Raw genomic sequence first — 72,089 nt, forward strand, 5'->3', positions numbered from 1 at the left:
CGAACTAACAACGTGAAGCCACCATAGTAAGCTAGCGATCGTGTAAAGACAATAAACACGCACACACTCTCACCATAGTAAGCTAGTCGGCCGCCATTACGTCGTGAACTACCGACTGATTAACTGCGTCACTGTTTCACAAAAAATATTTAAAATGCCGTCTTGCGTGGTTAAATGGTGTCGCAACAGTACAATTTTAAATAACAAATCACAAGGGATTACATTCCACAGGGAAGCAAGTTATTTCTTTTATGTTTTAATGACAAAATTATTACGGCAAAATTTATAGAAAAAAATACAGCCGCCATTGTCATCAACACAGCTGTTGCCATGGCAACATGGCACACACACATGGATGTTTCGCCGCCATTACTAGGCTTCACTCAATGTTTAGGCGATATACCGTCCGTCTTTTTTTATACGTCCATGGTATCAACCTATTTTAAAACAGACAATAAAACTCATAAAGATTAAAGGTATGTACACACCAGTAGTGTGATATAAAAAGTAGAAAAAATGATCTCCAGTGAATCCCAAGTGAATCCGACGACGAGAATGAAAATTGGATTTGCTTCTGATTGGATTTTTATTTACTTAAGACAAGAAAAATTCTGCAAGGCGAGGATTTATAAATGATTTTAGATCTGCCAGCGCCTGATTAACGATCGAGTTTAGATTCTTTGTTTTATATATGGCTCGGGTAGCTCTTTTAACGTCTTGAAAAATATTTAAATTCGGTATTAATATTCAAACATTATCTATGTTTGGAACAAATGACCATAGACACGATTTATTTAAAATACAAAAATAGAAAACGAAATTTGGGATATAAAAAAAGAATTAAATCTCAAAAATGTTTCCCTTTGTTCATCCAGGGAAATACATTTTGTATGAATCTTCATAATATGAAGTACCTAGTAAAAACAATTTTCAGAAATAGCGTTTTTCATAAAGAATCCAAAAATATTAAAAAGTTACCTTATATATCCGATTATCCGGGACTCGTTAGATATTACCTACTTAGTTTAACCTGACTGTGATAATTGTCTTGATGAAATCTTTATATATTGCGTCTGCCTTCAGAGTTATTTTGTTTCTGAATTTCCTAAGGATAAGAAAAATCAAAAAAGTAATAGGTAAGTAATTTCTTAATAAGTAGAAAATGATTACTGTGCATATTCCATACTTGTATAATTAACGATCGTTAATTACGCATTTGTATTGCATTTGGCACTTACCTATTGCGCAGTTTTTGATTTCTATACTTTGTACAACAATATTTGTATCATATCCCGGTAGATATTCAATTAAATTCTGTAGGTATGTAAGTATTAAAAAACACAAATACATAGTTGCAGCAAAACATTGTCTCAATAATACTAAATTAATGAACGAAGCCAACAAAACATAAACATCCCTTATCCTACTTAATTTGTAAACACGTAAAATTTGGAAACTGTTACATTATTACGCTACACTAATTAAATTCTTATCATAACGTCGTAGAGGCTATAATTGATTGACTAATTTTCAACAGAACCGTATTTTGGTATCGCCTTGGGACGTCCGACGCGCGACTTCCGACCGCTGTGTGCGAAAATTCAATAATTCAAACATTTCAAACTTGTTCTAGAACGTTCTCGAAGTTCAGTGAACTGGCAGTGCATACAGATACAAATAAATATTACATAGTCTGTGCATTTAATATTTTGTTACTTTTTTCTGCAATTAATTTAATTTAGGCACGAAAATATTATATGACATTTTATTAATTTCCTAATAATTCATATAAATAAATTAACATCATATATTTTTATGTATGTATAACACTATCCCGCCATCACTTCGAAACTTACTTCGAATGATATTCAAATTAAAAAAAAAACACGTTCTGAAAACATGCTGTTGTTGCTACGTTTTTCCATTATTAACGCGAGTTTGTTTCAAAGTATAAGTACTTCGTAGGAATGTTATATGTGCCAGTAAATCCTTAAATAATCGCCGGGGAACGTAGTATCAATATCAACAGATTAGCTGTGTACCAAGCGGCGGTAAAAGAGCGAAAAATTTATACGTGGCGTGTTATTGAGAGCGAGAAAGTTATAGGCGGCTGGTGAAAAGTATATAATAGGTGATAATAGGTATGTTATTTACGAGTACGATATTAATTGAACGTTTTACAATGTTTTTTAATCAATAAGTAGAAGTGTATATTCGTATAAAAAAGCGTAGTTATAACTTATAGTTCTTGGCTTGAGTTTTTTTGTGATGTGTAATTGTAATTAAATTAATATGATTTCAGACTCTGTAGTGAAATTGAAAACACTTATTGTTATTTGTTAAAGGTTAATAATAAGCAAACCCCGCTCGCTGCAACTGGCGCCACACAAAACTCGGAGAAATTGTTGAAAAATTTCCCAACGAAGCTTCGAAGGGTGAACTCTATGAATACATTCGGCGTGAATGCGGAATGAATAAAAATGAATAAAATGAATAAAGCGAGGTGCCGAGGCGGTTAATCATCGGGAGAATTCGTTGGCTTTACGGATTAAAGGAGCTTGTTTTGTAACTCGTTAGTCTCCAGGTACCGGTTTTGATGCTTTGACTATCATTTTTGAACGATTTTTAAGCTAGCGCGCAAGAGCAACTTTTGTCCCCGCAACTATTTTGTCTCTCTTATCCTATGGGGAGTTGCGTCGCTACGTGCGCGCACTTTCTTACTAGCCCATAGAGTTGATGGAAGAGACAAAATAGTTGCGGACACAAAAGTAAGGTACTCTTGCGCGCTAGCTCTTATAGTTGTCAAGAGACTTTGTTACTCACGGTTTTGAGGTTGGTAGATTTGTGCATACGGATAAACTAACGACGTCGTTGTAATAAACATGTATTGCAAGTAGTTAGAGAGAACATACATTAATTTACCTAATGATATGCCACACAGAAAGGTCATATGTTTTACAACTAGTAGATACTAATTCTGAGATTTGAATCTGAAGTCATTGTTACAAGCACAGACTAATAATAACATACTACGTATACAATTACAAACGTTACAACTATACTTACTTACTAATAACATGTACATAACGCCAAAAGTATTAATAGTTGTCTGTATTTTGATTGAAACACGTACCTACTGTTTATTCAGTTTGACTATATTTACCAATGATATTATATGTATATACAAACAAGTACACGCATCTATAACTTTACGTTCCTTGTGGTAAGTCGGTTAATAAATCATAATATTCAATAGCGATGCATCATCTTCGATCAAACGTTAGATATTTAAAATCTAAGAAAAGCGATTGCCCGATCCATCATCCCTCAATACACAGTTTTCACAAATAATATTTTCATTCGCTCCAATGGGAGATGAAACATTATGCCTTATCTGTATTTACGAGTCGAATTTATGTATACTGCTATTGGCATTTATTAAAATTCTTTGCTACTTAATATTTTAATTTTTGTTTATCAAACTCGAACATTTTATTTATACACTTTTACTTTTCCTAGAAGAACTTTTGAATTGCATAGCATAGTTTACTATTTACCACCGGTTTGGAAAGCAGTATCTATTATAGTGTATCTTCTTTTTATATATTAATCCATACTAATATTATAAATGCGAAAGTAACTCTGTCTGTCTGTCTGTTACTCAATCACGCCTAAACTACTGAACCAATTTGCATGTAATTTGGTATGGAGATATTTTGATACCCGAGAAAGGACATAGGCTACTTTTTATTGCGAAATATGTACTGCGGGCGAAGCCGGGGCGGACCGCTAGTACTATTATAAAGGCGAAAGTTTGTATGGATGTTTGTTACTCTTTCACGTAAAAACTACTGAACCGATTACAATGAAATTTAGCACACATATAGAGGGTAACTTGGATTAACACATAGGATAGGTTTTATCCCGGAAATCCCACGGGAACGGGAACTATGCGGGTTTCCTTTGAAAACGCGGGCGAAGCCGCGGGCGGAAATCTAGTCATTAATAAATTAATGCTTATAAATGATACAAAAGGATTAATTTCTCTACTCTACAGTTCCTTCGTACTTAACAACTGCAGGATTTACAATTCTAGGAACATAATAATTAATAATGTTGTGAATATTAAAATATTACGAGATAATAAATGAAAATCAAATTAATTTCAACGAATTCCGCAAACACACTTTTATAAGAAAGAATACATTTGGATAACACAGCGTGCGCTTGAATTTATTTCTGAACGAATTAAATGAGGGAGAAACCAACTTAATTTATCATTCATAACTTATGGAATAAACATTTGAACGGAAATCTTGTACATTGCAGCTTTTTTTTATTTTTCTCGTGTCAAAAAAAAATGTTTAAAGATTTGGTCGTAAGCTTTCAATTAGTGAGTTAGTTAGATACATCTTAATCGTTATTTTTATCAGCTTAAAGTGCACGTTTAAGCTGATTGAGCTTTAATTTTGTTATAGTAATAATATTTGATAATTGAACTTTGCATTCATGGGATTATGTTAAATGTAAACGGAAGCTCATTTTAGTTTTATTTCACACCAACGATCAAACTGTTTTAAAATGTACTAGCTTAACCCGCGGCTTCGCCCGCTTTGTCTAAAACCTAATAAAACCTTCCTCTTGAATTACTCTATCTATTAAAAAAACCACATCAAAATCCGTTGCGTAATTTTGAAGATTTAAGCATACAAAGGGACATAGGGAAATAGGGACAGAGAAAGCGACTTTGTTTTATACTATGCAGTGATTAAAATTCACTTCAGTCATGTTTCCATTTTAAACAAACTTCATGCATATTTCCAACTATACAGCAAAAACTGCAGCGCAAGCCAAATGAACACTTCCATTATCAATGCCTTATCAATTAATGTTAACACATTATCCTATTATAGTTATAAGGATTCATATCACAAAGGTGACGTCACAAACGTTCTCAGCTCAACAAAAGCTGCTGCGAACAAAACGCGTTGTGTTTTTTACGTTTTTCGGGGGTAGATTGCAATTTTACGCGGACTGAGCGCGAATATTAAAAATTAAACAGCTTTGTGCTTACGATGGAATATAATTTATTTTTATTTCATCATGCGCCACAAGTAGAACATTTGTATTGTCGGACAATGAAATTTGCTTTTTAATACTGCTTTCATATTATAGTAGTTACGGAAAATTGCTATTTATAATTTTATTTATTCCTTTTAAAACTGCTAACATATGTAGTTTTGAAAGAAGCTCAAAATGTTTTGTAAATACTCGCCTTTACTTTCTTTGATTAAAATAACGTTTTACAAATTTTAATTAAATTTCATATACAGTAATGAAAAAGCAAAAATAACGTTACGTTATTTTATAAAGAACCATCTGTACCAATTTTGAAGCTTCTGATTAATTAAAAATAAATCTATACAATCCTAATTAATGAAAGATGATGAATGGATGTTTCATTTATTCAAGAACTTGTAACTGTATGAAATTTTGTACACAGCTAAATTTAGATTAGATCCTCACATAGACTACTATTCAATTGGGTACATACAATTGAAGCCGCGGGCTTCAGCTTAAGCTATACAGAGAAACCTTTAACTATCAACTAAGTAGAAGCCAGTCCATACTTCACAATCCCAGCAATGTGTTTAAAAACATCTTGCACTGTATAATTTCCCGCAGTGTTTTTTAAACTCAGTCCAATAATCTTATGAAGATTAAAACGAATCGTCCAGTGACGGCAAGGCGTCGTGAAGTGGTTATATATTTTCATTTTCAAGAGTCCTCGCGCCGCATGCTGCTGACTTGTGGAATTATTGCTCTTCAAAACGAGTGGCCTGTGGACAGGGACGGATTTAAACTAAAAAAAATATATAATTATTGATACAATCATACAAATATGGTGAAAGATGTTTGTATAATGAACTTGTGTCATGTTTGTTACTAATTTCCGAAACTTCTTCCATATTTTGATGATTATATATTGTCCAATGTGTATAGATGTAGGTGTGTTTTAAATCGAAGTATAAGTACAATAAAAATACGGAAAATGAAATCTTTTTATATATGTAACTCTTTGCTCTATAATGTAAAAACTGATATGTAGTGTAGTGTCAGTGAGATAAAAACTGTTGTAATCGGCCTACATGCAAGCTTCATCAGATATACAATTTATCAAATATTTTCTTTATCAAAAAATATCTTATTTAACTCAGTCCGTCCCTGTCCGTGAACCAATGTGTCAGTATTCGTTTTATTACGGGCGACGGAATTTTCTGCTAAGTCCACCTCCACTGGATTTTATCAGTGTATCATAGAATGGCGGCTAATATTTTATTACTGCATAAACTTGTTGGCGATTGTCGTTGCGAAAAATTTATCATGCCTAGCAGTTGGTTATTTAAATAGTTTTTTATTAACAAATGTATCCTTTTGAAAAAATGCACGAAGACTTTGCATTTTCTGTTCGTAGAAAACCATATGAGGATAAATATATTATGTACCTATGTATGAAAGTGTTTTAAGGGCATGCCAAAAGCGTTTTCTATAAAATTTAGTTTAATAAGTTTTTCGAGTACCCGAAGGATCATCAGTAACATTTTCTCGTAGGTATTGAAAACCTACAGCCCTTTGCGCAATACATTGTATAAACTTTGAACTATTTGATCTTCTTCTTCTTAAAGTCTAACTTTTCAAGAAAATCTTTTACCATTAATTCCAAAAAAGCTGTGACCACATAATGGTATTTATTTAATACTAATCCATCGGTTGTACTATTTTTTATTACATTTAATTCACATTTAATAGGATAGCTACAATATGGCCCTCCGAAAGTGATACTTAAAAAAGTCATCTGCGATTTTTCATCAGGCCCTCGACCCGCCTGCTACGACTTGTCACCCGATATACTGCGACTGAATCGGGTTAGTACTTTATATTTAAAAATTTTATCAATTTAATAACATAAAGCAGTGCAATGCATATATATCTTTATAATTCATAAGACAGACTTAAAAGCTTAAAATACTAATTACTTAGATACTTAAAAGTGTGAGAGCTTTAGTGTACGGGAATAAAGCATAGATTGTGTAATAGTGTATAATACTAGTTGTTAAGCATTGTTCTCTCTTAATAGAATGTGTACCTATTCTGTTATTTCATTAACAAAATTAGTAATAGTAAAACTTTGCACATCATATTATTATCTTAAATACCATTTAAAGTACCTAATTTTCTCGAACATTTAATATATTTTCATTTCATAAATAAAGTTTATTCATTTTTCTTTCGATCAAACTTGGTAATTAGAAATAAAAACTAATCTTAAAGAAAATTAAAAAGCCCTTATAATTATTATTATCACAATTAACGTAATTTCATAACGACAAGGCTTTTAAAAACATTAAATCTTCGAAACCAACGACCATGAAAGCCGGGCACATCTTGTTTATTCACTTAAAAATCCATTACACACAAAAAGCAACACTAATAAATATGAAGACGACCGCTTTTCTTCATAAAGCCTTATACACCTTGCAAAGGATTTTGAATCTTATTTAGTTCAGACTTAAGGTATTATTCGTCTTGTAGGTTTCCAGCAAGACATTTTAGCGCGTTTTAAAATCGGGAAGAAGACGTCAGAATCAATTCTCGAAGCCATTTCTCAATAAACTTGGAACACATGCACCAAGGCTTTTAAACTTTGACGTGTATTGTAGTCTAAATGTATGGCGACTTTAAAGACTGACGTAAACACTTTGAAATTTGTGGCAAGGTAGCTTCTTGTGGCTGAATCTATTTAATGGAATTTTTCACTTATTTCAGAAACTTTTATCGGCAAATTTAATAGTGATATATAGAAAGGATGATTCTTTCATATAAATATCGTGTTCTTCTGAAATATAGAATCGAATATATATAGATATCGTCGAATTATGAATCAACTAGATTTCCACCCGGCTTCGCCCGCGTATTCAAAGAAAACCCGCATTTCCGGGATAAAAAGTAGCCTATGTCTTATCCCGGGCCTTCAGCAACCTGCATATCAAATTTCATTGTTATCGGTTCAGTAGTTTAACTTGAAAATAACCAACATCCATCCCTCCATCCATTCTTACTTACAAACTTTCGCGTTTGTAATAATATTAGTAGAATGTTTTTGGTTTTCCTTAGCGAAATATTGAAGCGTTAATTACTTGACCATGGACTAACACATTAATTCTTACATTTCAACGAGTCTTAAAATCTATTTCGATTCCTTTCAAACCCATAATAACTCCTCAGTTAAAAAAACATACATTATTACTGTAGTCACACAAAACATGGAGACACCATAATTACGCTTTTATAGCAATAAATAAGATTGGGGTCACAATCACGAGCCTGCGTCCTGTAGAGGCGTGTCGGGCCGCCCTTTGACGGATAGTGTTCACTTTTATACGCGTATCGACATCATTTGATACTTGACATTTAATTTGATTTTTAACAAAACACGAAACCGCATAAAATGGTCAGCACTAGACAAAATTTTTATGGGACCCATGACCAATCTGAAAGCACTATCTTGCAAATAAAAAATAACTATCACAATCAGTTCATCCAGTCAAAAGTTTTGAGGTAACAAACGTAAGAAAGACAGTCGAATTGGGAACGTCCTCCTTTTTTCGAGTCGATTGAAAAGCATAAAATTACTTTTAAGTAGTGAACGAACGAAATGCCTTCCTATTTAGCATAGGTAGTCTACCACAGCAGCCGAACTGAAAGAACTGAAATAGGTACCTATATGTTCTTGAAAAAATATAGAATAGGCCAAGTAAGTATTTATAAAATGTACCTACTCTTTCCTATCAACATTCTGGTAAGTTCTTAACATTTAAATTTCATACTAAAATACACCTACACTTCGACAACACAGTAAATATATTAAACAGATTAAGCTCGAATTCAAAAGCCAGTCTACACGTGTAATGTCTGAAAATAGTTCCCATTTACGCTGTAACTGAAGCTATTGACAGAAACTTAATATTATCTGTCTGCTTGATCTACAACTATGTGACGTTATTGAATGTTGAAACAGATTTACCGAAAGTTTAGCATTAGCACGTATTAGTCTGAATTTATATTATACAATACATATTTGATGTATGATGTATGCTAAGTAGGTATAATAATATAAAGTTTATAACTGTTTAAATACTGAAAATATTGATATAATGTTTTCATCATACGTGGTTCAAACGATTTATTAAAGCGCGTCACACACGGTGAAGATACTATAATATTTTATCTTAAGATACTGTTTGTAACAGGATGGCGGTTCTACAGGAGTCTAAGTACGCAATGACAAAAAGAAAAATGATGGTCCGAACGCTGATACCGGATGCGTTAAGATACTGTAATATAAAATATAACAGTATCTTAAGATAAAATATTATAGTATCTTCACCGTGTGTGACGCGCTTAAAACTGTACGAAATAATATCTCTGCTTAATAATAAAGCCTAACTATATCGGGTGTATATTTTATCGTAAGTTGAGACGAATATTGTGAAAATCTTTAAAATAATTTACCCAGCAAGTCCGTTGTATAACTGTTTTTCTACACTTTTATTATATCCAGTAACAATTCCATTCACTCGTAACAAAATGAAGTCCAGGTGACTTTATTTTATGGAGTCAATAAAACAATCCAAGTGCTTCAAAGTTCGAGGGACTTACCCATGAACTTTGATAGTTGTATGATGTATGGGAGCGGACAAAGTTGCGGCATAAAATATGTTATATGTGTTGTCAAGAATTGTTACGTCTGTGATCGATACATTTATTTGTGTTATTGTATAAAATCGTTATTGTTATTGTTATCTTAATCTATAAAAATTTTGCAATTCCTAGGTATTTCTTGGTGAAATATTTGTTTTAAATCACTTATTATAAAACTAACATGCGGGTTTATGTTCGGTAGATAATTTTCCTCTGAAGAGAACTTAAGTATCAAATAATGATTACCTCAGAACTGGTGAGATACAATAAAAAAAATAATTTGGAAAATCTAAAAGTGCACGCCTCATAATTTTTTTTTAATAATTATTTATTAATTATTATTTTTGTTTATTTAATAACAATTAAACCACATCGAATCAGACCCTGAAAAATGAAAGGGTTCTATTCCTGAGCATACTCAAGCGTAAGAGAAAAAAAAAGACTCGATTAGTAAAGTATTTCGGTCGCTATCGTGTTAACAAGAAAAAGGATCCGCACATACAGACACACGGACGTCCAAGACAGAACTTTTTTAAACTGTTTTTTAACTAGTTTAAATAACAAAAATGACATCAAAAATATCATGAATGTTAAAAATAGTGTTTTTTCTTAATATATGTGTGTATGTATTATCTTACAAGTGCAATGTATGATACATAAAGACATTTTAAGTTTGAAAAATCAGATGTTTTGCGCGAAGTGACAGTAGTACCCACCTCAACGCTTCGCTTATGAGGCGTGCAAAAGTATTAACTACTATCTAAATACATGACTTATAATAATTATAATATTAAAGCATCCGTCTATTTTTATAAAAAAACATTTTAATTACATAAAAAAAGTTCAGCTTGTTTGACACATTACCTACCCCTTCGTGAAAGCAAAGCGCATTGAAATAAAAATTGTCTCCCATAGCTTACGCATTTGACACGAAATAAACTAGCAATCAGAGAGGAGCGCCGCGTCGGAGGGAATCCTCATAAATCCGGCCTTCTAGCCGCTCGCCGCTTTCAATCTTTGAGGAAGTGGGACGTTGATATATGGACACTGGATAAATCCGGCTTTGATGTACTTACTCAATAATAGGTAGGTTCTTTTACTAATGATGATTCAAAATTGCTTCTAAAAGAAGTATAATTGAACAAATAAATGTTTGAATTTGAGTTTGAAAAATAACTGGATCACGAAATAAACAAACTTAAAAAATATGCTTTATAGTTTAGGTGTATAGTTTCATTATTACTGGGAACATTAGTTACTATTTCGAAAATATATCGAAATAAAAATCTCTGGAAATTTTCAGTAAGGTCAAAGTACCAAGTTGAAGTGCGTCGTATTCTCCCCAAATTGGAAAAATACAATATAATTTTACCATATCAGTTATCACAAAACACTAACAACCCCCTTGAATCAGTTCTTGTTTACATGGTCCAGGAATAAATAACACAAAACATGTCTTTCAGTTTATATGTACTAGATAAAATTGATAAGAGAAAAATAATAATGTCACATCCAGTTCTCTATATCTTGGAAAGTATACTTCACAGAGAGGTCATGTATCGGTCGGTCCGATATAAAAGTCCTCTGTAAGACTCTGGACGGCCATCTTAGGCTTCCATTACATTACTGAAATTCACTCTTTCTGCTCAAAAGCGATCACTTTAACCCGATGCACTTTGCGGTTGCAAGAATAAATATAATTTTAAAATAGAGGTACCTATAAGCGAGTAGATTAGAAATGGTTCATGATAAAACGATGTTGGTGACCCATGAACATAACTTTTAGATCTACCCTCAATTAAGTTTTAAACAAACTGACGCACTAATATCAATTATTTTGAACTATACAGTATACACATTTAAGAAGGATTTAATTTGGATTTTTTTTTGTTTCTTAGTACCTACATAATAAATGTACAATAAAATATAATATTTCATAAGGTTTAATTACAAAATTAATTTAAAGGACTACGCTCAATAAAGTAATACGCTCATAAAAGAATATATTTTTTAAATATTTAATGATTCCTTTTTATCAAAACTAATTTTAGCAATTGTATCTTTTATATACCCACATTTATTGAAATAACCGACCTCTATTGAATAGAATGTTATTTATATTCCAGTTAGAATCTAATCAGAAAGAACGAAAGCAATAAAATCACTCGGAGCTCGTTTTAAAACATTTTACGGCTACCAGAACTACTCTTAAAGCTAGCAAACGACCACATCGTTTAAATTTTATTTACTTACTGGCTTGCCTCCTATAAAGGTCTTAGTTTTAACGTTATCCAATGCGGGAACAGATTTCAGAGTCACAAGCTTGCCGCTAGATGGCGCTGTAACAAGGTCGTAAACATTTTACGGTTAGTCGTGCGTCAGCCGTCAACTGTCTTTTGATGCGCACGTTTAATTTGAAAGTGAATCAATTCTTCCTGTTTTCAACTGACTTCAGAGAGGAATATATAAATTGGACAGGAATTGTAAGTAGGTGTTTCTAAAAACTACATTAACCATATTAATATAATTTAGGAACAAGTCAATAACTGCGTTAAAAACAACCGACTTCAAACTTGCACTTGCAACCCCTCGTTTTCACCAAGAAACAAGTTAAATACTAGTGTTATACAAAACTTGTAGAATACTTTTCAAAACATAATTATTTGTTTTATACATGTATTGAGACTGTCTCAAACATTCTTTCGTTTACACTTTGTAGCCAACAAGTATTTATACAAGTATAAAACACATTTGCGTTTACACTGAAGTCTGTGACATGGTAGAACTTGTCTGATCCATTGATAGCGTTCTCACCTACAAAATACAGTCGTGGTTTAGATAAGTATTGTTTATTTTATTGCAATTTCTGTATAATACTAGTAACAAACAAGTTTTAAACTTTATCCATGTTTGTTGGATAAAGTTTTCAACATACATACATCTCACAAAAGTTTTTTTTATTAATAGAAATTATAAAAGTAGGTACGACTGAATTTGTCTCGAATTCTACAAGTATTGCTACAACAAAAACAAGAGATCATAAACATGTAGGCAACTAGAAGTTTTCAACCAACAAGTTTCATATAAGTTATCCTACATGCATCAAATTTTGTAAACAACATGTTTTACACATGTCTATGAGAAACGAAAATATTGCATCAAATTTGTAAAATACATGTATTATACTTTGGTGAAAACGAGGGGTAACAATTACAAATACAGACAAAAATGCTCATAAAATAAAAACTACTGGGCCTATCCGAATAAAATTTTTATGGGACCAATTCGACACCATCCCGCATCGAACAAAAAAAGAATCACGTAAATCGGTTCAGAAACCACGGAGTAATCGGTGTACATACATTAAAAAAAAAAAAAAAAAAAAAAAAACATACCGGCCGAATTGATAACCTCCTCCTTTTTTTTGAAGTCGGTTAACAAAATTTAGTTTGAGTTATTTTTTAGCGATTAAAATTAATTTTAAAATTAATTAATAATCCCGTATTTGAAATTATAAATTTTACGTGAGTACAGAATATAAGTTTATTTTTTACTGCCTTTAAATTTTAAAACTTTAATGAAATCCACTTGCAAGTTTAACATGATTTCCTACATACCTATTTCAAGCTTAATTGAACCTTTACAAAATATAAAAATAAATAATTATAACGTTAATATTCTGAAATTTCATCACATGTTTTAAAATACCCACCTTAACATACGTTAATATATTTCTATTATTACAACAAAACTCAAACAATTAGTTAACACGTGACACAAATACCCTTGTTCCAGACGCACACAATTTGAGCGAACAAGCTTAATAAAGTTTTCCGATCACTTTATGGGCCAGTGTTGGAAATTGTGGAATGTGGGTAGACCGCAAACTGACACCTGAGTTACTTGCTACTATTGGAGTCTGTACGTGCTGGGTTTTGGATTTACATACAGTGTTCATGGAGGTGGAGCAGGTTGTTAAAAAACTTTATAAAGAAAATTGCGAAAGAATAGAATTTATAATAAAGATAGAAATTATGGATATACCATGACACCAGTTATGGTAAGATTTTAATAATATGAAGACGACTTACACGACTTTGTAAGTGTGTAAGCATCTTATTCTTGTGTGGATAAACGTTTAGAATCTACTAATTCTGGCAATTTTAAGAAATAGCTATCTCGTGGAAGCGAAAGATTACTTGAATAGAACCGACTTGCCTATTTTTTCATATTGGTTGTTAAAACAAACAATTTTGATAAAACAGTCACAGCTACACATAAATGTTAATATTTACCACTAAACCAACACGCAACGCCCTATACTTTGAATCAAATTTAAGTTAGTGTTAAAATATGGGACACATACTTTTATAATCAAATAATTTATATATCATATACCTTTGTGCAGTCAATATATTCACTACAACTGTATCACTTATTTATAATCCAAGCAACACGAGTAACACGCCGAAACCTTGCGTTAAATATGTATGCATTAATATAGGAAAGTGAAAAGTAATATTAAGTTAAGGGCCCGTAAAATATAAAGGTATGGTTTTATTTCACACATTACAGCAGTATGGTGTCCGTCCACTTTACGATGTTAGGATATCGCGTCGTTTTATTGGTGTTTTATTGACAAAAATGCTGCGTGACCGAAAATGTTTGAGTCTATAAGACTAGCAGCTTATTTTCCGTTCATTCGAGAAAGAAATATGTTACAAAATATAGCCTATGATAAAGATGAAGCTTTGTATGTGTAAAAGCTTGGAACTTTGAAATCGGTTGAACAGTTATTGAATTGAAATACTTCTAATTTCCTCTTTATTTAGAAACATAAGGTAATAATCATGATGCAAATGGCCATATTTCAATTAATTTTAATTCCTTCGATGTTCCGAAAAAATTATAAGCCGTTTGACCCACTCGTTAGGCACCCCGATTTTTGCTACGGGATATTTATTAGATCCATAACATAATATGTTGGAAAAATATTCTCGATAGTGTTGCCGCTCGATAGTCCACTATCGATAGTCTATCGATTAACTATCGATAGTTGGGGAAAAGCAATAGTATCGATAGCACTATCGATACTATCGATAGTGTCGATACTATCGATAGTATCGATAGTCCTATAAGCGTAAATACTATCGACACATAGCAATACCATCGATAGTATCGATACTATCGAAGCTCAATATCGAACTAACTATCGATACTATCGATAGTGTCGATACTATCGAAGCTCAATATCGAACGAACTATCGATACTATCGATAGTGTCGATACTATCGATAATATTGTCCCATCGATAGTGACCTTTTTCTCGATAGTATTGCTTTATCAATAATATTATAGTGGATGACAGAGAACTAGATGTTAGAACTAGATGTCTCTTTATTACAACGATTAAACCAAATACTAGTCTTAACTTTTAAACTGAGTCATAATATAGGTCGGTGGCACTGACTGACCCATTATACCAAGAAATCGTGAACAATACTATTGCACAATTTACTACTATCGATAGCTCAAAACTATCGATAGTATCAGTACTATCGATAGTATCGATTGTAGTTGCAATATTCAGTAGCAATAGTATCGATACTATCGACAGTATCGATAGTATAGCAACTATTGGCAATCAATACTATCGATTTTATCGATACTATTGCAGTTCATCAATAGTATTCCATGATTAACGCTATCGATAGTATCGATAGTATCGATAATATCGATACTATCGATAGTGCTATCGATATTCTGACTTATTTTCAAGGTCAACTATCGATAGTCAAACTATCGATAGTTCGGCAACACTAATTCTCGATATCATATTATATATTAGGTACGTATTACGTATATTTTCTATTAAAAAGCATACGTGGATAAATTATTAGCTGATATCTTAGATCGATCTAAGGCTGATATACTTCCACTACTTTTATTACAAAAAAAAAAAACAAAAAGTTCATAGTTAAGGTTTTCATGTATAAGATCTATACAGTTGTACACCTATACCTACAGGCTACAGCTCTAAAGAACACATAATGTACTGTTAAATCAGACGTCAGCTTGTCCGTGTATTTACAGAGCACTTACCCGCTCCGCTGTCCGGGTAAATCGGGATTGTACGTAATTTCATTTAAATTTCAATAAACAAAATGTATGGACAATCATGTGAACGGTCAATAAGTTCTTAAATTCTTCATATGTTGTCTTTGGCATGGATTTAAAAAAATTATGTCATGAATTCATGTAAAATTTTTGATGCAGTTTTCAACTTTTCTAGAGGTTTTTAAGGTGTACATCACCAAAATTATACACAGTAGCATCATTAGTACCTATTAGTAAATTTTCTACACAATTGATCGACACAAGCTTTAAAGCGATTTTACAAATATCTACACATCCCACATTTTCACCAACCATTCCTTCAAAATATAACCAAGAGAAGTTGCGATATTTAACTGCAAACATTTTACGGATTCCCCTATAAGGTCCGCATCTATATAAAATGATATGAACCAATATGAACCATGCTTCGGGCAAGGCTGCCCTCCGAATGTTAATATCTACTATCCTTTATTACATCGACCGTGCTGACTTTTGATGCTCGAATAAAATATTTCTCATGTTCCATAAGATATAGTTAGGTATTGGTCAAACATGTTATTGGATTTTAGATTGCTCAAATGCTAGTGGAATGAAGATTTTGGTATGTTTCTTTTTAAATTTTGTAAATCTGTATAAAAGTGAAGTCCCGTGTCCCCAAGTGGGGTAAGGGGCAGATGCATTATTCATACATCTGTTTCACTGATCGATTTTCTTTAGGGACAAGTAGGTGATTAGCCTTCTGTGTCCTACCAGACCGAGACATTTTTTTTTTTCTTTGTCTCCACCGGGAATCGAACCCAGGACCCCTCGGTGCTACGCTCACGCGTCAACCACTGTACCAAGGAGGCGGTCATGTATTGTAAATCTGTATGCTGGGCTATATTTTCGGAAAATTTTATTCAATGCTATGTTGCTATGTCATTTTATTTAAAGACTTTTGCTCTGAGATGTATAACGTGTCCAATTGCTTATAACATCATTTGGTTATTAACCTAGAAAAATAAAACTATTTGTGAGTCTCCAGCTGTAGTCTCCAGCTTGTCTTCAGTATAAAATATTTAAATCTTTCCCTTTCTAAGTCTTTTCAAGGCCTTTTAAAATAAATTTCTTCTAACACGTTCTTCGACTCATCGCAGTTTTGTTAAGTTACAACATAAATGATAACATGATGACATTATTAAAATAAGCCCTATTCAGACATTTACAAAAACTTTCCAAGACTTCTACTTTAGCAAAAATTATGCAGCATTTCAATCCCAAACTTACTCTCTCATTCTGAAAGAAAAATTTCCCGGCAAATCTCAAAACCTTGAATAGCTATAAAACAATAATGACATATCAGTATTCAAAGTGGCTTGTCACTTACCCGAGTCGTGGACAAGTGTAATACGATACTGGAGCCAGCACTAAACTACTCTAAGTATTGCCAGTCACTCGGCATTTGGGAGTCGGGAAACGCATACCGATGTTTGTGGAGGATGTGCGAATTTTGGATATGCTTTATGAAGGATGTATTTTGACGGTCTGTTGAACTGGAAAACATTCGTTGTATGGGTTATCCAATATCCAGCCCAACCAAGAAGAGAGCACATCATCATTATATTAAAAACTAGCGGTCCGCCCCGGCTTCGCCCGTGGTACATGTTTACGTTTTCTCTACATAAGAACCATCCTCGTACTTCAAGGAATATAATAAAAAAAGAATTATCGAAATCGGTTCAGCCGTTCTCGAGTTATGCGCTTACCAACACATTTTGCGATTCATTTTTATATATAAGAAGATATAAAACATTTGAATCATGTAGAAATTAACAACTTCACACATCGAAGCAATTATATTGTATTTCATAAGGTCAAACGAATTCACAGTTTCAACGTTCATTCGTTCTTTTATATTAGTCATTTTTTAGAATCGTATGCATATGTATATTATTATATGTTTATTATAAGAGAATGAGGGATCATATAGAATTATAGACGATCTCTAGCAGGCTGCCTGCTAGAGATCGTCTATACGATACCTCATTCTCTTTGTCTTTTATTTCTTAATTCGTTTTATTTTAATATTATCATGTGTCTATAGATCCCTCATATGTATTACAACCTCCGACTGCGACACAAGACATCATCAAACTTACCCCATCCATACCAACCTCCTCCATGTTCTCACCTTAAGTTAGCTACTTTATTTGCGAGAAGTCACTGAAAGTGATATAGTCCACTGTACTTCGCACGCTGCCCACGTCTCGCACTTTTAACTCTACCCCACCTTCCAGCGATTATCTGAGTGATGAAGTTTTCAAAGCCTTTGTACTGTTTTCTAATACTAAAGCAGTCAGAGACGTGGAATTTAGTATGAGTTCATCTGGAGGAAATAAGTAGTAAGGAGGGTAATTTAAGGAATTCGTGTTAGTTAATGTTGAACATTAGAACGTAGTCTCTATAGAATATTGGTTCTAAAACGAACTAAATTAGCATCTGTAATATAAATATGCTTCTGAAATATATATATTTTTTTCAAGGAGTTAATATATTAGAACTAAGTATTCGGTTTCAAAGTTGAAAAGCAAAGCATAGTCGAAACATTCATTTTCCCTAAATATAGTAGTAGTCAATATAAATATAAAAATCATCGTTGTGGAATAAATAATAATACTTTCTGTTTATTCTAAGATAATAATAAAATGTAAGGATAAGTCCCGCAGTCAACAGGGGTAGTTATCAAATATTTATCTATAGGGAAGTCCTAGGCTTTTATTTACTAAGCACAATACAGTCAATACAACAATATTTATTATAAAACATTTAGCTCGTATTAGAACTGTCCACTACTATAATCCAAATGCGTAGCAAAGTATTACTTTTTTAATTATATTTCTATTAACCTCTATATATTATTGTGCCAATTTTCTGTTTCACACTGTCTCACTAAATAAGCAGGATAAATTATTTCACTCCATACAAAAAAAAAGACGAATAGAGAAAAGTTTTACAACATTTTTTTTTCGTTACTCGCTTAAGAAGATACAAATTATGTTTGCGTAAAATAGTTTTTCTAGGTCTTCAACAGGTAGACTTTATGGACTCAAAGGCAACCCATGAAAAATATGTTCAAATAATATATTTGCACTAACATACACACCAAGATAATCTCTTGAGGATTTCTGTAGTATATTTTTTGACACATTAGCGATCGGATCACGTGCGAAAGGTCCAATGCCTCTGATCGAGTTACTTCCAACAAAACTAAGGAGGCAGTTGGAATGCATAGACCTTCTTTAGATATTTTGGTATATTATATGTTTAGGTATGTATTTTTGAATGTAGGTATATTGAGTTTGAACATGTTAACAAATTGCTTGTTTCTAAACAAGACTAAGCTTCATTCAAATTTTAGAAACAAGAAATTTGTAGCCTCGTAGCCGGTGCTACATAGAAATTTGGTTCTTCATGACCTGAAAAACATGATAAAATGATGCCATTCATATTTGTTTAAATATACATTTTAAAAGGTAGATAATTTACAGAACTTACCTTTTAAAGATTCAATTAAAGATTAGCTGTCTTACCACGAAAAACTTCAGGCAGGGTTTATCTTTAAGCGCGGGTTCTCTCTAATCTGGTTTTGTCGTATTTCACATAGACAACTATTAACTGACAGATCCCTGATGTTCTTACTTTTAATACCTGAAACTCTTACCAGTCTCCATAACTCCATTACCTCTGTAGACTGTATCCTTATTACCAGAAACCCTACACCTCGTTATGAACTCAAAAACATCACGTGAAGGCCCGTAATGTGGTTCATTGTTTACGACGAGACTCGCAAACAACGGTAGCAAACTACACAGATTGGCCGGATGGCTCACGGCTATGATTATGTTATTTAGCCTGTTTGTATTGCTTTTTGTTTATTTATGAGCAGTTTTGATGGTAGTTTAGATTATTGATTATTAGCTGTGGCGTGTACAAACATCTTATAGCCTCTCTGAACATATAAGTTCATACTTGTTTGAGTATTGTACAAATCTGCCAATTTCAAAAAGTATTATCAGTATAGTATCCATATGTTTCTATTATATAGAAATTTAAACCATAACTAACTTCATTCCCAATTTTAACTTTACCCAAACAATATATTTTAATTTAAAATATAGAAAAGTAAAGAATATACGATTAAGAAACCCTATAAACATATCCTTGGCACAAGAGTTTCTTGACATACACTTAATAAAATTTATCGACGTGCATTCCCTCCGAGTTGATATTGGCACAATAAATTTGATAATAAATGATTTTTTCCTAAACCCTTGTTCATAGGAAATAACATTGAGACGGGGAATAAATTTAATAACAAAGAAATGGATCTGACGGTACAGAAAACGAAAATGAGTTAGTTTAGATTATTCAATATTGTTTATAACCCAAGAATGCTTAACTGGGGCTGCATTATAACATCTTATTTCCAGACAATTTACGCCCTGAATTAAACTGACTGGCAAATTCATATTGTATTGTTTATATACCATAATTAACCTTGGCTGGTTATTGCGTTCATAATATGAATTTGCCAGTCTGTTTAATACACGACGTAAACTGTCTGGAAATAAGAAGTCCTAATACGGCCCGTGTTTTTAAAAATTGATACACATTATGAGCAAAGAAGAACAGATAACTGTCTAGTCTGTAGATACTTTTCGCCATAAAAAAGGTTTTAGGCTTAGATTTCGATTATCACAACATTTAGTTGAAGATAAAAACAAATCAGACCCTACTCTCAACATGCTTTTTTATTACGGTCGAAGGAAAATTGTTGAAATCGATCGTAACATGGTATATCTCAACGACACCTATCGCCATTTTGTTGAATGACGTCATAAATCTTAACTATTGTAATATTCTATGTAGATTATATAAGTATTGTAGGTATATTATATTATGTAGGTACCTAGGTAAAATTTTGAGTGTTGGACACTGATATTAAATAACGCATAAGAAAAAAGTGCACATCAGTGGAGTTTAGAGGTTATTCCTTACCTTATTTAGCACCTATTGTTTTGATAGGATTTCGGAATTCTATAATATAACATGTGGTTGTACCAACCGGTTGTTTGAACCATTATTGAGTTGTGAATGTATTCTTGTGATTCGTATAGTTTGCTAGAAAATATAATTGGTAAGCTGAAGAATATCAGAGTATGATTTTAAAAATCATACATTTATAAAAGTAGGTTATAAAAAGTGTTTCAATATTTACTATGTAAAATTGCATCAAAACATTTCTATCCATCCAAAAACAAAATTCACAAAAGTCAATTTCAAAATTCATCCGTTGTATCTGCTTTATTATCTCTCTCAAACAAACCCTTAAGAAATCGAGTGAGACATGAAACCCTTCGATGCTGGGCCGTTTGTACCCCGCTACAAATAAATGCCCAACCCTTTGTCGGTGTTTATTGGGCACGGTCGTTTGGAACATACGATACGTGCCGAAGGGTTTGATTGAAAATATACGGGTAGTGTTATGGCCTGTTGGACCCTTGTGTTTAGAATGTAATAATTGGTAGATGCAATTTTGTTTTATGTGCACTAAATTTAAAGTTATCTTGTGTTTCAGTGTATATAGTTTTCTATAATTTTATTCTTAGGGGACAATTCGAAATAATGAATTCGGAAAACTGTAGCTCGTGGATAGCGCAAAATGCAATAGAGAGCATCGATCTATTTACTTTTTAAGTTTTTTTTTTTTTTTATTATTTATAACAATACGCAATTAACTGTTCGTCAACAAGTCTTACCCAAAAAACTGAAACTACCTATTTAATTTACCCAAAAAACTGAAATCCATAAAAAGCCAATTAAACAACGCTAAAAAAATTCATCACAGCGAAAAAATAAAACACGTAATATTCTAGTAATGGCGGTATAACTGAAATTACACATTTCGCGTTGATAAATTTTTCATGTTCCTCTCTGATTGCGCACAACACAGCTTTACTATCTTCCATCGCAAGATTGAATTTTTACGAGAACGCGAATAAAGTTATAAACAAATGAATAAACTGGATATGAAAATGTTAAGTGATTGTTTTGGGAATGCTGGTTTTGGGTATAAACGTGGAAATTTGGTTTTATTTACAATATGTAGGACGTAGGTTATATTTGTATTTGTTGTTCAGTTTAATTTGGATAATTTGAGTGTAGTTCATTTACGAAGCATAATAACTTGCTAATTATGCAATATTCGACAACGCCTGTCTTCTTAGATAGCAAAAACTAGGTCAAATAATGCTTTGAAAACAAACTATTTCTTTATTTTATAGACTGACTATTTAAATTTATATTGATTCGAATATTCTTTTCTAAACTTCATTGAAGAATTCTACGCTCTTTCTCACCGTGATTTTTTTTAATTTACAAGGCAACAATTTTCGTTTCATATTATTATTGAAACGTTTGATGTTAACGTGATATTTAAAAAAGGAATGACTGTGGTACTTAGAACCTTTTAATGTTATTATCTTCTTTTGTCAACTGTAACTTTACAAGTCGCACTTACGTTTATTACACAATATATCGCATACGATAAATATAAACACATAATAAATCCCCAAACAGCTCCCCATTAGCTCCACTCTGAATTCCGTGATATTTCTCCCCCGTTTTGAATAGCAGAAAAATTCAGTGGCAATCTAATAAGAGCCATGTAAGGCATTTACCTACTATTCGTTGGATATTTTCATTTAATAATATTATGTGAGCGTGTATTTTTATTTCAACGGAATTGTGCGATATTGTAGCGTTCAAGATGTTTCTGAGTTGAACTGATTTAAATATTACTTTGAAAATATTACTTTTTCGTTTGATTGAATTTACATTGTACTGCAATTTTATTCATGCATTTGTGTGTTTTTAATTAAGTAACAAATCTTTGAAAATAAACGTTTAATTTAAGGTATAAAATATGCAATAAAATGTTTTTGAAGTAAAACTTTTTTGGCGCGTTGAGAGTAAAATTTTAAGGTTGGGTCACGGCAATACCGTCACGTCATGGCGTCACAAATAACTTCACAAAACTTTTAACTTATTCAAAAGTCCCACACGACATTTAAAATATTATAATAACAATCCCAGTCGGCTCAAATAAAATATTTTAATATAAATTGCAACAATTTTGAAGATTCCAGGCTACATTTTTAGGAATATTTTCCAGCTCGCTGACCTGAGTACGTCCACTAGTAATTTCCCCTGGGTCTGTCTCCTCGTGACAATCGTTTTTCATCTGCATAATTGATTCGGAATCTTATATATTAGAGATGGGTTTAATCATATTTGAGATTTGTGAGTACGATTTGTGGATACGAGTAAAATACACTTAAATATTTTAAAAGTACAGAAGGCAATAAAAACTTAATTGCAATAACATCAAGTGGCTTTTTATATAGTTAGGTATAATAAAATAAAACAAAATGAAATTTATGTTTTGTGGTATTAAAACATATGTTATTTAAATTTTAAATTCAATAACTACATGCCTAAAATTTATTTAGAGAGATTGTATATAAGATTATTTCTACCTATACTCACTCAAAGTGTTCCCAACAACAAGCTAAAATAAATCTGAAAAAAATATAATTTCTAAATCAAAACTTAACTCCACAATCCATTCCTTAACTTACTAAACATATATCACGAATCCAACTAAAAGTTCGCTAAACATTTAATATCAAAATAACCGACGTTTAAAACGATCGTCCTGTAGGAAGCACTAAAGTATAGTCTAGAATTCTAGATTATCTCGCTGCAATCGTCGATGCCTGAATGTCGTGCTCTAGATTAAACAAATATTACCCTCTGATATTGTGCAATATAAGAACGTATAGACCCCCCATTTTCAGTTATTTTAGTTAGCATTTGTTTAACATATCATCTGTAATTTAAAACGTTTAAAAAGACAGTAGTTCGTGCTATACTTTGTGTTATACATTGAAAAAGAAATACTTAAAATTCCTGGAATTGCTGAAATGTAGATAGCGTGGTAAAAAAGGTTGCCCCAAGGCTTTATATTGAGTTTAGTTTGCGTCATATATTGACATAAACTTACTTACATCATAATGTCAAAAGTAATACAAAAATTTGAAAGTTTATACGAAAGCTCGTGAAATCAAATGTTTTCATTTTAAGCTCTAATGTGAAAAAAAAATAAAATTAATTATTTAACAACATCAAAATAACCTATTTATCAAGTTAAAATAACGATAAAGTTTAAACACAGGCTTTAAAATTTTATTTTAAACTTTAAAGTCCTGTCTAAATGTTATAAACTCTTTACATCGCCACCAGCTTTCGGCGTAATATCCAGCAATATCAATACGGAGTCGAACCTGAGAAATGAACGTCGCTTCGCTGGTATTACTTTATTAATACTGCCTTTTAATATACCTCCCAAATATGCTTTGAAATTGAAGACGATATTATTAGAATTTTGTTATTTGTATTTAAAATCTTAAATCAATTACTTATAAAGTTAACTTTTTATGTTTTTAAGTTGAATCTCCTAAAATAACATTATTGAGTATAATGAGTAATGAGTATGTAATTCATAGTGAAAGCTCTGATCAAAAAGCATAAAAAAATACGGTTGAATTATAATTTTAAATAACAATTATTTTAAAACCCAGATACTTATTAAGTTATAATATAATAATGTACGTTCATAGACGTAAATAACAACAGTTTTAGATATTCTATAATCTATGCATATTGCAAAATAATTCACATAATAATCATGTCGTTTAAAAAAAATAAACGTTCCATATTCAAATTCTCCCGCCCAAGCATGCGAACGCTATAAAGCGATATACACACAGTAAACGGTTATCAAACGAAGCGCTCGTTATCAGTGTGTCTGCGCCTCTATCTACGGAAATGAGATTTTTGCCAGCGCTGCGAACGAGCCAATTTAGCTTAACACGTCTTAAATAAACTCTACCGATTGTCGACTTGATTTTGTGGGGTTAAGAATTTTTGCTATAGCCTTATTACCTACCGTCGATAGATGATTTAGCTAGGCGCTAAATTAATAAAATGTTCGATTGATATACAAATTGTCTTGTTTTGCCTCATTCCCTGAAGATGTTTTAATTTGATTTAAATTTAATACGATGAAATTCACTTGTTTAATTCAACAAGAATGATCATATAAAACACGTTTAACAATTATTGTATTTTCCACTGTGTTTTCGTTATCATAAAATGAACACATTCACTGGTAAATTATGAAAATTAGGGATATACAAATATGTTTCGTTTAACATCTAGCTGATGCTCCATTCGCCTCCATTTTAAAATTAAATAATGTGATTGTAGAATCGTTTTTAGGAATAACTACGTTTTCACATATTTATTTTCTTTTGGAATAGATAATTAGGAATATTTTTTTTAGATTCAAGCTGTACTGGTTAACTTTATCAAAATTATGCGTTAAGATTTTTAATAACATACCCATCATTTATTTGAGTTATTTCTTTTAATGTCCTGGAATACTACCAGATGTTAATACCCCCGTTCTCGTATTACGATAGACCCACATTTTATTTGCCATGCCATTTCACTTTTGCCGTAGAAATTTCAATTTCCCATGAAACCATAAAATGTACTCTGAATCAAGAATAAGTGTTGTTCATATTCTGAAGTTTTGTGACTTAGATTGATGAAGAAAAGACACAGCTGAAGAAATAAATCAAAGAGTAAGTTAGGAGAAAACTCGACATAAAACGGTAATCCTCCTTTGAAAAGGTTTGCGTGCTTGACTCACGAGACAAGTGGCCAGTAATGGATATCTATTAGCCACAGACGCAAAGAAATCGTACAGGGATGTCACTCATCAGAAATATAAAAAAATAAACACAAGAAATAGATGCCTCAGTTACATATAAATAAGCAAGAAAGTGTTGTTTACAATATCTGATTAGAGAGGCAGAATATAAGGAGAGTGACGAATAGTATTTTTTTATTCATTTACAAACCATAGAAATTGCATAAAGCAAAGCTCAAATTCAACATGTAAAATAGGTACTAATTGTAGTACCTAGTTACTAATATTTTAAAATATTATTTTATCGTCGTCTATTATCGTCAATATCAAAACAAATTTGTATTTTTAATTTTTTTTCTACATTACACAAGCTTCTGGGCACACAATACCCACCCTTCCTGCTTAAAGAAATGGCAACCCTATTGGTAAAGTCCTCCATCCATTACGGTGATTTCCGACACTCGTGGCTGACGCAGCTACGCAAGCACTCACAGGATCAAAGAGCCTGTTCGTCCCACTACTGGGTTAAGAGATCTTTGACAATCAAATGTTGTATATAATTTAATGGTATACATATTATTGTCTATAAGTTATAGATATAGTTCTTCAGCGTTGAGATTTGAATTTTGAAGAAATAGTTTGAAATTTGGAAGAAAATTGTTTCTAAACTTCTCCATTATCCATAATTGTAAAGGCCAGTTTCACTGGTTGCTGATAATATCAATGATAATTTAAATATATCACTTCTTGTTGTACATTTTCATATATTATTGTTAATCTTAGCTAATAGATAAACTGAAAGGAACACTAAACGATCAGAAAGCTTTGAAACCGGCACTAAAATAATATTATAGTAACTGTATATGTATATCCTAAATGATATAAATGCAAAAGCTTTAATGTAAAAATATTTATTTTTTGGTGACTGGAATATAATATTATAAGATATAATAAGAAACTGTACAAAAATAGTAGGTACTTACGCACATCTCATTTAAATCAAAAGTTCTGAGCTTATAACCTACAAAAGTTTAAAAGCTCGTTACAACAAATATTTTAATACATTCAATGTTTTCCCCTTGTAGGTAACTCAGAACGAATAAATAAATAAAAAAGACTATTTTCTACAGATATATCACGTATATAATATCTGTTTCCTAAAACTGAACAGTGAAAGTATTTTTAGCAAATAACCTCAAAACAAATTCGATTAAATCAGCAAATAGGAATGTTTTTGAAAACAATAGAAAGCTCTTAGCAAATTAGCCACTTCTTTCGGTACAGATTCTGTGTAATCCGATGTTATTCACAATGATTACTTGTGACTGAAAGTCGGATTGTGAACTGTCTGTGGTCCAAGTTAAAGGTGGCATTTCTTGAAGTGTGAAATCTCATATCTTCTTTTGTGTGGAAAAGCGTGACATAGCATGTTATTTCACTGTTAATTTTCCATAAACTGTACATACTCACTCTTAGATTTATGAACACTGTTGCTAAAAACGGAGATGTTTATACCTACTGACAATTATTTTTTTAATCAAAATTTGACTTCTACAATATTTGCGTTACTATTTAAAATAATGTTGTTTGATATCTTTTTATAATTATAAAGTTTGCTTCAATGTGTATAAGATATTATCATATTACTGAAAAATAAGATCTTACACATGATGAGGAAGAACGCGAAATACAAAGACACATTCTTGTAGCTTCACCCGACTGAGTAATATTATTATTAGAGAAAATGTTTGTTGATCATTCAACAAACATTTTCTCTAAATCTTCTAACTGAAACCAAAGTATGTAAGCAGTACACACGAGTATTGTTAGCTGCAAGGTCTATACCATGTACTTTAAATATACTTACTCGATTCTTTTAATTTAATTGCTATTATTTCTAAATTTATTATAATATTCGTCTTTTTATTTTCAACGTCCTAATATTCTACGAAATAAAATTGTTTTCTATCAGTTAGTAAATATGAAGTCTCAGTAAAGAATTACTTCTAATAAGATTGAATTAGTTACTTGTAATATTCTAGTATTCTTTATAAGATCCCTTACGGCAATCATACTTTACTTAAATTTAATTGATTTTAATTTTATAAAATACGATGAACAAACAGACAAAAAAGGAAATGTAAGCAAGCTATTTCATATTTTGTAATAGAAGCCGTATGCACTACGTAATATAGGAAATCTCTATGACAAAATATTAAATAGGATGTACTAAAATATACACAAGACACACATAACATTCATTTTTATGTCCTTACATTTAATCTGCACCCAGTACCTAGTTGTGCCGACATACCCATATTTATTGATTCCCTTCCCAATCAGCCGTGAAGATTTTTATAGCCTTGCTAATTGTTCGAGACGCCACCACCGGAGGCTATAAAAGTTATTAATTGGTTTCCCGCAAACACGGTAGGAAGTTGTAAATACAACACTATTCCGGTCAATCGAACTATTGGGCAGGCCATCAATTCAACCACCATGGAGTGCTGATATCCTGGTACCTAGTAGTAGTTATAGTGCCCTATTAAATTGTGTTGTATATCGGAAGTTTGGTTCTTAAATTGTGCAACCTATTGGAATGTTATTTTTAGTTATTGTGTTGTCAACCAGAAAGTATTGTTTATAAACACTTTTAGTCTCACAGAACAGTAAAGTAGTTTAGTCTCATATGCCGCTTTTGGACCAAACATAAAGTCACCAACACAACCTCTGCACAACGCTTCTCAGCAAAGACATGTTCTCAGCAAACAATGTTTCTTCTATTTCGAGGCCAATAATTATCCCTACACTGCGTAAGTGTGTTTTATACAAAAAGCCAATGTTTCCCATATTCCAGGTCATGCTATTAGTTATATAGGCGCATCGGTAATCGAATGAGTGTAGCGGGCCCCGGGCGCGTGTGGGAGCAAATCTACTTACTGCCTCTTTGTTCCATGTCGCGGGACATTGATGAATGAAACTGTGATATGTTATTGTTTGTAGGTAAACTGTAGAACAGGCAAGTTTAATAGACGACGGGTTAATATTTTTCTCAATTCTAATTTTATGAGAGAGTAAGATGATGATACATTTTCTTGAGAGAAAAATACAAAAGGTTTAAGTAAGTTGTTAATGTTAGTTTGAAATGTGTTTCCAAATCAACTTATTAATACTATAGGAATCATGAACTTTAAATTATTTTATTAAACAGGTATACTTTGCTGGCGTTCTCAAACTCAATACGCCAAAGAAAAATGTAATCCTGCAAGCTGTACTAGTTTGATAATCGCAAGACCCTCGAACATTTTATTTCACGAGTTCCTGATACCAATATTCTGTGCCCTTAAAATGTCACATTTACCATTTTCCTACATCGTTGAGTGTCGCTTAAGCGCCTGAGGGAGGCCGTAATGACATCGCAACGATAGGCACTCGCGCATCCGAAGATTTTTATCGACGTAGCTTGCAATACACTTTTAGATATAGTTTTATGGGCTTCTGAATATCTATTATATAATATTAGTATGGAGATATTAAGATGCTATCCATAGGTTGAAAGTAAGAAATGAAGCGGCGCAGAAAATACGTAGGTAGGTACAAGTTCTACGAATCAATTTGTAGAACTATTAACTTATTATAAAAATAACTAATAATAATAAAGACGACCGAATCCATAAAGTTCTAAGTTCTATGTTCTTATATGATTTGTCTGTTACATTTAAAAAAATGACAAAATGCGCCCCATCTGCAAATAAAAACTTGCCTGAATCAACTGTAAAAATAGCGTCAATATCAGTTTTTTCAATATTAATTATCCGCTCCGTACTTCGAACAAAAGGGAATAACTTCAGTGGATTCTGGCCACGTGTGAGAAACTTTTCTAATTAACTTCGACAAAAGTTTTTTCGTTAACGATGTGGGACGGCAGTGGCTTTTGTTGTAGTTTCAATGTTGTCTTATATCCGTTTGATACTTGTTAAGCTTACGTGTAAAATGTTTGTGAAACACTAGTGTTTGCGCTCGGATTCAGTCCCTTTTACTTTTTCATAGTTATAAGTTTGTTCGATTGTGTTATTGTGGGCTTATTTTAGCTTAGGAGAAAACTATTTTGAGGGAATAGGACTATATTTTACAGACTCTTTACATATTGGTATAATTTCAGATGCCTTGTAAATTGTAATATCAAATTCTACTCATAGCAATAGATTAAACACTGAAATATGAAGCTTGTAGCTCAATTGAAGATATTGTATGATCATCAATCATCATTCATATCTACAAAAAAAAATATCAACTGACAATTTGTGAAATGCGCAAATCCTGCAACGCAAAAAACCCTTATTTTAATTTTATATAATTAGAAGGTTAAAATATAAAAACACAATTTTCGCAACAACACATTTATTATAGCATCTTTAAATACAAAACATTACACATTTACAAGCTTACACATAGAAAAACGATTGAAACATAAGTACTTAAAACTTATTTATTCTAGTACTAGTTAGAATGTATCGAAGAGCACTTCACAGATATGAAAACTACTTTTTTAATACTTTTGAAGGTATTTAGTACAAATGGCGAACATAATAAATGGCAAATATGAGTAGAAAATGGGGAATCGAAATAACAATTTAATCGATATTTGACCCCTCTAAAATGTCTAAAGAAATCAATCTTTGCAACTTATGATTATTTTTGATAAAGACTATATCGACCTATAACGTAGGTACTGCAATATTTTGAGAAAAGTCAATATTGAAAATTTTAATAAAGATTGTACCTATATGTACAAAAAATATGTAGGTAGTGAGGAAAAAACTTAACATGTCAAATAATGAATAGCTGAAATGTTGATTTTAATTGAAAATGTATTTTTGTGTAACATTTATCTTTAATTTATATTACCTTATATTACAGATATATATAAGTTACGATTAATTATACCGTAAAATGTAAAAGTGTTTTGTAAAAGCTTATTGAAATATCACAGATTCAATATAATAATCCTTATTATGGAAAAAAGCAAATTATAATCTAAGAATTCTGATTGTATTTTTACATGGGCACCAGAAAAACCTTGATAAGACACATTCACATGTTTGTGAAAAAATAAACAAACTTATATGAAAGAGAGATCTTTATAACTAGCAGCTCTTTTACTATTTTTTAAATTATGTCATGGGAATAAGTCTATAATATTCACGTAAGAAAATCGTTATTTATAACACATGACTTACTATTACACAGACGAAATTAAATATGTAGGTATGTCATTTACATTGGTTTCAATTCCAGCTTTTCCCTCAGCCAGTAAATATTCGAGTAGGTAATATGTATTACCTATATTATAACATTTAGAGATAATAATTTTGAATCATTAGTATGGAATTTCTTAGGTATAAAAACCATGAAGTATTTTTTCCAGTAAAGCAAGGTATGGTTTTATTTTGTATACAAGGTATGTTAATTAAATAAGTACATAACACTTATAAGTATTGTGTGCGTTTTTGAAGATAATGTACACTTGTGCCAATACTGCCAATATGTATTTGTCCCTGTTACATTTTATGTACAAATAATTTATACATAGTAGGTAAGGTAGGTTAGGTAATTTATTCAAAACTTTAATTTGTTTATTCAAATGTTTTATAGCCCAGAAAATTATAATTTTCTAATATAATTATTTTATCATGTGACTTATTGATTAGTAACACCGTTTTCAATTTAGAAATTCCACATTTGATCTTATCTACTGATAAGTGATAAGGTTATTTTTGATGACTTTTCCCGGTACCTACCTATACTTTAATAATAATGCTATCGAATAATGTATAAAATATAATAAATGCGTTTCTATTATAGGATATTTCAATCTTGTCCAAACTACTGAACAGATTTTGTTGAAACTTGGCAGTGTAAGATAGAACTTAGATGTAACAAAATAAAACATAAGCCATAAAAATGCTTTGCCCATTGTTTTTATCAATATAATAACATATCAAATTGTGACGCAAGGAAAATAAAAACTCTTGTTCCGTAGGTGTGAAGTCAAATTTGTATGAATTTTTTGCGCGTCTATTTAAGGAGCAGGAAAACCAGTTGGGTAACTATTTTTAGTAACTATATAATATATCAATTTAATTTAAAGCTACACAAACTGGTTTTTGGAAAACTCGTGTGTATTTTCCTCATTTCTTTTATGGAGATAACAAGGTAAGAAAAGTTTTTAATTTATTATATGGTTGTAAGTACGTCATTGTACGTCATTGGTTGAGTAATCTTAGCTAGTTCAAAGCAAGCAGAAAACTAAACTGTGTAGGAAAAATTTATCTCTATTTCTTTTTATTACAGCATCACGCGTGAACGGCTGTACCGATTTCGATAATTATTGAAGTGAAACTTCTTTATCGGGGTTGGAAAAAAATTTTTTGTGTGACCTTTTTCCGTTACGCGCCATCTTTTTCTTATCCCTACTATGCGTGATTATTTATTATTTATTATTTGACGTATTTCTGTAAAGTTGCATATAGTACCTAAATTATTATTTGAAAAATAAGGTCATAAAGAAGTTTCACTTCTTACGTGTGTACACGCACACATTTTATTTTAATTGTGTTTTTAGTATCTAGATTCTAGACTATACTCGTGGAGAGGCAAATCAAACTTAAAAATTAATTTATCAGGATGTACCTACCTAGCTATGATAAAGAATAGAATTGCTAAATACCAAGATAACAAGTAGGTATTTCCTACGTCTGATATAAAATATTTTAATCAATAGCCATACAATCGAATACTAAGTACCTATATAAATAGAATTTACGATAATTACCAGAAACAGATAAAAAACATTAAATGTTTAAACCCGTTTTATATATTAATTAACAACTACTATCTAAAACTATTGTGTATTGAAGGCAATAATTCTTTAAAAAAATAAAGAAATGGTTCATAGATTTTGCTTTTAAAACTTAGCGTGGTAAGTATCTACATATTATACAGGGTGTCCCACTCTCGGTATACTACGCGCGAAGGGACTTGTAGTTTTGCATACACTGATCACGTAAAAAATACTTAAACAAAATTACGCCAAAAATTTTTTGCTAAATTTTTCCTTAAAATTCATGTTTTCTTCTCTAGCTTCGCACAGCCGGAATATAACGCTTCGCTAATGTGAGCATTTTGTCTATGAAAACATAATCTTAAACGATAGCTCACATGCGGGTGGCAAAGTTGGGCGGGTTGCTTATTAGGGGTGTACACAAAGAGTTTTAAGAATTCATCTATTTGAAAAAAAAATGCATCTGGAATTTTATAAGTATTTTTTACGTACTCAGCGTTTGCAAAACTATAACCTCCATTGAGCTTAGAATACCGACGGTGGGACAACCTGTATATAGTGTTTATTAAAATAGCTATAACGTTAATCAAAATCAGCCAAAGTTAAAAATTATCATAAATAATATGCAAACATAAATTGTTTATTTCTCAATAATTGTAGTAACAATATTCCATAATGCTCATTTGTCGATGATTGAAGCTATTGTATTGAATTTCATAATTGATATCTAAATTATGAAACAGAATAATGCGCAGTTGCAATATAAATACCAGTTTAATTACACCTTTTTTTCAACATTATGATGTTTAAAACCTACTATTTTTGAATGAAGAAATTCCTATTTATTCCTAATTGTGCATTACCTTCCCAGCGGATCTTTTATAAGTACACATTGTCATTTTATACATCTAACCTAACCTAAGATTAACTTATTCATGTTATACACATCAAACAGTAACAAATCACTTTATTTACATCAGTTAAACACAATAATAATCAGTCTATAATACATGTTAACTGCATCTTTCTTTATAATTAGGATTCCACCAATGTCTAAAGTTTGTATACGTCGTTTGAGATTTCATCATTTCCTCATTATTCATAGCTGCACACAAGGCACAAACATTGTCAGTGGTCGCTGGATTTCTGTACAAATAATTGTTTTTCCACCTAAAGTAATGGCTATACGTTTTTGGGTATTTTATAAGATTTGCGATAGTCGATGCGAGCTCTTGCGGCGTTGATTTTCGAGCGTCTAAGTACGAGCCGGGTGGCAGAAATCTGTGAAATGAATTTAATTTAACATACTTATATTTATAAATAAATAAAAAAGACGGGTTGCACTCCGGGAGTGCCGGCAGACGTGAAAACTTGATTATTAACGTTGAGCATGTTTGATATCCATCCGTCTTACGCTTTTTCGATCAGGTCACGTGTCCTGACGCGAGTTTAAGATTTTATACCCATTACAGAAAAAGTGCTCAACGCCGCTAAAGAAGTTTTCACTTCAAAAATTACAATGATATGGAAAGAGCTTTGAAAACTATAAAACTATGATAAAATAGGGGTACGGAAATAGATACGAATCCTATAAAATGATGACCACAATTTCTATTCTTCGCTACAATATTGATTGAAAGATCCAGTCAAATACATTAAACCCATATAGTAAATGCCCTTTTTTTTTTTTTTTTTTTTTATAGTGGGGAAATCTTCCAAAGATACCCACGGCCCCCGGGGAAGGAGCCGTGGGTTATGTCGGATTCTTACCGACTAAAACCCCACTGTGTTCCGTCGAGCCGCTTTAATGATGGGGCCGCGGGTATTTGTTGGAATTCTTCCGCGACCCCCTCGGCGGCAGCCCATCTCCAGGCCAGGCGCAAGCCAAGAACAGGAAAGGTAGTTTGCCTGCTCTTCCCTCCCGTTGGCGGCATGAGCGGAACACGTCTCAAGCCGCCTCACCGCACCGGACGATGGATTACATTCCCCGTTCCACCGCCCGGCGCCCTTCGTATATATAGTAAATGCCCTGAGGTCACTATAAATATATAAGAAAAGGATGTTGAGAATGACAAGAATTCTCACAAAATAGATTCCTTTGCTCTCAAAGGATTCTATTTTTTCTCTCGACTCTTCGAGCACAGAAGAAATCAAATAAGAAACTGAAATCTTTTAGAATCGGCGTTTATAAAACGTGAATTTTTAGCTTTAGCTCATATTTTATCAATCACAAACTAGATTACTGGCACAATAATCTCTAAAAGCAATACATAATTAGAAATTGTATACCTAATTTATATGTTTTATTGAAAACCGTATTGATTTCCTTATTATAAAAATATAAATATTTTTTTGGGAAAAGCAATTAGTCTAACCCATTAACTGGATAACGTTTGCTGGCTAATTAGTAATAAAAAAAAACCAATACAACTTTACCATTTTAATAGTGTATGGTGAAAAAACTTGATAAGAACAACTAAAATGGTTAATTATTTCTTTCAAAATAGTTTCCTTTGCGATAGCCGACTTTACCACTGCCATATTTTTTATGAATTTTTAATTCAATGAAATAAAATATTATAAACTCGTCAACTTTAGACACTATTATTTTACCTACAATTTTACATCAGAAACGACTTCCTTTTTTACATGTTCAATAATCCATAGGTACTCTCTTATTGTGAATAAATTTAATATCAAATATCAATATAAAATTAAGAGCAGCTGTGAAAATATACTTTACCTTGAATAGTCGGCACCGCCAAACACAATAGGCACCACGTCGTGTTGTAACGCCGTCAACAGTTTTTCAGTTACATAATCTTCTGAAAACGAGTTCTCGAACGATAGATAAAAGAAATAATCTCTCTCCAAAAACGAATTGCAATCATGCACCGTTGACCTGGGACATTTTAAAGGGCCACACTCCCCGTAAATGTCCACCGTATATCCATGAACAGATAAAGCCTTTTGAAGCTCCTTTGCTAATTCTAGCCTATTGTTCCTACTCTTACAATTCGACACAAACCACGCCACTGCCTTGGTTTTATTCTGTATTCTATAAAACAAGTCCTCACTTATCCCTCCAGGAGTTTCCTCCCATGTCATATTCTTATCCGGCCCAACTATTTGTCCATCTAAGTTTTTTATCTGAATATACGGGTACGGAAGATCTGAATCCAATTTGTAGGTTGAAGTCCAATTGAAGAAATCTTCGAAATGCTGTCCACATATCGGATAGTTGTCTGCGGATTCCATATTGAAAAATATGTATTTCTGTTCTTGTGTCCTCTGTTTCGGGAGGTGCGACGATGGCATATTTACAATGGATCGTCCATTGAAAGCTATCGCGTGAAACTTCGTCAAGTCTCCATTGAACAAATTTCTGTCTGAAGTGACAAAGCAGTTGATTAAGGAACAGTTCTTCATTATGAAGCCCCTTTGTCCATGGTCGAAGAAATAGAATGGCGCGATGTCCTCCGGGGTCCACCAAAGGATGAACTTCGTTTCGACCGGCAGTCTCTCAGTTTTCCGGTACACTTCCGCGTATCTGTAATCGCGAGCGACATTTTCAAGTGCTTCTCGTATTAAGCTTTCGTTGAGTGGGGGGAAATTTCGCCTGTCTACGAATTGAATCCAACAGACGGATATGGCAAAACTTATGCAGGTTAGGATAAAAAATGAACGTGCTGTCAGCATTTGTCTTACATTTGCAATAAAGCAATAGCGCAGAGGAATAAACATACGCATTTTAGTTTCCACATGGTCACATTTTTCCGACGTCTCACTATTTCATGCGACATTTGAAGTTATTATAGTGGGCCTACGTTGGGACCTGGAATTGAAAATACGAATTAGAGTCATTAGTAGTAATCCTACCATAATACCACAGTAGACAGATATATACCTACGTACATATCTGTATTTTGTGATAATACCTACTTATTACATTTATTGGACAGCCACTATGACATGTATAGGACACCACTATTACATTATATAGGACATGTTATTCGATATTTTGTAAGTAAATAATAATTCCTTAAACCTTAAATACCTAGGTAGTTATCGTGCTATAAGTCCAAAAAAATACAAGAACTGTCGTCTGACAACTGCGTAGGTATCTACTAGGTATAACATAGTGAATTTTACAATGTCTACTAAATTCTAGCCACATTCCAGCTCAGTTTTTTTTTTATATTCTTCCAATATTTCTTTAAATTACTACATATATAAGGGTGAAGACAGTCATTAAGGTCAATGTACTAAATTCCTTCTGCTTCTAAACACGCACGCATTTTCTGCAAATTTGCGCATGCGCCAACCCTAACCCCAACATTCCAATGCATACCCTTAGTTGTTGATGCACTTATACACGGATTACGAGGCCTATAACTGGACTATAAACCGCAAAGAAATTTGATATGATGTACGAACTGTAAAGTATGTACGATAAACCGGCTTGTTTTTTGTCTAGATGTACAAACATTAACATTCTTAGGTTATTTACATTGTTTATTTGACGCAATGTTTTTACATATTCAAAACACACTTGACATTATTATATCGCAGTTATGATTTTCATTAAATTATTAAGAAAAAATGTCATTAATGGTTGTTATAATTGATTTTTTATATGATAACGTTCGCGTTGGAATAATAGTTTATTCCAATAAATTAGTGCACATATTTTTAGGTTAAATTATAGATACCTAATTCACTTGAGGCTTAGCCATATCTTCCAAGTATCAATTAAAGATAATCATTTAACAGAAACAAAAAATAAACAATACGATCTCTGTATATCGAGTTTCTATGACAAGCAAAAACGACATTTATTGCAACAGAAATAGCACATACATTTCCTAATCAATGTCTTCTTATAACCCACCTAAATCAAAACGCGTGACCCAAACACAAATCACTACATACCGCATAGCTCTCCAATTTCACAGGGTTATACCACGCATGCGCGATGAGCGCAAAGTCAAAACATCACTTGAAATAACAAGAAGTGGTACACATATTACACGTTTTGTTTTAAAATACATTTGAATGATTGCTGTAGATATTTGAGTTTAAACAGTGTTTATCTTATTGATTGTAAATTCATTTTGTTTAATGAATTATCGATGATTGTTTATTTACGAAAGGAAAATGAGACAGGCCGACAGCGCGTGCCTGCCGCGACTGCGCTATCAAGGTCACTGGATTTAAACATTGGATTTCTGGGGTGACTCAGTAATTTCATATTTTTACAACAGCTGATGAGCGGGGGATTTTTTGGAATACATAATTAAGTCACTTTTTAAGTGTTGTTATAAATTTAAATACAAGAATGGCTTGTGGAGACCGGGAGAAAAGTTGTATGAAATTGTAAAACTCTGTTTACAAAAGTAACGGAACATAAAAAAGCTAAAAAAGTAGGTAGTAGGTACTTATAATAATTAATATTATTAAGTTATATTTCTTCTAACTAAAGTTACACCACTAATGAACCTATAATTCATGGTAGAACGAATATTGATCCTTTGATTATTTACTTGGCAATAATCAAAGTATTGATTATAGATTTGAATAATATTAAAAAAAAATAACAATGTCTACCCGTGCGGATATAGGTAGTTAAATAATCATAAGAACATTTTAATTTTAAAATATTATGTTTCATTTAGAACATACCTATTAGGTAACTAGCTTTCCGCCCTCGGCTTCGCCCGCGTTTTCAAAGAAAACCCGCATAGTTCCCGTTCCCGTGGGATTTACGGGATAAAAACTATCCTATGTGTTAATCCAAGTTACCCTATATACCTACCTATGTGTGCTAAATTTCATTGTAATCGGTTCAGTAGTATTTGTGTGAAAGAGTAACAAACACACACACATCCTCACAAACTTTCGCATTTATAATATTAGTAGGATTAGTAGGATTAATAAATACCTATACCTACCTTAGATCTGTTACAAGTCTGAGGATATCCGTATAAAAAAAAACCAAAATATTTTAATGGCTGCCGTTTGGATATTAATTATTTGTGTAATCATGTTTTAAAGTAGCTAGGTGTGATCAAAATTATCAAAAAATATTTGGATAAAAAAATACATATTTTCATATTTGTAACAAAAAAATACTTACAAAATTATGTTGTATATTTTTTATTGTTTTTTTTTATCAACTTATCAAATAATTACATTCAATTTATTTTCGTACCCCACTGGAACGAACTTACGCAATTTCCTATATCTTGACACTTAAAAAACCAAATGAGCGGGAAATACCTACGTACTGAATACAGATTATACAAGAAAAAAATTAAACAACACTATACTTGGCGGCAAACCGCGTGTAACTGGTTGAGTGTGGGTTGAGTAATCGGCGCACATGTAACATTTGTTGATACTTGATAGATAGAAAACATTTTACCTATAAATTGTACATCGACCTAAAACGTAATTAAAATGCAAAAATGCAGACTTGTTCCGAAACTAATTTAAAGATAATATTGTTTGGAGTCATTTGCGTCATAATACGTAAGTCATTTGCACTAGGTACTAAGTAATAATCGTGACCGGATATAATTATAGAAAAGTAAAACATAAAACATTCTGAGGACATTTGTCATTATGGATAGAAATCTCACACTTTCAAATTTCAATAGACCGTACATGAAGTTATTAATCAATCAAATCAATAACTTTTTCAGGGCGTCAAATAAATACTTATATGTAACTAGCGGTCCGCCCCGGCTTCGCCCGTGGTACATGTTTACGTTTTCTCTACATAAGAACCATCCTCGTACTTCAAGGAATATAATAAAAAAAAAATTATCGAAATCGGTTCAGCCGTTCTCGAGTTATGCGCTTACCAACACATTTTGCGATTCATTTTTATATATAAGATTATTTAATAATATTTTGCGTACCTATATTGAGAATATAAAGGTACTCAACTTGGCTCTGCAAAGCGAATACAATAAAAAATATTAATAAAATCAATAATGAAATCCAAACCAATTCTGGTAGAATATGATTCCAGAGGATTTTAGTAGTTTACTAGGGTGGCCAAAAAATAATACAATTATATATTTATACCTACTAGCTAAGTAGTATGACAATGTTTCGTGTGTAAAAAGGATCTTAGTCACTGACAGGAAACAGTCCAATCTTAAGCCAACTTCCGGTGCAAATAGTCATGTCCTTTGCTCAGAAAAAAAGTCGATTGTTAAAACCATTTATACTATGACAAAATGTACCTACTTATAAGTTATAATTGTGTAAGTAGGTATGTATGGGGCTATGGAAAACCTGTGAAGAACAACAATAATTAGCAATGTGTACATGAACATTTTAAAAACCAATTTTTCTAACTAACACCTACTGTTATCATTTTAAACATGTATAGATTTTTTGGTGTGGAAACTGGAAATAAAAGGTCTCTCATATACATATGTATTTTGTCGAATAATATGTATATTAAATATAATTTGTATAGTTACCCATTCCATCAATATTTATATAATAAAAAATAATAAACCGGCCAAATTGAAAAGTCCACATTTTTGAAGTCGGCTAAAAAGATGTAAAAGCAGTAATTCTCAAGAACACTGTAATATTTACTCAGATCTGATCTCGTCAAAAACCACTACAAGTTGATCATTATGGTAGCACTTTCAAGCAGAAAATGTACGGGCTATAATTAACTTTCACCAGTTATATGAAGCTATTTGCTTTCGCTTATGTATGTATAGTGTATACCTTATGTTACAACATATTGTGTTATCTAATTTATATACTAATATATTAATAATATTATAAAGCTAAAGAATTTGTTTGGTTGATCGCGTTAACCTCAGGAAAAACACGAATTGATGGAAATTGTTAAAGTGAATTTTCGGCATTCTCATAAAGGAGGATACCCGCATAAATACCTAGGTACTAAAAATAGTTCACGGTAGATTATTCAATTTTTTTTTCACACTAAATATCTTGTGGCAAGACGAATTTTTACAAGTCTCATATTATGTCTACCACCATTATTTTAATTAAGATAAATTCAAGGCCATTCCTTATTGGTTCTAATTATTGAACGCTATCATTAAAACACTCAAAGAAGAGTGGATCCCAGAACAGATATGACATAAAAAAGAGATAATATAATACCACATAATATACTAGTACTGAAACGGTAAACTATATCTCGACAGACAATTAATGTTTTTTATTCTTAGAAAATACTAATTTGTAGTCGAGTTCTCTCACTCTTCAGTTTGTATATAATGTAGGTACATGTGTTTTACAATATATACTTAGAGTAAAATAATGTAGAGTTTGAATATAGTATATATATTTCATTCCTGCAGCAACTACATATTTACATTTTCCTTATTTGTAATTGAAATCCCACCTTTGTTGTCTGGTAGAGCTCGCTTAGTAGTGATAAAACCGAGCTTTTGTCTCAATAAGTTATTCTGTTGCTCTGTTATTCTGTTAAACGAAGTGTATTATTATTTAATTTAAGTCCAAAATCCTTGTAGTGCATAAGAACTACAATTAAGGTAAGCTTTGCAAGCTATGTCAGGCATACGTCTAAAGTTAGAGCCTATATTTACGTTCCTAGGTACAAGATATACTTAAGGTAATTAGGCACTTGAAAACAGGTAATGTAGCTAATAAGTTCATGGTAAACAACTGAACTTTGTGCCAGTTAAATCTAATGATAAATTGTAATTGATATGTTGTTTTATACGCTCGAATGCGCAAATATTTTAATAGGTTATGTCCGCGGCTTCACTCGCATTTGAATCGTGAATCTAAATCAGTCTTGAATCTACGTGAAGGCACACAAAAATGACATTAAAAGCGGTCAAGCCATTTAGAATTTAAGAATAGAGTATATTTTGAGATACATTTTTATTTCACTGTAACGGAAATTGTCGCGTCATAGAAGTCCTAAAAAAAGGTACTAATAAAATATGGTGTTGACTGTTGATATAAAATACCAAATGATTATATTATTAATTATTATAATCTTGACCCATACGCGATAGTCGTATCTTATCAGATACCTATTTGTGATAGTGTGAAAAAATGTTAACACGATGATATAAAGCTGAAAGCACTTTACCTATAAAACACAATTTTTTACTTTTTATATATTTTACTATACTTTGGTTAAAAAATAAACGTCTACAAAATTAGTATTACCTGATTAAAACATTTTCTTTGCGATTTAAAAGACAAATAAAATGAAAAACTTAGTTATATATAAAAAAATGACAGGCCAAAAATTTACACAAAAAATTCTGCGAAACAAACCTACGGTCTCCATTACAAATCTTTTACAGTGCATCTTTATAGTTTCTACAAATAAAATTTATTATTCAGATCCATACTCACAAATTAAAGAGACAATATTATATTCAAATCACAAACACAAATACTGATCACTGGCAGAAGGTCGATAGCGTAATGGCCGACGACACGCTATACACTAGTATCATATAGGACATAGAGTGACACTTCTTTTGCTTGAAAGGATATGTAATAATTAAAATATATCAATATTACACTTGATATAATTGTGGCTCCGTTGTAAGGTCTTCAAATTCATAACGGGGTTTGAGACCAGGTGAGCGTGCAGGAAAAAAATTGATTTTTCAATTTATCTGCGCATTTTTTAACCACTGCACGAACGGTGAAAGAAAACATCGTGAAGAAACCGACATGTCTGTAATCTGTATATATGGGCTGATGATGATGAATATTAAACTTACGTTTGACTTTTGAGGTCATTAATATTATATCATGTAGGTAGTTATGAAATAGTTCATTAATCTCTCACGCGTCTTACTATAACATACTGATTTAGTTACGAGCAAATAATGTACGTAGGACGCGTGAAGCTTTAATTAATGAGAAAAGCTCAAGAACATTATCATCTATAATTAATTTGTTAGAGAACAAATTTTTTTTGAATCAGTTTCATGCATTAAAAAAAATATTGATATTAATAAAAAGGAAGTACTTACCTAATTAACTGTCAAATTTAAATAGCAAAAAAAATAAAATGGAAAATGACCAAAATCTCTTAATTATGAACACATGATTAAAATAATATAAAATCCACGCATTGTTCACTGTATTCAAAACTCATAGGCACTGCAAAAAAACGTTTAGTTAAACACATTAATTTTCTATGCCTAATAGCTTTGATTACTTTTCATTCAACAAATATTACATGTATTCGAGGAAAGTGTTAGTACTTACATAGGTAAGAGCTTCTAGTACTAAACCTAAAAAAATATAATATTTTATACCTACGTATAAAATGTTTTGGTAACGTATAAAAATTTATAGCCTATAATTTGCTTTGAGTATAGCCTTAAATGTAAAGCGCGGGAAAAACAGGCGGTAAAAACCATTTCTTTACACACTTTGAATGCCGGAATTTCCGCCGTAAGAGCCTATACGCATTATGCGGGTAGCCGCATTGCGGGTAGCCGTCCGGCTGACCGCAAGCACAATTATGTACGTAACCGCAGACCGCACAGTGCGCATAGAAATGAATTTTACGTACATAATTGTGCTTGCGGTCAGCCGGACGGCTACCCGCAATGCGGCTACCCGCATAGTGCGTATACGCTCTTAGCCCACGATTACTGGCCATTGTACCTGACAATAAAATAAAAGAAATAATAATAAAAAACAAACTCGAACTCCTAACCACAGATAATATTCGCCATAACTCATGCTAATTTGATTCCTTTTCAAACGGAATAAAAGTTAAATTTGCATAGTACGTGACAGTTATATAAGTTTGAGGTTGTACTTTTTCGCGCTCTTTCATCTTTTGAATTGTGAAAGATGTACGGGGTGTATTGTGAAAAGGAATTTAAATTCGATTTCGTACAACAATGAATGCAGTTGTTTTGTTTGACAAAGGAGCTTCAAAGAAATTTTATCGTTTATTCAAATGACATGCCGTGATCTATTTTATTTAAAGGAGAATTTCCACATGAAATAAGCTTATCTCGATTTTCGTACTCGCTATTTCTTTGAAAAATTTAATGCTTTGTATGAATCTGTATCGAGGTATTTTTAAAATTCCTGGTTCTTGAACAATATCAAGAATTATTTATAGCTAACTTAATATTGTCTATATAATTCAGGGTTGGGGTCTGGGGATCTCCCACGGAACGAAAACGAACGTTTTAAGAAATGATTGTATCTTTAAAATGACTCAGCAAAATAAAAATGTAACATTTTCGTCTTTAAAAAATAATAGAGCGTGCTTGTCACGCGTAGCAACAACTTTTTCCTGTGCTCGTAGGAACTTTATCCTGTGCTTTACATAATATATATTTCAACAATCCTCAAAATCAATAGCACGCTAACCACTTGCGTAAAAGACGAGTACATAGCTATAATCCCCTAGTGGTTTAGCTTAGCTGGACACAATAAATCTTTGCAGGATAATCCGGGCCGGGCTGAATCGCCTGCGATGATAGGGGATTACATGTGTTTTGTGTCACTACTTTTTTATTGGAGCTTTAATATGTTTATAAATAGTGGTTGTTTGCAGGATACTGTATGAAAGGAAAAACGTTTATGAAAATATATTGATGTAAAGTTTGAGGTGACTTACATAAAAGTTTTATCAAAAGAAGTATATTACTAACATACATTAATTAATATACAACAAAACAAATACTGGTAAGAAAAATAAAAAGGAATTAGTAATAAAGTGATCGTAAATTAATGCTACACTTACCCTGTATAAAATATAAATTGAAGTTTGGTTTTTGATTGAAGAAAAACTAGCTAACCTTGCGATTTAAATTTGATAGTTTGTGCCTTTGAAGCTATTTTCAAAGGGATATGATCATTAAAGTTAGACATGAAACCTAATAGATTTACAATATACCGAACACGGTTCAAAAGATATGATATATTTCAATCGTAAACTAGTTAATCATCACAGAAACAAAAAAGGTCAAACAAGATGTGAATTCAGATAAGGAGACGTGATATCATTATGTGTTTTATTTAACATTTTTAGCACAATCTAGTCACAAGTGGATATGGTTCCGTAATATTTACAAGATAAGACTTCCGGTGTTAGTTTTTTATTTGTTATTATGTCACACTGCAAACAGTCTTGATATGATATAATTTTGTGTAGGTATTTTATCTTTGTAATCTTAGTATAATTTGATGAATATGTAGTCACTATACTAAAATAAGAAGCTGCAAAATTCAAAGAAAAGTAAAGGGGCAAAAAGTGAAAAGTGTTTACTTGAAAAGTAGGCTTTGCCACGCAAGAACTAAGTACTGAACCGATATAACTGAAAAATTTTAATGCATAAAGAATATGGTCTTGGTTACTTCTTTTGCTCTAACAGAGACGTTGCGTCTCTTTGTATGATGTACAGAATCTACTATGGGGAGTGCTCTGAGGAATTGTTCCACCTATTACCAGCCGCACAGTTCCACCACCGGACCACACGCCGTAAAAACCAGTTCCATCCGCACCATCTGGATGGTTGGCGCTCCACCACTGTCCGCTTCACCCGCAACTTCCTTCCGCGTACGGTGAAACTGTGGAACGATTTGCCACATGCGGTGTTCCCGAACAACTACGACATTAGGGCCTTCAAGAAAAGAGCTTATTTGTCCATAAAAGGCCGGCAAAGCACCTGTAACACTTCCAGTGTTACAAGTGTTTATGGGCGGTGGTGACCACTTAACATCAGGTGGCCCACCTGCCCCTTTGCTTGCTCTGTCATAAAAAAAAAATGTTGGTAAGTAAATACCTACATTTTACATCTATATAAACTGACACGTTTTAATGGAAATAGAATCTTTTCCAATTAATAAGAAGATAGATAATATTTTACTATAGCAATCTGGATGCTACCTATACTGCTTAGATTTTTTTTTGGAAAAAGATATTTGTTGAGGTCTTTGAAGAACATACCATTAACATAGAGACTAGAGATAAAAGTTTAATTATTGACAAATATTTAAAAGCACTAGGTACCATATTCAGCTCTGATCTCAATTGATTTATTAATATATATTTCACGTAGGTATTTTGAGTATATTCATATAAGAAACAGCCGCTGTACCGATTTCTACATCCAACTTTCTGTTAGCCCGTAGCACCCTTCCCGATATTGTCTTCATTACAGGGGCGAGCAAATATTTGTCATACTCCTTGTATTGATCGTAAAATACAACGTAGAAAAAATCGGAAGACCCAAGTTACAAGCGGAAAGCTGTTTTCAGTAGAATTCAAATGAAGCTAAGTATTTCAAATATGTATTACGTTCGGATTTTAATACAGCTTTTAAGGAACTCATACCTAAATGAGCATAAAATACCTGTGTTGCCATCTGCATTTTCTGACATGTAGCAAGAATAACCAGAAAAAAATGATCTGTCCAAATAAAGTCTCTTGCAAGGAAAATAACGAATATACTTTATAACTCCTATTTGAATAGGTACCATTCATCCTTCCCTATCGTAATTCCATTTTTATAAGCTACATACCGATACTAATAAGCAACTCTTACTAATAATAAAATAAAACACCTAAAATTCCGTTTTTCAAACAACACAAACACAATAATTAAACCCAAATTCCCTAGTACCACACACTAACGTTCAGTAACACGCAGTTTATTCACAAGTTCGTACATTCTCACAACATGTCGCAGGATAACAACCGATTTTATCGCAAGACTTTTCAATAATTTATATCATAACACATGCGAAGTCACCCTTCGTAATAAAGTGTCCGGGGACGCTATAAATTTCCTCTACGCGAAATAAGATATGCATATTATTCCATATTTTATTCATAATATTAATAGTTTTGTTGGAATACCGTTGTTGGCAGACGTGATACAGATGATATTATAATATTGACTGATATGAGCTACGTATAACTAATTTATGAATTATTTTATTAGCCTATCCAAATAAAATTAGCATAGCATAGCATATGTATAAATTTCAACATCTGTTTTCTCGAATAAAACTGTTTTAGGTTAGATTGAAGTCTACTTAGGTACTCCCATAGATATCGGTTGGTGGTATATCAAAGCTTATCTGCAATTAGTTTTTACAGATAACTTATGCTTAATATACTTCTGCTATATGTTATCTACACACCAATATAATATGACCTACCTATGTTATATTAAAATGGTAACAGAAAATATGACACAAATGTTGACGAAGTAAACTCTGCTCTTTTACGCATATCTAATTGGTTTAATGCTAATAATTTATTATTGAATGCAAAAAAAACAAATTGTGTAGAGTTTATCCTTCCAAATGTAAAAAAGGTCAAAAGGGATATCATTTTAAACGGGGAGGTATTATACCCTGTCGAGTCTACTGTTTTTCTTGGTTTGACACTAGATGAGAAGCTACAATGGGGGACCCATGTTGCCACCACCGCTGCTAAGCTCAGCTCAGCTGCATATGCAGTTCGAAGAATAAGGCATCTCACCGATGAAGATACGGCTAGATTGGTTTATTTTAGTTACTTTCATAGCATTATGTCCTATGGAATCCTACTATGGGGCAGGGCTGCATATATAGAAACTATATTTATATTACAGAAAAGAGCCATACGCTCTATATATAATTTACGTGCTCGGGACTCACTAAGAGATCTCTTTAAGAATATTGGTATCCTCACTGTACCATCACAGTATATATTTAATAATGTTTTACATATGTACACAAAAACGCGGACTTACACACAAAAGTAGGAGATAGACACTGTTATGGCACAAGGAATAGAAATAAAATTGAAATGCCATTTTATAGGTTAGCTAAAGTTAAAAATTCATTTATGGGCCAAGGTATACGTTTTTACAATAGAATTCCTCATAGTATTAAAGAGTTTAGTAGTGTTAAATTTAAAACTTATTTAAAAAATGTATTAGTTCAGAGAGCCTACTACAGCATTAAGGAATATATGGAAGATGAAAATCCATGGAGGGTTGTCGCGTAAGAATAACAGGACAGTTCTTTGGCATATTATGATAATAATATATAATATTATGTAGTTAGATGTAAGTAACATGTAATGTAAAATTATATTGTATATGGACATGACTTTAAAAGAGCAACTATGGAGTTTCTTGCCGGTTCTTCTCCATAGATACTGCTTTCCGAATCGGTGGTAAATTTAAAGAATGTAATGACGATTCAAAAGTGCTTCTGGAAGAAGTCTAATTGAATAAATAAATGTTTGAGTTTGAGTTTGAGTTTAGGTCTTACTGATTGGTAAAGGTAAATTCCCGCAAAAAAATGCAGATAATATAATTTTTCTATAAACGTTGACTACAAAATATGGAGGAGGCGTTTTTCATGTACATGTATGTTAAAGGGAAACAAACACCAGTAAGGATATTATGAAATACATATATGTACCTAGTATAAATATAGATATTGAATTTAAATATCCCTTGGAATAGAACTCAATCGGTAGATTATATTGTATGTTTATGTAAACCTCCACTAATCGCACATGGAAATTTAAACAAACAAAATATTCTCTGTTAGTCCATTAGAACACTCAATTTATTTGTCTGTTTGATTTACAAACAGTACAAGTTATAACTAACTATTATAATTACTTTTTTAAGTTAAAAATACCTACTCGTAATAAATTCATTCTTAATGTTGCATTTAAAGTTTCCACTGTGTGGTATAAGTTATAACTGAGAATTGCCATTTAGCAAAAAGAAGAAGGAACTCTATGCCCTATTAAATTAATTAAGTATATTTTTTATTAAAGCCTTATACAAATTCCCTCGCCCTTCCAAAACTTTACTTTTGCGTGTCCCTATCACGAACACCAAATTTTATGGTCATTCCTTTGCTGTTCGTGCTGCCAAACTCTGGAATGAACTTCCACTAGAAGTACGTCAAGCGCAATCCTTAAGGAGTTTTAAACACCTTCTTAAGTCACACTATCTTTCTCTTGCTTAGCTTCTTCCTCTATTTCCTTACTGTTACCTTATTTTCTTCTTTGTTATATACCTACTACTATATTATATTTGTTCTTTATGATATACTTATTAAATATTTATAATTATGTTTTCTCTTGCTATTTACTACTATATAGTTGTTGTATATGATATTATACATATGTTTATAATATATATATATTGAATATTTATAATTATATTTTTCTTTTTTCCTAAAGCCTTATTTTTTGCTCACTCACCTCCTTTTAACGTCTCTCCTTACTTATTACATACGGTGGCCTGGAAGAGATCGCTACTTAGCGATAAGGCCACCGTTTGTACACATTATTTCCTATTAGCTGTACTTTGTGTGTCTCTATTTATTTTGTGTGTGCAATAAATAATTAAATTAATTAATTAAATTAATTAATTAAATAAATAAAATTTTAACTTACTCCCGTCTCACATAAACCCTACTTGAAGCACTAAGAATAAAACCCATCAAAGAGAATCTAAACTATAAGTTTTAAGCCGTGCATCACGCGCCGTCTACAAAGCGATACATAAGTGGATTTATCTGGGCCTCCGAGTGATTCCCACAAAATCCCGACTAAATTTTCACTCTACAATTTTCCCTTCCATCGTACAGTACCAGGTTTTGCCAACTCTCCCTTCACTTAAAGCCTTATAAAAGCGAATTTGGACTTTAACTCATTTCGAACTAAATTCATTAAAATAGTTTATGTGTTTAGGATTTTAGGGATTTTATTACACATATTTATAATCTGTGTTTCTGTATTTTCTAGAAACATTGTGACTTATGAATTTTAGAAACACAATCACTGTAAAGTAAACAGACTCATTTGTATGAGCCTTTCAAAAATATTGTAGCAAACTTTCTCGGATGATTATTTAATGTTATTAATCTTTCATTTATAAACTCAATTTTTTCAGCAAAATGTTATTCTTTGCTTTTTTGTAACTTTTGTTTAAAGAGTAAAAGAGAATAATTTTCATATTTTAGAAAGCGATCATAGGGATTGCAATAGGTAATGGTTATACTATTCTAAAATATAATATTTTCAAAATTTTGTCTGTCGTTATTGGGAAAGTCGGTTAAAATAACCATTCAATACAGATCAGCTTCATAATATTATTATTATAAGCAACAGAATTTAATGTATCTAACCATAACTTCACCACTTTTTATACAAGAGTGCGAGATCAATTAATTATACAACATTATTAAGTATTCCTTCAGTAAGCTCCACATTAAATCAAATTCGATAATATGCAAATGAATTTGTATGATAAGACCCTTTACACACGATCCGGTTACCCAGTTTTAACCGGGCAACTATTGACGAAACTATATATTTCAGTACCAGTTAGATATAGATATTTTAATTATTATAATATGAGAAAAGTTGTTTGTTTTTTGTTAAAGAAAAAAAAATAACATTGAATGTGCTAATCTCAAAAATAAGTGCAATTAAAAACAAGACGTTTAAATGTTAGTTTGAAGCCTATTTATGAAGGAAGGTCAATCGGTACAGCCAGAACATACATGAAGAATGTTTCAGATAACCGCGTCTTATCGACTCCTATATGAACGAAGTTGGGAACACAACTAGTCTCATATTAATATACTTAGTATAGATGCAACTTCTATTGGGATGTATAAGGTTTATCTGCTAGTCAGCACTCGCTCTCTGCACTAAGCCCAGTTTCAAGCGCTAAAAAATACACAATTCGTTTAGTTCTGTTAATTGAGGAGGGTAGGAAAAACATAGGTAATATAAGGCTACGGGTATCCAAACAAATATATATGAATCTTTCACAATGAATTTAATATTCTCAACATAATATTATCAGGATAAAAATAACCCACATTCTTACTCTGTATAACAATATTGTAGTACCAAAAAAGAGAAAGTACATAACAATATCCATCCATACAATACGCTTTATTTAACGCAATATTCCGTAGAAAATTCTCGAACATTCGCAAGTAGATGTTAAAGTAATTGCAAGTTTATCTCGTGTGTAGATGTAATGTGGCACGGAAAAAGTGTGTTCACGATTCAGGTGAATAATACACTACCGCAGAATAGCCCGGTTTTCCGCAGTTTGTGGCGAGCGGAGCGGGATCTTGGTTGCAGGCGATTTGAACGGATTTGTTTTATTATTAATTGTACCCTGAATAACTTAAGATGTTTGTTGTTTTTCCGGGCCCTTCGTCCAAGTCATTACTTATGGTTCCAATGGATATTTTGAATAGATCCCAAATTAAAATAAAGACTAGCAACATATTTGCAAAGACTCTATCTCTCAAGATATAAACGTTAGCTATTTTTTCTACTGCTGTAGTAAAATTCTTTCAGATAGATACAGTCTGTACAGTTATTTCATACGGTGACCTTGTAATGTCAGAGTTATCTTTAATTCCTTTCACAAATAACCGGGTCCAGAACCCATAGCTAGCGAGCCGCCTTGGCGGCAAATCTTTCTCAGCTGTTCTCTCTGTGTGGACCCACCTAATAAACAGGTAACATAAACACAGGATTTTTCTACTATAAATTTCCGCTAATCGCTCCGCTCATGACCCACACCTACAATTCAATCAGATTCAGTGCGCAGTGATCTCGTAAGGGCGCTTGCATAAATAACGTGCGTCCGCTCTCATACCGGGATGGATCCTGGAGTTATTACCTGTTCCCGGGATTGATGGACTAGGATCTGTGATTTTGTATGAATTAGGGAATAGTGTTTGTTTGTGTAAGTAGATAATCAAGAGCAAGTACAACCGACTTAATACTAAATGATGACGAGTGATTTAGGTATTAATAACCTCTGTTCTTATAATATACACAGATGTTTCTTCCCTATGAATTATGAAAATTAATATTAATTGTAATTTGTATTAAATTACAGTTGCTATAAATTATTGCCTACTAGTAGTCTTTAATAATATTTGAATTTGTAATAATAAAAATGGCACAAATCTGCTTACAATGGAACAATAATATTAAAATCTAAAATCTTTCACACTGTTGAAATTGATATTTTTTGTTTTATGGCATTCAAATGCTTTATAAATATAAGTTTACTAGCGGTCCGCCCCGGCTTCGCCCGTGGTACATATGAAAAATAGATGTTGGCCGATTCTCAGACTTACCCGATATGCACAGAAAATTTCATGAGAATCGGTCCACCCGTTTCGGAGGAGTATGCAGACTAACATTGTGACACGAGAATTTTATATATAAGATAAGATATTCATGTCCCACCTCGTGATCGAATTTTTTCTATTCTTTATAAATTTATATCTTTCACACTATTTTATCAAATGCACTTGCTATCCCAACTTCTAAATAAAAGGTAAATGTATTAGAAAATCGCACAGTAATAAATTTAAAGAAAGCAGGTGAGTCGATTTGAGTTTACTCGTAAATCCGCGCAAGGCTAGACAAATGATGCGCCCAAACAATACACTTAGCGATTGATTTAGGGATGAACGTGGTTTTAGAATAAAAACAACAGTTTATCCATGCAATATATTATATATGCTTTTTTTCTTTTTATAACAATGAGCGGAGGCTTTTGTTATAAATATATACTTCTTTTCTCATCTAGATGACCTTATTAATATGAAGATTTCATGCTTACTTTTCACCCGCGTCTTCTCCGGCTAAAAACTTTACATATTTCGTCTTAAGACCTTTTAGCCACTCTATCTATTATAAGCTTCGCATCAATATCTGTTGCGCAGCTTTCAAGATCACCATGGGGATAGACAGATAGACAGAAAGTTAGACTTTGTTCTGTACTATTTAGTGAAGAATGATTGTTTCGGTTCCTAAACTGAGAGCAATAAATGCTGGAGCTGATAAATATAAAATAAAATAAAAAACAAAACAGCTGAAAATTACTAGAGACGACCTCAGCTCATGAACTAGTATGTTACAAAGAATGCTATTGACCTAGTACAATATGAATTATTAAGTACATTATACATTGCATTGTGGATTCAATCGAATTCATAATTATTATGTAATTACACAATTAAATTCCGATAATGCAATAGCCCGAAATTTGCAATATAGTACCACTCTTTGTTTCTGTAATACGTGTTGAAAATAATAGAAAAAATCGTATCGAATGTTGTCTACATTCAATATTGTATAAAAAAAGCATAAATTCTTAATAAAGTGTTAGTATGTAATAGAAACATAGAAAAGTGATCAAATATATTTTGAGTTTAAGGAAATCGTGAAGTTAAAGCCAACATTTCAATGATTAATTAAAAAATGCATTTAAACGTCGTAGCAAATAAACTGCTAGATTTTACTCAGAGCAGTGGATCATGGAACCCTTGGTTGCGTTGGATTTTACGATTTCTGGCTTTGTCGCAGGCTTTTTCGCCGGCTGGATGGCCTAAATCCTATGATTTAAAAGGTAGTTTTTTATTAAGTAATTATTTATTTGAAAAGTAATATTGTCATTGCATTTATAATTATTATAATTTCTTATTATTAATAGTTAAGCACAAAAACTATTGATTACAATGTAATTAGTGTTTGCATGGACCAATATAGTCAATATACCAATATTGGTCCATGGTGTTTGAGATAAATCTCACTTCGAACGAGTAGAATTGCGATTTTAGATAGCTACTCATTTTTTTTTGAATTTACAACAGTTTATCAAAATGAATACGATGGAAGAATTCTTCTTTCTTCTACCACACCCGATTACAAAGAATACCTGAATTAAATCAATTATATAAAACTGACACCTCTTTTCCATATTATCTTACAGATGGCGATACGTTCGACTTCATAGTGGTGGGGTCGGGGTCCGCGGGGGCGATAGTGGCGGCGCGGCTCAGCGAGGTCTATCACTGGCGAGTGCTGCTGTTGGAGGCTGGTGGGGACCCACCTATTGCTAGCGTGGTAGGTATGCTATACGACGAAAGCTTATAAAACTGTCAGCTACTTTGTTGTGTGACAAGTATAAGTTTGTACACTGTGTGTAGGAGAGAAAATGCAGAAATAATAATTTGTCTCTCTGTTCTAAGTGTGTTTAAGGCTCAAATTATTCGTTTTCTTCGATATATTGAAAAATAGGTCTTTAGATATCTATAGTCCTGGTTGTTGTAGTGTATGTAGGTATACAAAGCTAATAATAATAATTTTGTTTACCAGTGTTTTATTCACTTATCCATTTTACAGGCACCAAGTCTGTTCACATTGCTACCCCACACGGAATATGACTGGGACTACAAAGGATACCTCGACCCAGGTGTGGGTCAAACTCATCCTGAAGGATACGTAGGAATAACGCGAGGGAAAATGTTAGGAGGTTCCTCATCTCTCAACTATCAAGTATACTCTCGAGGCGTACCAGAAGACTTCGATAAATGGGGTGAAGTAGCCCCAGGGTGGAACTGGAATTCAGCTCTGTATTACTACAAAAAATTAGAAGGAATGACCGACGATTCAGTGCTACAAAATGATATAAACGCAAATCTACATTCTACAAATGGCCCTGTAGTAGTGTCTAGACCTAAAAGTAATTCCATTTATGAATCAGTCAAAGAAAGGATATTACATTCTTACAAAGAGATCGGAATTAAAGAAGTTTTAGAGAATAATGGTCACGAACGAATTGGTATAAGCCCACCTCATTATACATTCGCGAACGGTAGAAGGTATAGCACAGCTGAAGCATATTTAAAACCAGCCAAAGGCAGAACAAATTTGTACATAACAAAATACGCTAGAGTTATAAAAGTTCTTATAAATCCACATACATCTCATACATACGGTGTTCGAGTACTTTTAGAATCAGGTGAAACTATTAACGTTAAGGCTAAAAAAGAAGTAATTGTTTCAGCGGGGTCAATAGACTCACCGAAGTTATTAATGCTATCAGGCGTCGGGCCCCGTGAAATATTAAACAAATACGATATACACGTAATATCGAATCTTCCAGTTGGTAAATACATGCAAGACCATATAAGTTTACCTTTACCGTTAACAGGACGAAAAGGAATTAAATCGGCTTTACAAAATGTGCTTATTTCTGCTGAACTAGATTCTATTCCTTTGCCTATTGTTAATGGATACTTTAAACTCAATCACACGTACCACCATCACGATAGAAAATATAATTTAACGCCACAATTTCAAATCTTTCATACACATGTAGGTGCAGCTGCTGCAGTCGGTATCTTATACGCATGCCAAACGATACACATGTATGATAGAAATTTTTGTTTTTCAATGAGTAACGCAAATACTATTCGTGAAATGGACCTCATTACGTTGGTTTTCTTGCATCCTTTATCTAAAGGGCAGGTCAGTTTAAAAAGCGACGATCCTTTGGATGATCCTTTGATAGATATGGGATATTATAGAAACGTTCATGACATACATGTTGCAGTGGAAGGTATAAAATATCTAGCACGACTAGCGAAAACGTCATATTACAAAAAAGTTGGAGGTGATATCGTGAAATTAGATGTTAAAGGTTGCGAAAGTTTAAAATGGGGAACGGATGAATATTGGAGATGTTATGTTGTTAATGCTTTAAACACTTTATTACATCCTGTAGGAACATGTAGTATGGGAAGAGTTGTAGACGAAAGATTAAGAGTTTTTAACATACGTGGATTACGGGTGGTGGACGCATCTGTCATGCCCGAAATAACAAGTGGTAATACTAATGCACCTACTATGATGATTGGTGAAAAAGCAGCGGATATAATTAAAGAAGATTATGGAGTATTACATTGGCATGATAAAAATAATTAGACATAAAATTCAATAGAAATAAACTTTTGTTACTTACTTGTGTCTTTTTTTTTTTCTTATTATGGGTGCTAGATTGCTTAGCGGAAATCCTATAATAATTTATAACAGTTTATCACCTATATTTTATTATTGTTTTTGTCTTTTTATTGCATAACATTGAGTGAACATTTTAAAGATTTCCATAACATAAAAGGTGGCAATGAAAATGCATTGCACAAGGTCTCAGTTTTTCAACGTTCTAAAAATCTATAAAAATATTTATATCCTCATAAAATCCTATGCTTAAAATTTAAAACTTAGTCCAGCAACAGTGAAATACTGTATTTATTTTGTTGTTGATAAATGGTATAGTAATGAAGCATATTAAATAGTCATTACCCTGGAGAGGCACTGCTATCGATTACCATCACAAAAGCTATGGAAATGAACTTCATCTAAGTGTTTCTTGATATTTGAATAAAGTATCGCTATGATTTTTGTATTCCCTTTGTATCGTTTATTTGGAGTTCAGTGAAGAAATAAGACTAAATTTTAAATCTATATCAATTCATAAATATGTCGAATCGTGAATAATCTATTATAAGTGGTTGAATCAAATAAATATTATATTGCAATTATCATAGACAAAAAATCCTTCTGTTTGTGTGTGCACGCGATACGTGTAAAAATTTGCGGGTGCGTGAATTTATTCAATTATAAATAATCGAATAAATAAATTCAACCTTTGATCATGACCAATACGACCCTGATCAATGATATCTTGGCCACGATAAGGTCTCCCAGAACATTTACCACACTTTTATAAAACATAAGTATACCTATATGCTCTACATAGGTTCTTCATATATAAACGAACATTATATTATCAAAACGTAATATATCACACGTCCTTATTAATAATCTATACTTGTATATTATAAAGCTGAAGAGTTTGTTTGAACGCGCTTATCTCAGGAACTACTGATCAGATTAGGAAAAAAAATTCCGTGTTAGATAGCCCATTTATCGAGGAAGGTTATAGGCTATATATGTCACATCACGCTAAGACCAACACTAGCGGAGCCACGCGGGTGAAATCGCAGGGCGCAGCAAGTTCTATAAAACAAAATCAATTCCGCATTTACAAATACCTTAAGTTTCCGACTTGCAAATGAAAATCAGGGTAATGTTAATAGGCTTCTTAATTATTAAAACAATCAGAGAGTTTGACCCTTAAAATTGAGCGCGACAATACTTAGTGGAGGCTCGTAAACTGACTCGTTTACATGACAAAGTCTCGTTGGGGACTGTTAGAACATCATTATTCGGGACCGTCCCCTACCAGGGAACATTTGATATTCCTCAAAAATTATCATACTATCAATAATTCACGATTGAAGTATCGGTTAGAATTCATAATAACGAAGCGTTGATAAATGATGTATAAACAATCTAATATTAATTTATACGGTTATGCCATTAAAGAAAAAGTATATTTTAGAACAAATATCATACCTACTTAAATGTTTTACTTTGTTTACGTAAATAGATAATAATGAAATACAGGTAACAATAACATAATCGTATAGCAAAATGACTTTAATACTTGAGCTACACATTTATTTTATTGTTTTAATTTATATGTTAGTTAAGTCACCGCTCATTAAACAACTTAACTATTAAAATAAATTGCCTAATTCAATATTTGTGAAATGTATGTGTGAAACTTTCATAATCGCTACTTCTTCTTTTTGTGTTTTTAATCTATGACACTTTCCAATTCCTACAAAGACACTGTTCACTAATGAATAAAAAAAATGAAATTCGAAATGCGAAGTTCCTCTATTGCGCTCTACTGGGTGGGGAAGGGGTGGGGACATAAACAAAGAAGAAGAAGAAATTCGAAATTCAAAGACATATCTTTTGACTCTTTCTTTATTTTTTTTAATTTCGTAAAGCTTTCGAAATCTCTACGAAACGTAACAAATGGTAACACCTCGGTAATGACGCGTTGGGTTAACGTCAAACGGAGGTTTAATGTTGTGGAATATTATTTTACTGACTGCTGACTGCGTTGGAAAAATTGTAAGCTATAAAAGTGCTTTAAGTATTAATGATCACTCGATAGGGTTGGCTTTTGTGTTTGATTCTCAAATATAAGGAGTTGCGATTTCATTTTGAGACGAGAGTGAAACGACGTTTCATTTTACGTATTTCGATGAATTTGAAATGATATTCGTTGTTTCGGCTAACAATTATTATTTTATTTTGCGAATAAATAATCAGATATTATGTTTATTGCATCCAGTAATCGAAGTATGTATAAATTGTGTAAAAAAATTACAATTAAACGATAATTAAATTGAGAATAATTGATATGCTACACATTAACTCTTAGATCATTAAGTAACATTAACTTAAGGTTTTCATAAATTTTTTATCCATTACTACACTAATTTTAGGAACGTTTTTGAATCACTGTTTTACCTAACAATTAGTTACCACCGGTTGGAAATGCAGTTTCTACAGGAAAGTGAAATATGTACATAAGTATAGTATCATATCAACATTATGCTGCGGCGGATAATTGCTTTGTAAAAAAATGAATGTATTCCTACTATTAACTACTAGTATTTTTAGCAGAATTTACTAGACAGAAGGCTCACACACACTTCTAATATTATGGAATAGCTAGTCGAAAAATTATTGCCTTTATAACCGTTTCCTTGGTCATGGGTTCGATTCCCGGTGGAGACGAAGACTGATCTGGATCTGGCAGGACACAGATGGCGATCAGTGAAACAGATGTATATGAATAATGCATCAGCCCCATACCCCCCTAGGGGCACGGGACTTCACTTTTTTATATACAAGTTACTAGTTACTAGCAAAACAATGGGCTCTCCTTATTATCTTTTACATATGTAACATAACCAAAATAATCATCTAAAACACAGTTAAACATTATAGTAATGAATTAAATTAGGCCAATCGTCGTGGAAACAGGCATGCAGGCGCGGCACTCGGCAGTGATTTGTTCCTGTAATCAATTAAGCCTGAATTTCATTTATTTGCTTTATATGGAAAATTAATTGCGATAATTGTGACGTGTGTAAACAATATAATTTCTATGCGGCTTTGTAGCGATAATGTGAATTAAATGTAATGGTATTGTAAATTGTAGTTACGGTGCATGTTGTGAAATTCAGTTCGCTCTTGTTTGTTAAATTAGGTCTAATAATAATATGATATTTATGTGTGGTTCTCGTAATATTTTTTTGTTTGACTCGTAAAATAAAATGGAACCTTTTGTATTTGTATAGTAAGTATCTTAAAATTATAATTGTAAATAGTGAGTTAAACTATAACTCAATCTATCTGAAACTTTCATTATAACGAACCTAAGTCAAGTGTTTTTTATTTAATGGTGTTTTACTCGATCTTTTGGATAAAGCCATATTTAATAGGTAAAGACATCAACAATCTTTCATTATTGTACAATTATTCAAACCAGTACCTTCATACAACATTCAATTTGGTTACGAATAAATTTTTAACGTTTCCACGCGTAGATTGGGAGCAATTTAGAATCTCCATAACAAATGAGGTTCAATAATAAATTATTCGGGATTAAGCCGAAGTGGACGATAATGGGCGAAAAATTGTGGAGTGTGCATTAAATTGAATAATTTTAGCGTAAAAGCGAACTGGGCTCAAGCAAATGAGATGCCGGATAAGCTGCGTTTCATTAAAAAAATTGAGGCTTATGTTATAACGATTGGATTTATGCTAATTAATTATTAATTGCTTTATTTTTTTTATTTATTTACTTATTTATTTATTATAAGGTACCTTACAGCTAGTGATACAATTTTTGAGATGAATAAATACTAAGCTACGCCAATTAAAAGGTACACCAATAGGTAGTAAAAATAATATACGTATGTGAACAAATACTAGTATAAGAATTTTACAAATGATAAGAGAAAAGATTTTAATTTTTTGTAGGTATAAGTAAGCATTGATCAAGCCCAATAAGTATTTATAAAGAAAGGAAATGTTTTAAATATCTTCGAATTCAAATAAATTAAAACCAATTTAATGTAAAATTAATTAATTTTGCCCACAAACATGAAAAATATTATAGTCAATTTACGATTTGTTAAACTTGTATTTTTTTTTACTGACCTACGGTTTAAAAAGTAATATTAGGTACTTGAATATTGTATCAAAACTAAAATTCGTAAGCAGTAAAATCTATATTATTCGATGATATTCAACCTACCAATTTCATAAGCTTAAACCACCTTAAACAATAGATATGTGCAGCATTTCCCTGTACTTCGGTAATATTATGTAGATACATAGTTACATTGTCATGCAAAACTTCTGAACCACACTTTACTTTGTTGATATAGGTATAATAAACTATCTACTCTTCTGAACGACTTATAATTTTATCTTCTATTTTATCCTAGACTCATTTTAAACTAACAACCTTCCACTGATCAACTAGAACCTATAGGTAATCCTATATATTTGTACACAAGCTAATCAAATGACGGATTACATACATTAAGAGGTAATTGTGAAGCTAAGCTCAACGTTAAGCCAATATTAACAGCACAGTCATGATCGTGAGATCGTCGCGAGACGCGGGATTAACTGACTGATCACATTGTAATCCACCCATTACATACATACAAGAATTACTAATGGAATGCACTACGATGTATGGATGACACGATCGTATTACTGTACTGATTAACTCACGTATAATCCTGACTCACTCGCATAAGGGGCGAAAGGACACAGTATGTGACATGGTTAGTTTTTATTCCAAATTATCTCGGAAATTCTTCTGATATCTCGGTTATGATCTTTACAATAAACTAGCTGTGTATCGAACCAGTAGTTTCCGAGATTAGCGCGTTCAAACAAACAAACCTTTCAGCTTTATAATATTAGTAGTAATAGATTAAATAAAATTCGTAACATTTACCCTCGCAATCGATGCAATTGTAAAAACCCAATCTGAAAACCATAAACTACGATCATACAGAAAAACTATTGTGCATACGTTACTACAACGTTAAATTTTGTAGTTAATAAGGTCCTGGAATAATTAGATAATATGTATGTGTCTCTTTATTAAAATTAATGGTAGTCTGGAAGAGATTGCTGCCTAGCGATAAGGCCGCCATTTGTACATACTTGTCTCTGTTTGTCTTTCTTTCTGTATTCTATATGTAATCTTGTGTGTGTGCAATAAATATTTATCTATGTATCTATCTATCTATCTATCTATAATATAGGTGTATCAATCGATCCAGCAGAAACTATAACTTCATTAATAGCATTTACGTTAAGGTTTGGTCGTTAAGGCGTTACCCGGCAATTTCGACTATGTTCAACCTCTATAAAGTCTGGTACAACATAAAGCACAATACCGAAAAAAATATATAAAATAGGATGGTCTTTGATCTTTAATTGCTCGCGAGGACTTTTTTCCAAAGTTAATAGGTAGATTTCTAGAAAAAAAATGTGCCGTGGTCATCGATTTTTCCGCAAATACTCTATAAACTTCGTAACCTGCTGACTTAGAGCTCTGAAAATTTTATGTTTAATAAATTATCAGTTACACAACAGTGGACGAGGATTTTTTGTTTCACTGATTGGTATCTTTTTAAATACAAAATGCGAGGAAAAAAGAAGGTGCAGCGGGAGAGGTTTGAGATCCGTCAAGTATGGTCAAGGTTATTAGCGCATGTATAAGCCTTAAAAAAAAATCATAGGTACTCTACGTAAATACTATTAACTTCTTGTAGACTCTATAATTTGCTGAATCTACATAAGTATATTACTTGATAGTAATATTTTGGATTAAAATAATGTAGCTAAGTAATATTTCAAGATAAAGAAGAATTAAGTAACATGGTAATTACAGTGTTCTACAATAATCAAAACATTCTGCCTTGCTAGATTTTTAAGGGATCTAAAATATAACCATTTTATATCATTATAAAAAAAATTATATAGGAGAAATGAGGTAGTTCCTGTGAAATGAAAAACAGCTGTCTTATATTTATCATTTATTTTTAAAACACAGCCATTACAATATAAAACATGTACAGATATTAACAATATACTAAAATCTAACAACAAAACATAATTGTATTATAATTAAAATTAATAATAGGTGTGGCTCAAAACCCAATACAGATCAACAGATGTGAATAATTTAATTGATATAACCTTAAACCCCAACACACAAATGTAACAAAAAAAACAGAAGGCAAATAATAAAAATAATAACTAAAGCAAAAAAATCTTATTACTACTAAAAACATGGCACACTACTACTGACCGTTAAGTTACATGAACTCTTTGCAAAGTTTTACTAGATACATAATATTAATATAATAAGTGTTTTGCACATCTTGGTAATAACAAAACTCATGCCTCAATAAGGATTCCCTCATTTCAAACGTCGATTAATTCATTAAAATGCCAAGCTCAATAAAACACCTAATTGTATGTTATTGACGCATCGCTAAATACGATACTTATGTAACTTTTGACCTACCTGGGACAATACATAACAGTTATTATCAACAAATAAGCAGCCTTGTTCCAGTTTGACACAAAGTGTTATCATTTCAAAGGCTACCCGCAATTTCGCACAATTACTAACAATTTGGTACACGCTACTCCTCACATTATACAATTAAACTGAGTCATTAATTAATGTTATTGTATTCGTCGATATTAAGATTAAATACTCCGTAATCTTCTTTTATAATATCCGCTGCCTTTTCTCCAATCATCATTGTAGGTGCGTTAGTATTCCCACTCGATATTTCTGGCATAATGGAAGCATCAACAACTCTGAGTCCGTTTATATTGTATACTTTTAATCTTTCGTCGACCACTCCCCCAGGTCCCATGCGGCAGGTTCCTACAGGATGCAGTAAAGAGCTCACGGTATTGACCACGTAACACTGCCAATATTCATCCGAACCCCATACCAAACCTTCACAACCTTTAACGTCAAATTTAATTACTTCACCACCTACTTCTCTGTAAAATGTGGTATCTGCTAACCGTGCCATATACTTTATACCTTCCACTGCCTTGTATATATCCAATGGATTCCTAAAATAACCCATCTCAATCAACGGATCGTCCAAAGGATTACTGCTCCTTAAACTAACTTGTCCTCTTGATAAGGGATGCAAATGTACAAGCAGAGTATGATCTATCTCTCGATTAATATTTGCTTTACTCAGAGGTCCACATATTCCAGCATCATAATTAGTTATAGTGGTACATCCGTGATACACGCCAAGAGAAAATGTCGCGCCCATGTGGATATTGAATATTTGAAATTGGGGCTTTTCTCTTTCATAATCATATCGATATTGATAATCATTTGAATAAGATTGATTGAGTTTGAAAAAGCCACATTGTATCGGTGTAGGATAAGCATCTAATTCAGTAGCAACAAGAACATTTTGTACAGCCGTCCTCAGGCCTTTTCGTCCTGTAAATGCAATAGGAGTTATCGAATGATCCTGCAAGTTTTTGCCAACAGGTAGATCAGCTATTACGTTAATGTCGAATTTGTCCAGTACTTCTTGTGGGCCGACTCCAGAAAGCATTAAAAGTTTCGGTGTATCAATCGATCCTGCTGAAACGATAACTTCTTTTAGAGCATTTACGTTGACAGTTTCTCCAGAATTTAAAATAACGCGGACACCATAGGCTCGAGATGTTTGTGGATCAATTAGAACTTTTATAACTCTGGCAAATTTCGTAACATACAGATTACTCCTGTCTTTTGCCGGTCTCAAATAGGCTTCAGCTGTACTGGAGCGCCTGCCATTTGCGAAAGTAAAATGTGGTCGTGCTATTCCAAATATCTCTGGCCCATTGTTTTCTAAGACTCTTTTAACTCCTAGTTCTTGGAATGAATTTAATACTATTTCATCTACTTTTTGAAAGTATAAATTACTATCAGGTCTAGATACAGCGACAGGTCCGGTTGTTGAATGAAGATAGGCATTTCGAGGGTTCTCTAGAACGGAAGGGTCAGTCATTCCTTCGAGTTTTTTGTAATAATATAGCGCAGAATCCCAATTCCAACCTGGTGCTACTTTTGCCCATTCTTCGAAGTCTTCTGGAACACCTCTGGCGTAAATCTCATAATTATTAGATGAGCTACCCCCTAACATCTTTCCCCTCGTCATCGGTATGTATCCTCCTGGATGTGATTGACCGACACCCGGGTCGAGGTATCCCTTGTAGTTCCAGTCATATTTTGTCTGTGCGAGTATTGCAAATAAGCTGGGAACCTGAGAGAAAAAATAACAATTTTAATACCTAATTTACAATATAATATAATCATAAGGTACAGGCACAGTCAGTTTTATAATCATCAAAACTAAGTAAATGTAAATTAATGTTTTGATTACTTTGTTTTACTTTTGTGTTTTAAATATGAAGGTCAGACGGAATTTTCCAACATTTTGTTTCTAGACTTAGATAATTTATTTTTGTAATTATGAATAAAGTTTGAAAAAATACCTAACATGGTAGGTTATTCTATGGTTACTTATATGATATCTCATATTATAAGGAAAACAAATCGAGTGCATATATCACCACAGATATCAATACAAAAATACCTACGTATAATTAGGTACTATACGTATCACCATATAAAATTTGCCTCCTACGTAACCAACTACTACTCCCATTGTAAGCGATACATATCACAGCACAGTTTTACACCTTATCTTATGATTGATCAGGTATACTCACCACGCTAGCAAATGGAGGGTCTCCACCAGCCTCCAACAGCAGCACCCGCCAGTTGTAGACCTCGCTGAGCCGCGCCGCCACTATCGCCCCCGCGGACCCCGACCCCACCACTATGAAGTCGAAGGTGTCACCATCTGGAAGATAATCAAAAAGAAAGTGTTACTTTTTATGACTTTGTTTTAGTTTAGATGTTTTTCTAGAATCGGGTTCCGTAGGCTAAGGAAGAAGAATTCTGCAAAATTTTCTGAAAATCATTGAAGTCGAATGAGACTCTAATTTATACATTATTGTAATGATTAAATATCATTTTAAGAAATAAATGACTTTTTCCCAGACAATTATTGTGGTTTTATATTTTATTTATCCCGACGTTTCGAGTATGTACATGTGAATGGAACTTTTTTTTTTTAAACTACAACTGATTCGATTTTGATGTATTTCACTGCATAGAGAGATTATACCTTGGACATACATTTGTTGGAATTGTCAAAATCATAAGGGAAAGAAGGGGATGAAGAATGTAGAATCGTGATCGACAACCTAGGAATGATAATATGATAATGATAGGAATTATAATAATTATAGATTTAAAATTGAATATGATGGTTTTCAGTCATTGTCATAGGTACTAATGAAATACATCAAAACCGGTTTATGCTTCAATCAATATTCGCACAAAAATTGATGCAATTAACGAACATTATCATATGACCAATATATTGATAAATAGACCGGAAAATTAGGATAATGTTATTTAGGTATCTATGAATTTTCTTTGATTAGCTATACATTTATAAATAAAACTGAAATACAGCTCACTTAGGTATAGGTAGTTATAGAAAATGTTTATAATTAGGTAAGTAGGTTGGTTTTGATAAAAATTGCGAAAATTCCATCAAAACCTTTGTGTTACAATTAATTAAAATAATTATATTATATTATATTTGGATCTACGACAAATTAGTCATTAGTAGATTATATGTAGAGTAATTTAATAGGCTAATAGTAGATATAATATGATATATTCTATACATAATTATACTTTTGAATTAAAAACTAGGCCACGGTAACTTTAATGGGGCCGTCGGACATCAGTATTGATAATAATAGACTACAAGCCCGCATATGAAAAAAATATGGGTCAAATGAACCACCAGGGGTCATATCTAGAACGAAAGAAGAGCAAAAAATAATAAGATTCATCACTATGCCGTCACTTGTAAGCTGTCCAACTGAGTGCAGATGAGAATTGAAAAGTACAGGTAGACTCGGTAAATTTTGGTCATATATTTTTGTACGGCATTCTTAACCATCGATAGATCCATTAAAAATAATAAGAAACCGCTCAGTGCCGTACAAAAATGTTGGTCCACCAAGTCGGAATTTTTATTTAATTTCCGAGAGTTACCGGGGGTAAATTTGGTCATTTGACCATGTACGGCATCTGTGTCATACTATTGCTATACTGCTTTTAATCCATTATTCCGCAACGCCGTACAAAAATCATGGGAACAAGGGGAAAAAATCGAGAGTTGCAATCCCCTCTCTTTCCCCACTCCAGGGGATCATTTGACTAAGTACGGCTTCGGTTCCAAAACATTATCTAGCACTCAAAAGTACTATTAAAAGCAATGCCGTCAAAAAATAATTGTTCTTTTAAATGTATACCAATAATCATCTTAATTTCATCGAATTCCTGATATAAAGAGGTCATTTGACCCTGAACGGGAACTTTTTTTTTAACATGATATTGTAAAATTCAATTGTTGTATAGTATTGCCGTTCAAAAGAAACCGTTCTAAAAAAAGTTATAGAGAAATGCAAAACCAGAAATTTTGTTAAAGTTTAAACATCGTAGATTAATGAAATATAATAGTTTTCTACACTTTATTCGTTGTTTTAAATAGTATTAACATAGATAAATTAGGAAAAAACGATGCCGTACATTTTTGTGCAGACCACATCTTTTAGGCTGATGAAAGCGACGAAAGCTACAATTTTAAGGGTGCTTTATGGCCATTTGATACAGTACGGCATTAACATATTTTTACCCAACTACGGCAAAGCAAAAGGAGGGTTATGGTTTTGACAGGTCATGTATGTATGTTCATCTATTCCCTCGTAACTTCTAAACTACTTATCAGAATTCGACAAATGACATATCATTAGAAGCGTCTGAATTGTTCACTGGATAACCAGTGACCAGCTAGCTAAAGGCTATATGGGGTTTCACAAAATCTAATGTGGCGCCCTCTAGCGGACAAAACATACAGAATAAAAAAAATAAAGTTAAGATAAATATGCCGTGTTTGGTATCATTTGAAAGCGCTTTACTTGTACATTTTGAATATGTATATATTACTAGCATTTGCTTGTGACTTTACCTGTATTCATGGGCTGATTGCATATAATTCACATCTTTTCGTTCATAGCTTTTTTATTAGTTCATCAATTTAACGGAGTCCATTCCACTTGACTCCGACTTTCCAAGGTGATAATTAACCACCTCGAGCTTCTTAATATTAATGTATATTTATATTTTATTAGCAAACATTTCGTTATATGGATTTTTTCTTTTTCAGATTTTTCCCCTTTGAACCAACGAAAATGTACGGCACATGAAAAAATAATATCTATGCATAAAATACTTTAAAAATAAATTTATTTCGTGTTGTGTCAAATGACCCCCTGGAGTGGGGAAAGAGAGGGGATTACAACTCTCGATTTTTTCCCCTTGTCCCCATGATTTTTGTACGGCGTTGCGGAATAATGGATTAAAAGCAGTATAGCAATAGTATGACACAGATGCCGTACATGGTCAAATGACCAAATTTACCCCCGGTAACTCTCGGAAATTAAATAAAAATTCCGACTTGGTGGACCAACATTTTTGTACGGCACTGAGCGGTTTCTTATTATGTTTAATGGATCTATCGATGGTTAAGAATGCCGTACAAAAATATATGACCAAAATTTACCGAGTCTACCTGTACTTTTCAATTCTCATCTGCACTCAGTTGGACAGCTTACAAGTGACGGCATAGTGATGAATCTTATTATTTTTTGCTCTTCTTTCGTACTAGATATGTCCCGTGGTGGTTCATTTGACCCATATTTTTTTCATATGCGGGCTTGTAGTCTATAACTAATAATTATAATTTTCCATCATCCGAAACAATATTTGCGCCCGCTTTGTAGAAAACTATATCAATACAAATAACCTCAGCAGAATCTGTTACGTAGTTTTAAAGATTTCAGCAATCGACGGACAGACAGTGATAGCGGCTTTGTTCCATACTTTAACTTCGGTACTTTTTGTATTTTATAGTAACTCTTACGTCTCTAGCTTAGACGCTAGGATGGAGTAAAATATATATATTTTACGCATGGTCTAAAAATTAGCATTGCCTCGAGGATTAACGTGCAGACAAAAGCACGGAAAAAATACTAGATTGAGAAAAAAAATCTGTGGACTGAGTCTCATTTCAAATTTAAACTGAATCGGTGCAATAGTTTACCATGAAAGCGGGACGGATGAAGAATTTTCGTATCTACTATAATATAATTTTATCTACGGATATAATAGTGCTTAAACTATATTTATAACATGCAAACTTATCGTAGAAGTTACCTACAGGCGTAGACTAAAATAAAAATTTCATTGACGAGACAAAGTGGCTTTTATAATAAATTTGCTCAAAGTTTTAAAGAGTTTATTGCTAAATTAAAAAGCTTTGCTAAAAATGTTTTACTTAATTCAGAGCCAACAAAGCTGAATAATGAATATAATACTACGTAGTACCTACACTCATGTTTCCATATTATGCATATAAATATGCATGTAATTTTGGTTCTGGTTTTTGAGATGTTTAATGCTTGTTGTTTTTCCTAGATGTTATAAAAAAATAACCTGTAATAAACACTTTATGATTTAAAGAATCTACACACAAATGCTGAATGCATCAACTAGTATTTACTTAGCAATTTATGGAAATATTTATTGGTTTTACGAACGTTGCTTATAATTCAATACATTGTTTCTTTCTGCATCTGTTAGATTCGTGAATAGTTACCCCAATTCAATAACATATGAAATAAATTGATTAAGGCTTTTCATGTGTTCATGGCCTTATTTATCTTTGTGATAAAAATTAAATTACAATAGAGGTACACTTATAATGGTAGGTATATTAACTAGGCTTTTATCTTTTTAGTTGGATGACCTAGTTATTTAGTGTTTTAGGTCTAATTATAAAATGATCGTTGTTTAAGGAACAATTTTGTAGCTAATCTTATATATAAAAATGAATCGCAAAATGTGTTGGTAAGCGCATAACTCGAGAACGGCTGAACCGATTTCGATAATTATTTTTTTATTGTATTCCTTGAAGTACGAGGATGGTTCTTATGTAGAGAAAACGTAAATATGTACCACGGGCGAAGCCGGGGCGGACCGCTAGTTTTAAATAAATACTTCAATCAATCCTATATTCCGTCATGTAATAATTACGTACTTAGGAACTAACCTTACGTGTGAAATATTAAGATTAATGCCGCCTTTACAGTTTCTTTTTTAAATTATTTATTCGACGATACTGCAAAAGGGTTTACTTAATGATTAATCGCCATCAGAAAGAAAGAAATTAAAAAAAGAAATCTTTTTAGAAAGAAAGTTAAAAAAATATATTTCCATCATGGTCAATTTAAACAAAAAGACATGAGATAAAATATATTTGTTTGTTTTGACCATGTTACAAAGTCCTTGACCTGCTAAATAATATATAAATTCCATACAAATGGGTTAATATCAAGAACGTTTACGCAATAACGACTTTGACACTGAACTACACTTAATTAATAAATTATGCATCGATTTGGTTTTGATTTTTTTTCTTTGATAAGATTATTGGTTATTATATTATCGGTTATTTGTAGCTACATATAGGTATAACTAAACTATTTATTGATGTAGCTAGTTTATGTTGATTTTTTCAACATAACCATTTTTTTCAACATTTTGGTTATGTTGAAAAAAACACCGCTTAAAACTGAACAACTTAAGTACTTAATTAAAAAAAATAATAACATAATAATATTTAGACACTAAGAAAACGAATTTTTGGAATTTTAGTATTGCGCAAATTTTGAGTGCATTTTTTTGTACACGGCCGTGATTATACCACATCCATCCGGACCACTTTTCAATTTAATTACATTTTGTTTATTTTCCACACATTGCACTTATATGGGTACCTAGTAGTAATCCTTACTAATATTATAAACGCGAAAGTAACTCTGTCTGTCTGTCTGTTACTCAATCACGCCTAAACTGCTGAACCAATTTGCATGAAATTTGGTATGGAGATATTTTGATACCCGAGAAAGGACATAGGCTACCTTTTATTGCGAAATATGTAAGTACCACGGGCGAAGCCGGGGCGGACCACTAGTAACTAATAAATCTTCAAAGTTACATTATTACCTATATGTTGTAAATTGTAATAAAACGAAATTATAAATTCATTTTTATAACTAAGAGTAAAATAATTTCGAAATAGTTTTACGCACCTTAGAATTAGGTACCTACCATGTACATACCTAAATAGCCTACCTATCAATTTTCAATATTTTTTGAGGTATTTCTTCGATCACTAAAGTATAATAAGTATTAGGCTAAAAATTTGAATTAAACATACGCGTACCTAGTTTACGCTTTTTTCGCATTCTTGTGTGAAGGCATTACTTTTAATCATATCCGTTCCTTAGTAATTAGGCCTCAAATACATGCGTGACTAAATTATTTAAATGGCATTTAAATTAACCTGAAAGGCCTGTTTGTTCAGAATTTCCCAAATCGTATGTTTTACAACCAGCTATATTGTTTCCTAGTATATTTGAAAAGGCATCACCTTAGAAATCAAAAACATAATACCTACCTATTATGTTGTACATTTGCAAATAAAATTGTATCATACTTCTAATTATTACCAATACGAAAATAATAGATATCAAATGGCCCTAGTGGGAATATTTTGTCTTTTTAATTATTTTATCTTTTCGTAATGAAAGAAGTTTTATTGATTGAAAAGTCGTTTCAATTTTCTGAAGGTATTCCAATATCGCAAGAATTTTCCTAATGGTAGATGTAATAACTAATAAGACCAATTACTAATAAATTTTATAATTCCAAAACATAACATATAAACTTATTATGTTAATTAACCAAAGAGAAAACATTACCTTAATTTTAAAAAGTAATTTATAAAAAACAATTTGGAGTTGCCATTTATGGACGATTTATAAAAACAAGCGTTTATTATATTTAAATTCGCGGTCAAAAGCAAGTGTAGATGCCCTTCTGATCGTGTAATCCTTGAGCCAAAATAATCCTATCAAACTTGGACATTGCGAAATCTTAAGGGCTTGGTCTAGTAGTGCAAACAAATGCATCCTGTCATCCTATATGTAAATAATACAAATGTACTAAGGGAAAGTTGCTCCACTTAATTTTTAAAAATTAAATCATTCGTATGCATAATTTAACATTCGTAATAAGTACCAAAAATGACAATTTGAAACAATTTTCGTGAAAATTACACCGGGTGATTTTTTTTTATCAGTACAAAAAATTTGCGAATACTTTCTATTGATATCTTCAACTTCATGTTTATATAACTGATCAACTTTTACAAAGAAATTTGGACGAAATATAAAAAAATAAGCTTTCCATACAAAATGCATAACTCTATACATTTTTTTCGACCTAAGTTTCTTAGTGAAAGTTGTTCAGTTTAACTAATAAAACGGATAAACAAATTTTGTATATAATAAAAAAAATGTAATGTTTGTGTTAAAAAATTACAAAATAGAAAAATACGCAAATGAAAACAAAAGATATTTATTTCTGACTAGCTTCCGCCCGCGACTCCGTCCGCGCGGATGTCGGTCTTCGCGTCTTCTACAGATTTATTATATTATGTATAATATATAGATTTATATTGATAAACCTAATAAATCTTTTGCTAGCATTCTGATGCTTTATCGGTTGCACTGGATTTATCTCTTTTTTTTCAATCGCTTGAATGATATAGGATGGGTCCTTGATAGGCATCGAATGCTGAAGTCTCGAATCAATCAATTCTGACAGTAGGCAATTTATGTAAAATCTTGATAATGGTCCATCATTTTATTTTGCCTAAACGTTACATACTTTTTTATATATTCTATTTTTAACGAATTATTCACTTCAGTCCAAACAGCAAATAAGCAGACTTCTGCTTCTGCAACGTTTAGTTGTAAATGTTAATTTAGAAAAAATAGTCATGATTCTTCTCTATGACAAAAGTGTTATTTTTTGCATTGTATTTCAAATATTAATTTTTTTTTAACCGCATCTTCCGCATTCATGTCTTTTGCCGGAATTAGACATTTAACTTCTACTAGTCCCATTTTCCCTTTTTGATATGGGAGTATATAAAGTAAATTTTTTAGATATTTCTCGTTATACTTTTAAAAAGTTATTATTGTCATTTTGCTCATTAGGTAAAGAAATTTCGATATCAGTTTTATGTTTTTTGATACCTGCAATAATAACGTCATAATTGCCTGCAGGCTGCACATACTTATCGATTACACCCTGTATACAATCCACCATCCACATTCATAATGTTTTCCTGTCCTCCTCTCCTTTACGCTGTTCACCGATACATTTGAAATGAGTAAATCTGCTACCACTGAAGGATGTTTCATTGCAAATTTTCACCACTGTTGTCGATTATTTGTTTTTCATTTTTAATCAGCAATTGGGAATCATCAGTTTTGTTTTTTGCAGATTGGTGATGTACCCTAACAATACGTCGAAAAGGGAAAGCATCAACGAATTATCGTTTTCGTCCTCTTTTTTTATTCTCCGCGTCTCTTTACTTCTGTTTGTTTAGTTC

The 72,089-nt window shown here is 32.2% G+C and overlaps 3 protein-coding genes across 11 annotated transcripts in view; 1 reads left to right on the forward strand and 2 right to left on the reverse strand.

Moving 5' to 3' along the window:
- Positions 1-33,295: 33,295 nt before the first annotated feature.
- Positions 33,296-42,079, reverse strand: LOC149897241 (lewis-type alpha-(1,3)-fucosyltransferase-like). Of its 9 annotated transcripts, none has more exons than XM_090116966.1 (4): positions 41,937-42,079; positions 36,249-36,375; positions 35,284-36,090; positions 33,296-33,821 (listed from the first exon to the last, which is right to left on the reverse strand). In XM_090116966.1, the coding sequence occupies exons 2-4, from the start codon at positions 36,341-36,343 to the stop codon at positions 33,554-33,556; spliced, it is 1,170 nt and encodes a 389-aa protein (XP_089973092.1). In that variant the 5' UTR covers positions 36,344-36,375; positions 41,937-42,079; the 3' UTR covers positions 33,296-33,553. The 9 variants fall into 9 exon arrangements, with proteins under 9 accessions (XP_089973092.1, XP_089973093.1, XP_089973091.1 ...); XM_090116967.1 differs by lacking the exon at positions 41,937-42,079 and adding an exon at positions 38,733-38,908; XM_090116965.1 differs by lacking the exon at positions 41,937-42,079 and adding an exon at positions 38,677-38,907.
- Positions 42,080-52,632: 10,553 nt separating this feature from the next.
- LOC149897242 (ecdysone oxidase-like) lies at positions 52,633-55,382 on the forward strand. Its single transcript, XM_090116714.1, has 3 exons — positions 52,633-52,987; positions 53,351-53,484; positions 53,764-55,382. Exons 1-3 carry the CDS (start codon positions 52,840-52,842, stop codon positions 55,345-55,347), a joined length of 1,866 nt encoding a protein of 621 aa, XP_089972840.1. The 5' UTR covers positions 52,633-52,839; the 3' UTR covers positions 55,348-55,382.
- Positions 55,383-61,558: 6,176 nt separating this feature from the next.
- LOC149897243 (ecdysone oxidase-like) overlaps positions 61,559-72,089 on the reverse strand; it is a 13,238-nt gene continuing 2,707 nt past the window's right edge. Inside the window, exons 2-3 of the mRNA XM_090116751.1 lie at positions 64,150-64,283; positions 61,559-63,680 (exon numbers count right to left, since the gene is read on the reverse strand). Coding sequence (XP_089972877.1) covers positions 62,067-63,680; positions 64,150-64,283 — 1,748 coding nt within the window. The 3' untranslated portion in view covers positions 61,559-62,066. The remainder of the gene's footprint in view (positions 63,681-64,149; positions 64,284-72,089) is intronic.

Source organism: Colias eurytheme, chromosome 26 (assembly GCF_061535395.1).
Source record: "Colias eurytheme isolate Ceu_HAF_F1 chromosome 26, ilColEury1 Martin Lab GWU primary, whole genome shotgun sequence".
Lineage (NCBI taxonomy): Eukaryota > Metazoa > Arthropoda > Insecta > Lepidoptera > Pieridae > Colias > Colias eurytheme.

Coding starts and splice junctions, on each gene's coding strand:
- LOC149897241 (XM_090116963.1), bottom strand. CDS start 36,290: ATGCGTATGTTTATTCCTCTGCGCTATTGCTTTATTGCAAATGTAAGA. Junction 33,822..35,283: donor GGCGGTGCCGACTATTCAAG/GTAAAGTATATT, acceptor TTCATTTCACAG/ATTTCTGCCACCCGGCTCGT.
- LOC149897242 (XM_090116714.1), top strand. CDS start 52,840: ATGCATTTAAACGTCGTAGCAAATAAACTGCTAGATTTTACTCAGAGC. Junction 52,988..53,350: donor TAAATCCTATGATTTAAAAG/GTAGTTTTTTAT, acceptor ATTATCTTACAG/ATGGCGATACGTTCGACTTC. Junction 53,485..53,763: donor ACCCACCTATTGCTAGCGTG/GTAGGTATGCTA, acceptor TCCATTTTACAG/GCACCAAGTCTGTTCACATT.